This window comes from Euphorbia lathyris, chromosome 1 (assembly GCF_963576675.1).
Source record: "Euphorbia lathyris chromosome 1, ddEupLath1.1, whole genome shotgun sequence".
Taxonomy (NCBI): domain Eukaryota; kingdom Viridiplantae; phylum Streptophyta; class Magnoliopsida; order Malpighiales; family Euphorbiaceae; genus Euphorbia; species Euphorbia lathyris.
The window spans coordinates 14,159,795-14,231,883 of record NC_088910.1 but is presented as its reverse complement, the minus strand read 5'-3'; the positions used below and the strand labels follow the sequence as shown (position 1 = coordinate 14,231,883).

General features: G+C 38.8%; 2 protein-coding genes across 2 annotated transcripts; both read left to right on the top strand.

The window, feature by feature from the left end:
• Positions 1-25,972: 25,972 nt before the first annotated feature.
• LOC136222415 (histone H3.2-like) lies at positions 25,973-26,590 on the top strand. Its single transcript, XM_066010158.1, has one exon. It carries the CDS (start codon positions 26,046-26,048, stop codon positions 26,454-26,456), a length of 411 nt encoding a protein of 136 aa, XP_065866230.1. The 5' UTR covers positions 25,973-26,045; the 3' UTR covers positions 26,457-26,590.
• A 6,991-nt stretch (positions 26,591-33,581) lies between these two features.
• LOC136222409 (histone H3.2-like) lies at positions 33,582-34,234 on the top strand. The gene has a single exon (XM_066010149.1). It carries the CDS (start codon positions 33,684-33,686, stop codon positions 34,092-34,094), a length of 411 nt encoding a protein of 136 aa, XP_065866221.1. The 5' UTR covers positions 33,582-33,683; the 3' UTR covers positions 34,095-34,234.
• The last annotated feature ends 37,855 nt before the right edge of the window (positions 34,235-72,089 follow it).

Below are 72,089 nucleotides of genomic sequence, written 5' to 3'. Positions count from 1 at the left end.
GAGCGCTCACCTGTCGGACTTCTTTGACGGTACTCGAGCTCAAACATCCGTAGACGAGCCACCCTACCATGTCGGCGAGTCCTCCAGTGCCGCCCGACCGGAGAGGTCTTCCCTAGGCGTGCCCGTACCGGACTACGGGAGAGATTTTGCCACGGTTTGTTACGATGAGTCCAGGGCAGCTTATGCGGGGGTCGAGGCGGCTCCTTCTATCTTTACCTCGAGGGTCCCATTTGATCCTTCAGACGCTTCTCTGACTACGAGAGAGACCTGTACAGATTATGTGGGACTGTCCGGTTACCTCCGAGACCGCCTCAGCTTGCGTTGCGCCGATCACCTGGTATGTATCCTTACTTTATTTTAGTGTAGTGGGATGCATGCATGTATGTATGATTTCTGTTCTTGCCTATGCTGCTTCGTTTTTTTCTCTTTTTTTTTCACATCTGTTTTTCTTCTTTTTTTTTCTTTTTTAGAGCGATCTTCACGCCCATGAGCGGAGACGGAGTGAATCGGTGCGGGAGGCCGATGCCAGGGTTGGCCAGGTGTACCAAGAGCGGAACGACCACTGGTCGGAGGTGATGCGGAGGGAGACTGTTGGACGTCTTGTCGTTGAGGAGAGGGCGCGTGATGAGACGATTGGACGCCTCGCTGCCGAGGAGAGGGTGCGTGTTGAGACCACAGGACGCCTCGCTGCCGAGGAGAGAGCACGAGTTGCTGAGGAGAGGCTCCGAGTTACCGAGGAGACCTTATCTGCGGAGCGGGCATCGCATTTGAGGGGGTTTGAGGCCTACTGGGACTTCCCTCCATATTAGGCTTATTATGTATTGCTTTGTAGTTTTCATTAGAGTTACCCCGATGTATAGCTGATGTATAGGGAGTGGGGTGGATAGTAGGTAGGTTTTTTTTGTGAACAATAAGATAGGAAATGTATAACTCATGATTCATATTACCATACATTCAGTAGATTGTGATGATTCCAATCATTCTCATCAAATATATTCATGCCTTTATTTATTTACAAACAACAGAAATACTTAGCCTCTTATACATTGTTTTTGTAACTGCTCAAGTTATAACTATTGTTACCAGGACCCGCCTTTCGGTTTTCGGATCCCGGCGATTTTTCTCCTCTCCTTTCGGGTTTTCACCCATTAGGATTTCCCTTATTGTTGCATAGGTCGCCCTTTGCGGGTTTTCAACCTATCGGGAATTTTTCTTTCTTTTTCTCTTTTTTTTTTTACGAAAAGTATTTCTTAAGCCTATCCAAGTTGGTAGGTTCGGAGAATTCCATGCCGTCCATGGTAGTTAACTTCACCGCTCCTTTGCTTAGTATCTTCTTCACGATGAATGGCCATTCCCAGTTAGGTTTAAACTTGCCCCTAGGGTCGGTGTGCGTCACACGAATCTGTTTCAGCACCAAATCTCCTTCTTTGATAGGACTGGTCTTGACCTTTTTATTGAAAGCTCGAGCCATCCTTCTTTGATATAACTGTATATGGTAAAGGGCTTCCATCCTTTTCTCGTCAACTAAAGCCAACTGCTCACATCGCCTCTTCACCCATTCCGTCTCGGGGATTTCTGCTTCCACTGCGATTCTCAACGATCGCTTTTCGATCTCAATCGGCAGGACTGCTTCTGTTCCGTATACCAAAGAGAATGGCGTCGCCCCAGTCGAGGTTCTGACTGTCGTGCGATAAGCCCATAACGCGAGTGGGAGCTGCTCATGCCAATTCCGATGTGATTCCACCGTTTTTACGAGAATCCTCTTAAGATTCTTATTAGCTGCTTCTACTGCCCCATTAGCTTGTGGACGGTATGGAGAAGATCTGTGATGTTCAATGCCATATTCTCGGAAGAGACTTCTTACTTCCCCCTGAAACTGGACCCCATTATCCGTGATCATGTGATGAGGCACTCCGAACCTGGTGACCAAGTGTTTCTCAATGAACTTTCTCATCTGCTTGGATCCCAATTTGCTAAACGACTCTGCCTCTACCTACTTGGTGAAATAATCGATGGCGACTGCAATAAACTTGTGCCCGTTTGAAGCATTAGGCCTTACCTCACCAATGATGTCAATGCCCCAAGCCGCGAATGGCCAAATAGGTGCTAACACATGTAATTCCATGGCTGGAAGATGACTACAATCGCCGTGGATTTGACAATCGTGGCATTTCTTCACATACTTGCTACAATCTCTTTCCATGGTGAGCCAGTAGAAGCCTTGCCTTATGATTTTCTTTGCTAACACCGCTCCTCCCATATGGGCCCCACAAATTCCCGAGTGTACCGATTCCATTGCCTCGCGGGCTTCTCCCGCATCCAAGCACCTTAGTTGTAACCCATCGATGTGCCTTTTATAAAGCAAATCATTGTGGATGACGAACTGCCGGGCTAACCTTCTAATCACAGCTTGATCCCTAGGTTCTGATTCTGCCGGATATGTTCCATGCTTTATGAAGTTCACGATATCGAAATACCACGGTTTTTCATCTGCCCCTAACAGCATTACGTCCTCGTAGCATGGTTTGCGAGATCTCCTCAATACCAACGGTTTCAAGGCAAGGTTCCGGGGGTTGTCCCAAACTGACACCAAAGTGGCCAAAGCATCCGCCGCCTGGTTCTGTGCTCGAGGAATATGATAGAAACGACGTTCCTTGAATCTTTGTGCCAACCCTTCTAGCTGATCTAGATATGGACGTAGCCTTTCTTCCTTTACTTCCCAGTTTCCTTGTGCCTGTTCGATGATCAACTTGGAGTCACCCCAAATTTCGACATATGATGCTCCCAGTGCTTCTAATGACTCTAAGCCATAAATGCACACTTCATATTCAGCCATATTATTGGTAAGAGGGAATGACAACTTTTTGGCCATCGGGATTCTTTCTCCCTCTGGTGAAATAAGTAGTACTCCAACTCCGGCTCCATTCGAATTAACTACTCTGTCGAAGAACATTTTCCATGGTATAACTTCAATTGCGTTTAAGTGTTCATCGGGGAAATCATAGCTTATCTCTTCCTCTTCTATATTCAGAGGTTGGTTGGCCAGAAACTCTGCCATGGCCCTCCCTTTGATAACCTTCTTCGTTACATATTCAATGTCAAACTCGGATAAAAGTAGTAACCATGGGCTAGTTTCCCTGTCAAAGACGGAGTTCGGTACAGATACTTTACGGGGTCCATCCGAGAAATAATAATCACTTTATATGATTGAAAATAGTGCCGTAGTTTCTTTGTTAGCCATACTACTGCCACGCACGTCTTTTCGATCATGTTGTACCTGAGCTCGTACTCCAGGAACTTCTTAGTCAAATAATACACCGCGTGCTCAACACCGGTGTCTCCCTCCTGGGCCAGCATTGCCCCAATGGATCGCTCTTCAATCGCTACGTAGAGGAGAAGAGGTTTTCCCAGTTTAGGCGGTTTCAGCACTGGTGGGTTAGACAAGTAGTCCCGGACCTTCTCTAAGGCTTGCTGACACTTATCATTCCAAATCGTGGGTTGATCTTTCCGTAGCAACTTAAAGATGGGCTCGCAGATTGCGGTGAGTCTTGTTATGAATCGACTGATATATTGAACCTGCCCCAGAAACCCTCTCACTTCTTTCTCATTATTTGGTGCCGGCATTTCTCGTATGGCCTTCACTTTGTCGGGATCTACCTCAATTCCCTTGTTTCCGATTACATAGCCTAAGATTTTCCCTGACGAAACGCCGAAAAAGCACTTCTTCGGATTTAACCTTAGCTTGAATTCTGCAATTCGGGCCAAAAACTTCTCGAGCGCCGCAAAATGCCCCTCTCTTGTCTCTGATTTGACCATCATGTCATCCACATAAACTTCTACCTCCTTGTGTATCATATCATGGAACAGTGCTGTGGCCATTCGCTGGTAAGTTGCCCCGGCATTTTTCAAACCAAATGGCATCACCCTGTAACAGTACGTCCCCTACTCAGTTGTGAACGAGGTTTTTACTTTGTGTTTTTCGGCCATCTGAACTTGCATGTAGCCCATGAAACCGTCCATATTCGTGTGTAAGACGCTCGATGTTGCACTGTCGATCAACACGTCAATATGAGGCAACGCGAATTCATCCTTGGGGCATGCCTTGTTAAGGTCTCGATAATCGACGCACATTCTTACTTTGCCGTCCTTCTTTGCGATGGGCACCACATTTGCGACCCAAGGGGGATAGTCGATTACTTCGATGAACCCTGCTTCTAACTGCTTCTTCACTTCTTCTCTGATCTTATCTGCCCATTCCGGTCTCATGCGTCGGAGCTTCTGTTTTACGGGCCTCGCCTCGGGATATGTTGGAATGCGGTGAGTTACGATTGATTGATCAATTCCTGGCATGTCTTCGTATGTCCAAGCAAACACTATTTCGTATTTTTTTATTATTCTCTCAAATTCTTTCCTCTCTTCAATAGTTAATTCTTGAGCAATTTGTATAAGTTTAGGATTTTCATCCGTGCCAAGATTGAAAGTTGACATTTCTATTGCATTAATTTCAAATGTAGGCATGTTATATGAATGAGAATGCATGGAATGATCACGATCAACATCAAGCAAGTAAGCGAAATCAGAATTCATTTCATTGATAGTATTGGCGATTACATCGTCTGATTCAAACAAAGCAGTAATACAATTTTCATCCTCAAGGTCCTTGGGTTTTTCATGAACTTTGGAGGTACTAGGCTCGTCCATCGCTCCCGCAGTTGCTTCAATGGTGATGACTTGCTCCTCGGCATTCAAGTCTAGCACCATAATCTCCTCGATAAAGCAGCTCGCCTTTCCTTTGCCCCAGTCGGCAACATCATTGAAGATTTCGAACCTCGACAGGATCTTCCCTTCTGTGCTAGTCCATGACTCGGGGGTTCCTGAATAAACTTTTCCATACCCCTCATTCACGAAGTACTTCCTCAGGCCCACCTTTCCTTCACTACTTGCATTGGATGGACCTCCCTGTTCATATCCCAAACCCCTCCGGGTTTTCTGACTCTTAAAGTCCGAAAATTCTGGCAACCCCTGATGGTGTGCTCCTAAGCCCATTCCTGGGATGAAACCTCCCTTCATCATCTTCACCACATCGGTGGTCATGCTTGACTCGTAAATCCCGGAACTTGGAACCCGGAGAAAAGCTGAGGCTCAATTCCCAACGCTGCCACCGAGCTCAATTTCTCAGCTCTGATTGTCACTATCTCCTCCCCGAAAGGAAACTTGATCATTTGATGGAGCGTGGAGGGCACACCTCCCAACTTATGGAACCATGGGCGTCCCAACAATACAGCAAAGGTTACCGGGATATCCAGCACTGTGAACTCAGTTTCTTCTTCATGCGGCCCCACTTTCAACTTGGCCTTGAAGACTCCTTCAATATGCCTTCGGCTGTCATCATATGCTCTAATCACAGTTTCACAGGCTGTCAAGTCTCCCCTCTCAACTCCCGACTTCGACAAGAGTTTCAACGGACAAACATTAATAGCCGATCCATCATCGACCATCACACAGCTGGTCTTCTTCCCGTTGATTTCTGCCCGGATGTACAGAGGCTTATTGTGAGCCTTCCCCTCTTCTGGGAGATCCTCGTCGGTAAATGTGATTTCAGTTTTCTTTCGAGCCATAATTGCCCCTACTAGCGTTGCCGGCTCAGTATCGGTGGAAATAACCAAATTCTGCAGCTCTTTCATCAGGTTTTCACGATGGTACTTGGAATGGCATAAAACTTCCCACACCGTGGATTTAGCTTGCGTCTTCTTCAACTGCTCGAGAACTTGGTCGTCGGGCTTAGGAGCCGACCCTTCCCCTATCTCAGTCTCTACCATAGGTGCCTTTCCCTTGTCCACCCGACCTGATCTTGTCATTACGGCAATTTCCGGCTCATCGTCCGATTCGTCCCAAATGTTAATAGGAATTCTCCGATTGGCATCTTCCTCATCCGAAGAACTCTCCCAAATGTCCACAATCATTAAATCCATGACGTGAGGAACGTTTGGATTCAAATAAAAGGGATCTGCTGATCCATACAACGCCCAGCCTATCAAATCGTCGTAATCTCGGAGGGACACTCTGCTCATCCTTCTTGCTGCCAACGGAATAGCACCTCGTTGTATGCATATAAGCTGCACCTTATTGCTCATTGTTTCGTTACACTGCTCATAATGATGCCTCCACCTCCTAGCATAGTCCACAAATGGTTCCTCGGGGAATTGCCTGATCCTATCCAAATCTTCCAGGGATCCCGTCCATGGAACATACATCTCATATCTCGCCACAAAAGCACTCCTAAGCGGTATCCAATGAACCATTTCCTCCTCTGATAAGCCTTGGTGCCACAACAAGGCTTCTCCCATTAAAGTTTCTAGGAAATGTTCATGTAATTCACATTGCGGGAATCCGACGTCGTACATATGGTTGCGGAATAACCTCGCATGCTCAATAGGATCCTGGTATCCACCATACCTAGGCATTGCCAACACTGCCTCGGGCGTTTCATAAGAGGGGGAGTCCGGGGTTTGATCCGCCAACATCCATACCGTATACTCTTTGATAAACCTCTTCGTCATTGCCGCCCAATCGGTCTTAACATACATCGGAAGTGACATATACCACATCAACGGCTCACCCATCAATGAATTACAAAACAAGCTAGTGATATCTTCTTCTTTAAAACCCAAGGGCGCCATGGCCGATAAGTAGAAGTGAAGGTGCTCCATAGGGTCCTTGTTGCCATTATATTTGCTAACCCTCGGCAACGGACGCTTGATAGGTCCAATCTGCATTGCGAAGCGCTCCGCGACCCTGTCCTCAGCTCTTCGATACTTTTCTAGAAATAGATCTGACAATTGATCCCAATCATACTTGCAAGAGTCGGATAATGAGTGAAACCACCCCAAAGGCTCGCCTATCAGTGAATGGTGGAACCACTGCGCAATCTCATCCACCCCGAAGGATTCAACAAACATATCGCGCATATATTCACGCAAGTGCACCTCGGGATTCCCCCCCTCCACTAAACAGACCCAAATTAGGCACAATAGTTCGAGACGACCTTTCTCCGGTCTCTTCGGAACTATCTTCATCATACGGTGCTCCACCATCCAATCCCTCTTCCATCGGTTCATCCTCTTGTTCCTCGCCAAGGAAGGACACATATAGACCATTTCCTACATTGTTCCTTTCGTCGGAATCCAGCAACTCCTCTACTTTCTCCTCGAAGGATTCCATCACTACGCATTCTGTCAAACCAACTCCGATCATGCTCACCCTATGATTAGGCAATGGATTACGCCTAGTGGAAGGGTTTGCTGACGAAGGATCAGCTATCGTTTTCTCCTCGATTAAATCCTGGATTTCGTGTTTCAGCCTCTCACAATTCTCAATTGTATGCCCATGACTGCTGTGGAACTCACAATACCCTCTAGCCTGTATCTGCGGAGTAGGTGGAGCTTTGTTATAAGGGGTAAGGGCTTTCAATAGTCCTTTCTTCTGCAAACGTTCGAAAACCTTTGCGTAAGTCTGATCAAATTTGGCGAACCGCCTCTTTTCGATAGCATTAAGATCAAGCACTTTCACTGCTGCAGATTCTGCACTCGCACTCGGCCCTCCGGCACTATACCCAGACTTCATCCATTTAGTGTATGCTTTCTTCGGCTCTCCATCCCCCTCGACTGTCAAGGCACAACTATACATCTGATTGAAATCGGTAAACGGCATATACCGCAACTCATTCTTGATATACGACAATGTGTTGCCAACCACCATTCGAATCTGATCTTGCTCAAGCGGCTTCTGTTTCATGACCGCGGCCTTAGCCCTGCATCTTTTCACAAAATCGGAAAAAGATTCCCCAGCCTGTTGCTTAGTGCTCTCAAGTTCCTTCAAAGTGACCTCAAGCATGGTGTTGAAGCTATACTGAGCGATGAATGACTTCGCTAATTCCTTCCAATCCCTCTTCGTCACCATTGGTAATGCATGAAACCATGTGAGGGCAGCCCCCTCAAGATAAGTGTTAAACAGCCCTAGGACTTGATCCTCAGTAAGGATCGTGTGCTTCATTACAGCAACATACTGATTCATGTGAGCGGTGGGATCCCCAGTTCCATCGAACTTTTTCATGTCAGGGAGCCGGAATTTCAAAGGCAAAGCCGTTGCCGATAAACAATTCTTCAAGTTATAAAAGTCCTGACTTCCGGAACTTCCTCCGCGCAAGTCCTGCACCTCCTGCGTGATGTGTTGCTTCCATTCCTCTTCCTTAGCTTTCTCTTTTTCCAGATGTTTTCGGATATAATCCTGATAATCCTCCTCATTCCCAAAGCGAGGGCCATCGTTCACCTCATTCTCAGCGTGTTTACTGCCATTTTTATCATCTCTCATGGCCAGCTTAGCTAACTGGGCTGCTATCACCGCTAACTGCTCATTAATGTTGTTCACAGAGTTTTCCAATCCGGCCACTTTTTCGTCGGTCGCAGACATACTGGCTGAAGACTGAGTATACTCGGACGAAGATGATTCCGAAGCCACAACTGCCGATTCAGAACCGTCAATTTGTAACTGGTCAAACTGCCTAACTAGACGACTGCTCTCTCGGTACCACAATCGCTTAATGATGACGTCTGCGCGAACGGTATCCATTAGTATGTATGCATGATTTTATATGCATGATTCGTGGTGTGTGCGTTTATTTATTTACGGATATATAAGATAAGAAGAACAAACGTTAGTCTAATTACACGTATCACAACATCTCTCTTCCACCCTTATTCCTCCACACACTCGATGGTCCAAGTCTCTTTCCTAGGATTTTGGTTTGGGGCTCACATTGCGGTCCAGGGGACGCGTGATGCCGTCGATTATTGCGGAAAAGTAGATCAGTCATCAGACAATACAGTTCGTTTTTGACGCATCAGCATTCAGTGACTAAGAAATCGACCAAGTTGGATTGTCCTTTCGGAATAACTTGTCTTTCGTCCTTTCATGAGACGCGTTAGTTCGGGTTTTGACTCCCTTTGGGCGCATCTCAGTTTTTAGACGTGGTACGAGTTATTCTTCTAGTCCAATCCTTCGTTATTGTCAATGACTCGTTCCCTTTTGTTCGCGCGGGTTTGTGTCTCGATTTTTGGATTACAACGGGATCTTTTGGATCTATCGAGAGACGTAACCACGTGTTTATTTAGTGATGGAATCACTTTTGGATTTTATTTTAGGGAACGGACTCATCGCGTAACGCGTTTGTTCTTAGCGTCGAGGATCCGTTTGCTCATTTTAGCTACGTGAAAAGACAGCGAGTCTTATTTTGAGCGCACGGTAACCTTTCGGCTAGCAACAGTTCGTTGTTCTTCCCAATCCACGGGATATATCATCTTAGTGTGGTTATAGAAAATCAACGTTTCGTTGAATCGCATGCTTATTCAAAGCGAGGATATCACCGTTCTCTTTCCTTTAGGCACGAATTAAGCAAACACGTACATCGGGCCATATTTCTTGCAGTTTTGGTAACGGTCGAAATGATTGAGTCGTTAGTCAAAACCCGCAGTCTCATCCATATGGCGCAATTATATGGTTTGGCTTAATTCGGCTTCGAGATTTTAAACGGGGTATACACTCGTTCGAGGCACGTATTCAACGGCATTGGTTTATTTTCTTTAACTACTCTCGGTATTGACATATATCGTAGATTCGGAATGATTTTGGTCGTTTAGTTCATTTTTTTACTTTTCTTTTCTTAGTCACTTCTGCGGACACGTCCATTTCTCTTAAGAACGACACAGGGCATAACGTAAAAGCTCGTCTTTTATTCGGAAGGGACGGGCTACTTGTGCGAAACTTTTCACGTTACGACAGGGTCGTTCGAAACAGAAATGTTATTTGTTTTCGTTTCGTTATGATCTCGTTTTATCCCAATTTATTTAAAGAATGTGAATAACGGCTACTGTTAATATAGTCTTTTAAATCGAAGTATAACTATCCTCAACACCAAACCGATTCATACTAATACGTGCTTACGTCGTAACGCATTTCCTGAACATGTGCCTTCGTCGGGACACAGAAAGGGACAAGGCGGGCCGCACATGTTCATTCATACGAGATGACTAAGTCGTCTTTAGTTTAAATCGTTTTGATGTTTTAGGGTAATTAGTATGTCGACTCAAGAGTATATATTAACGCATCATTTCATTTTCTTTACATACTTTAGGATTTAGACACGTATCATGGCGATTTGAAAACACGAACTGATTCATTTATCACATCAAAAATAGTAACGGGTAATCCTATGGAAACTTTTAAGGCTACTATATGCTGACACGGCTGATCGCGGGACCTCACAAGACCGCACAAATTCGCCCCTAACGAATGGATGGGGACCCTTTGGCGCCTTACTGTAAGGGGGAACTTACACTAGCCTCTTTCGAGCGACGAATGGACTCTCTCTAGAGGTTTCGCGGAAATTACCCAAAAGGTTTGCAATAATGCACATGAATGCATACGAAAAGAAATAATACGATCCGTCCCCGTTAAGGGCTTAATACACACCTTCCGGAATCAAATTTCTCTCTTCCCCAGCAGAGTCGCCACGTGTTAGACGAGGTGTCGCGGCCTAATCTCTCGGGCGGACCGGGGGGTGGACACCTCATGGTGACGTAAGCGGTGATTGGCACCGAAAGCAACCAATCGTGGAATCAAGCTGCTCGGCAGGACCGGAGCTCGGAGATATGGAAGAGTCGCCACCCACGAATGGGAAAATGAACACCGATCCCTTGCGGGAGACCGGTGTGGGTTCGGGAAACTTAGGTACGAGCCGAGAAGGCTAGCTCCTTTCCGGAGAAAGGCTACTAGGCACCCCGACATCGCCCGGTTATGAACCACCGGCCTCCTACTCAGCATGTTAGGCGATAACGGACTAATCGTATACTTCTTTAAGTTTAAAATTCATTTGAAACCTTTTATTTCTCTTTTTGGAAACCGTTTTGAGCATATATTATTGAAAAGCGACTTTAGTAAAGAATCACCCATTTACATCAATTTGATATACATACAAAGAGAGGGGAGGAAGAAAGAAGTGGTTTATTTACCACGGGATTTACATGTCGTGTTGCGTGTTAATTCTATACTAACTCATTTCCCCAAAACGAGTTTATTTACATGGTTCGTACCTTAATCGCCGTTGGAACGATTTAGGTGCGTTTCAAAACCCCGTTTGATGAAGTTCACCCGAATCGCCGTTGGAACGACTCAAGCGTTTGGAAACGTTAAGGTAAAAAACCTTTAATAAGAAAACATGGTTAAGCATACAAGTCAATTTATTCTGTACAAATCATTTAAGAAAACGATTCAAAACTCTATTATTTACAATGAAAAACGATTATAATTACAATGTTCACTTAATCCGTCGTTGGAACGGACTAAGGTTTTAAAACGTGATGTTTTAAGAAATGATTTAAAATGTCAAGAAGACACTATTTATTTACATTAGGAACCTCTAAAAGACCTTTAGTTTAAATAATTAAATTGAAAACTCTTTTTGTGATTTATTTTCCCCTTTTTACTCAATAGACTCTTTACTTGTCATAATTACAACAATGAACATATTAAATCAAAATTCACTCCAAATAAAACCCATTTAAGGTATGGACCCATAAATGTCCAAAGAATAAAGAAAATAATATAGACATATATATATATATACATTTATTTGAAAATAATGATATACATATAACTTTAGAAAACCAAGTAAAGGATGCTACTCAATAGCTAAATATATTCATAATAATGAAAATGAAAGATACTAAATATACTTTTACCTTACTAAAAAAACATGTAAAATAATAAACAAAATTCATTGTTAATAAGAAAATAAACTCTATATCCCAAAATGTCTATTGTAATATATAGAAAATGACTTTCCCCAAATATACATTAGACATTAAAATAGTACCTATTTATCCTCTAAATATCTACTAATTAATTACCTCAAAATACCCAAGTAAATAACATTTTAAAATAAAACCCAATATAACTTAAATGAAATGAGAAGAAAAATCTATATATATATATGTATATACTTTATTAAGTCTAATTAATTGAAAATAATTTATAAACACATTAAATAACTATATGTATAAAGCATTTAAAAATAACTTGAAAGCAAATATTACATAATAATACATGTATGTACCAAGGATTAAAAGCTTAAAAGTTAAGAAAGAGGGACCAAAACAGCATTTTTTACATTCCAGTAGATTTACCGACGGAAAATCCGTCGGTAAACAGCAATTACTGACAGAAATGGAAAATTACAGAACTACTCCAACTGTTTCCAGATTTATTCAAAAGCTTTAAATTAAGTCTAATTCAATCGTTTTGGATTTCCGAACTACCAAAAATGGATCATAGTCAATAACGGAAATTCCTAAAACGACGTTTTTATTTTAAAACATTATTTGGAAATTTCTTTAAATTAAAACTTATAATTACAACGTTTTTAATACCCGAACTACCTTTTTATCGGATCACGGTTCGTATTGGGATATCAAAACGAGGTTTTTTATTTTAAAACAAAACCAAATTTTATTCAACACGAGACGAAAATTAAATAAATACGCAAAATTAAATAAAATGTGTTAAAATAAATGAATAACTAAATAAATAAAAAACTATAACATAAAAATAAATAAAGGAAAGAAATAAATTAAATAAAATAAAGCGAGTCTAGTCCTCGGATAATACCTCAAGTTCGGTATCTGACAGTTGAAGCCGATTGATTCCACGAGTCGTGATTTTCTGTTTTTTTTTGTGTTTTTTAGTAAAAATTTAACTTTGGGAAAATTTGGATTTTTTTGGGAAAAAAAATATTTTCACCAAAAAATTGACTTTCTCTCTCTAAAAATGTTTAGAGTGAGAAAGCTCCAAAAGAATCCTCCTCCCTTTTTTTTAAATGCATGGGGATCCGTGCCTTTTATAGGCAAACGGGTCCCCGGACAAATGGGCGACGCCCGAGTAGAATCGGGCGTCGCCCAAGGGGGTTGGGCGGCCGCCCAAAGCATGTTGGGCGGCCGCCCAACATGCTTTGGGCGGTCGCCCAACTGCCGTTGGGCGTCCGCCCGACGCGGTTGGGCGCTCGCCCAACGGCCGCCGGGCGTGCACGCCCCCTGCGGCCGTCGAGCTCACGTTCCGCGCCGTCGGGCGTCCACGCGTCGTGACCGCCGAACGTGCGTTCCGCGCTGCCGGGCGCACACGCCCCGTGGCCAACGAGCGCGCGCCTCGCGCTGCCAAGCTCGTGCATTGCTCGGACGTCGAGCGCGTGCTATTCCTGGTTGGATGCGTGCGTCCGACGGGCGTCGAGCGCGCGCCGGCCGCCGCTAAGTACTCGCACCATGCCGCTAAGCATTCGCGAGCCATCCAATCAACAACAGCGACCCACCGTAACTTATTTATTTTATTATTTTTTTCGAAACTTCCGGAATCAATCGCTTCCATCGTCTTGTTTTCAGGTTTTCGTCACAGGTTCTCCGACTCGGTGTCTACAGTAGCTTTCTCTACGACCGAGTCAGAGTACATCGCTACTACGGAAGCAGCAAAGGAAGCAGTTTGGATTAGAAAGTTCATTACAAAACTAGGTGTGGTGCCTGACATTGTCAATCCCATTACTCTGTACTGTGATAACAATGGAGCCATTGCGCAAGCAAAGGAACCACGGTCTCATAATGCATCCAAGCACTACCTAAAGCGATACCACATCATAAGAGAGATTGTGGCTAGAGGAGATGTGAGAATAGAAAGAGTACCTACAGAGGACAACGTTACAGATCCGTTGACAAAGCCTTTAACCCAGAAAGTACATGATCGTCATTTAACTTCTACTGGGATAAGTTTTAGAAACAATTGGCTTTAGTCCAAGTGGGAGTATGTTGGGGTTTAGTGTCCTATAGACAATTGTTGCAGGATACAAACTTAATGTAAATGAATTGTTCTTTATATCATTTGTTTTAATGAGATATATGTTTTATAACTATATATAAAGGCAATCCCTTTTAAGCACTAAATAAAGTCTAATAAAAGGAAATCTGTAAGTTTGTTTAAAGTGATTATAAAGTGTTCATACAAGCATGAAGTGAGACAAAACTTTATAATAAACTAATAAACTTAAAACCACCCCAAGTCAAGTTATATGTTTAGGATTGATATATCACTGTTGAGACTTGTATGTAACAATGTCTTCTGTCCGACAGAAAGCTGATCTCACAAGCTTCATATATATAGATATCTGGACAGTTACATAGATCCGATGAAACGTCGTTCATTAGGATTGGGGATCCGATTTGAGATAACAGGATGGGTAGATTCATCCTTGTCACCTGTTCATCTCATTGGTATTAATAGGTATAACTAATCCTCAGACTCAAAGGAATGTTAATTGGTCATCCTGAATTACTGAATGTGAGACTTTGATCCTGCGGTCCCACGATCCTTAACAGAGATGACTCTGGGGTGTGAACTGCAAAGGTTGGGTGTCACAGGAGGTAATGTCAGGGTAGTTATACATTGGATTGAGCATTTATCACTCCCGATTAATGGGAGATACATCCAAGGATCGTTTGTGGAAGACTCGACTCTAAATCCTTGCAAGGTGATAGCTTAAGAGTAAGAAATACAGATTTCACTTAACCTATCTATTTGAGTTGACTCGGCCTATACAAGTAAAATGAACGTCTCGCTATATGTGACTTGACATCACCCATAGTCATAAGATTCAGTTCAAGGATGTAGTTGATAAAGGATCGAATTATACTGTAACTAATACGGAAGGGTTAACGACAGAATCAACTTGTCTTCTTAATGGACTCTGGGGGAATGATTACAGACTTGCCAATAACATACTCAGTACATCATTCCGTTATGCAAGGATTAAATATAATTCTTGAAGAAATTAATTTAATAGTTGCATACGGCCAGAAGTAGTAAGAACCTAATGGATCACACATAAGACTTGGAACCAAAAGAGAGATGGATGTCATTAATAGATGGAAGCCCAATTGAGCCCAGTAAGGCCCATTTAAATAGAGGGGGCCGAAATTTATATATAATAAATAAGGAATTATTTTAATTCCATTAATCCTAATTTGATTAGGTTTATGAATTAAATTAATTAAGAGATAATTAAATTAGGAGTTTTAATTAGATTAATATACTCCTATTATTATCCAATTAGGTTATTTATTATTATCCTAGATATATTAGATGTATTATAAGATAATAATTGGGAATCCTATTCCGAATTGAATTCCTATTAAGTAACCTATTCCTATCTAACTAGGGTTTAGATACAAGTTATTATATATACCCCCCTACTACATGAATTTCGACTAAGCCTAACCCCTCCCCTCATTGTGATTTTCGAAACATACAATTAGAGAGAGAAAGTGAATTCGCATCCCCTAGTTCGTGGACAAGAATTCATACGGCTTCCATCGATCGATTAATTTCATCTATCTTTCTTTCTCTTTGATCTTGTGTTGGTTAATTAGAGGCAATCTATTTTCGTTGCATCTCATACGGTTGATTCTAACTTAACCTCACCGTGTTATACTTCGTGCTTGGGAACTCGGAGAAGAATTATGGGCGCTTCTTTAACAACGGTAGATTGTTCTTCAAAAGGTATTTCTTCTTATCCCTCTTTATATGAAATAACGATTAACGGATCCTATGGTTAAAAGGAAGTAGGCTAAAATTTTATATTTCCGCTGCTATACCTTAGCCTTAATTTCCTTCATCTCTCCCTCGCTGGCCGTCTGACTTTAATTCAATCTGTGAATTCCGCTGCTCCCAACCACATCATGCAGGCTTGTCATCTTCCGAATCCTGTGCTTAATGATCTTGATAAGATTAACCGAAGGTTCCTGTGGGGGGAAGCTGCGAAGGGAAGAAAGATCCACCTGGTGCCTTGGAGTGAGGTTTGTCAGCCCAAAGATTCAGGGGGTTTGGGCATTAGGAGAGCTAAGGATAATAATAAAGTTTTATTAATGAAACTCCTTTGGCGTATGTGGCAATGCCCCTCCTCTCTCTGGGTTCGCCTTCTTTGTGGTAAGTATCGAAAAGATAAGATCTTTGGGGGCCCGAAAGAGAGAGTTATCAATTGTTCCTTCCTCTGGAAAGGGCTTAGCGCCATTTTTGCTGAGTTTTGCTCGGGGGTTGGTCTGGATGTGGGTAATGGTAAGTCCATAAGCTTCTGGTTTGATACATGGATTGGGGATAAACCTTTAGTGGATGTGTGCACTTCCCCCCCGCCTAGTGATATCCAAAACTGGAGGTTAGCCGATGTGGTGGACTCTGAAGGGGACTGGGTTTGGCCTAAATTTGATTCTTTCTTTAGCCTTGAGACTCTCCTTAGAATTAGAGGAGTGAAGGTGAGTAATCAAGAGGAAGACATGGATAAGCATTGCTGGGCGCTGACTAACAATGGAGTCTATTCTTGCAAATCTGCCTTTGAAGCTTTTTCCCTTAACAGGACTGATAATCCCTCGGATATTTGGAAGACCATTTGGTCCCTTAAAATCCCCTACCGCATGAGGAGCTTCCTGTGGCTGGGCGTTAAAGACAGATTACTTACTAACTCAGATAGATACATAAGGCATTTGGCGACCTCTGGAGCTTGCGGTAGATGTAGAGGCCATGTTGAATCGTTGTGCCACGCTCTTAGGGATTTCCCTAAGAGTGAAGAGGTTTGGAAGAAATTCTCCCTCATCATACTTTCTCTTCCTTCATGTCCCATTCTGTGAACGACTGGTTCTCAGATGGTATTAGGGGAAAGTTATTGTCTTATATGGAGCATGGAGACATTTTCTTTGCCATTATCTGTCATCAAGTGTGGAAATGGAGGAACGAGGAGATTTTTGATAATAAAGTTGTGCTTTTGCCTAACTTAGCTGAGTTCTTCTTGAAAAAACTCTCCTCTATTATTGATAGTTTCAAAGGTGAGTCCCTTGCCAGATCTTCCCCGAGTAGTGATGTCCACCTCGTGAGCTGGAGCAGGCCGAGAGAGGGGGTTGTGAAGCTGAATACTGATGGTTCCTGCCTCAGTAATGGTAAGATTGCTGCCGGAGGTGTTCTTAGGGATGCGGGAGGCGCCTGGCTTTCTGGGTTTACCCAGAATTTGGGTTTGGGTTCTTCCTTCTCTGCGGAGCTCTGGGGCATTCTCTCTGGGATCCAGCTGGCGATTAGGCTGGGTGTTAAGAGGCTTTCTGTGGAGTCAGATAACTTGGAGGCCATCAATATGATTTTGGGTAGTCATGCCATGGGTCTTCATAGCCGCAACCTTATTAAAGCTATTAAGAGGCTTAGCCCCTCATTTGATATCCTTGAGTTCAGCCACATTTTCCGGGAGCAGAACCGTGTTGCAAATCACTTGGCGGCGGCAGGCCATGAGGGGGTGTTAGGTGTTTCTACCCTTACCGTTCCCCCTATCGCTCTTTCTCCTCTTCTTTTAGAGGATAGGATTGGGGTTAGCTTTTCTAGGCTAATCCCGGTGTAGTTGTTTGTTTTGCTTTGCTTTCCTTTCCTTTTCTACCAAAAAAAAATTAACATATTAAATTTTTTATCACTAAAAAAGGAGGAAGTGACACCTCAGTTCCATCGTTACTGTTTTATATTATATATAGAGATGTAGAGAATTAGAGAGATTTTAGGGATTAATTTAAATTCTGTAGAACTCTTAGATATAGTACGGATAAAATAATCTTTTTATAGATAAATATAAGGGAAAAGTACAAAAATAAACCTTGTGGTTACACTTGTTTTCAATAGCAATCCATGTGGTTTAAAAGTTTTCAAAATGGTACCATGTGCTTCATTCTGTTAGCAAACATAGGCATTTTTATCTAACGGTGTTAAAAATGGTGATGTGGCAATTTTGGTCAAATAATTATAAGGGTAATTTTGTCTTTTTCAATAAATTAATTTTATAAACAAATCAACTCATATTCAACTCTTTCATATTAACTAATCATATTTTTCCACCTCACCTGAATTCCTCTCTTATATCTCTATTGTCAACTTCTCTCCCTATGTCTTCTTCTTCGTTAAAAATCCTCAATATTCAGAAGGATTTACAGGAAAACAACTACAAAATATTTCTGCATCATTTTTGTAATACCGAATTATTATATCACAAAGACAATCAACAAGATTTTTCTTTTTTTTAGAGGATATAAATTGCAAATTCATCTGTAATAAAGATGAAAAGCCAAAATCTCACTACCTCCATCTTCAACATATTCAACTCCTTAAAATCATACAAACAGATGAACATGTAGTTTTATTCTCATTCCCACTAAAGTTCCCATCTTTACTAACTGATACGAATTAATCACCGCATAATCGAGCCCAACGATAGTGTTATCTCGATCATTCTCATCTTCGACGATGAATATAATGCGACGAATAATAATCCCGTCATGTGGAGAATTAGGGCCGTCTTCGCTGGAAGCGGAAGTAGAAACGACGGAAGTAGGTTGGAGAGAACGACGAGGAAGACGAGAGCTATGACTATGGAGTAACCTCTGAAGATTTTGGGGATTTTTGATGAAGAATAAGATATTGAGAGAGATAGAGAGTTGAGGAGAGTGATAAGAGACATGAAGAATTTTTTCATGTGGGTCTTTTCTGGAAGTTGCTGCCGGCATTGCCAATTCCGGTGGGTGGCTGGATGTGGTTTTGTACGACTATAGGGTAGTGAGAAAGAGTGAAAAGAGAGAAGATGAGGTAGACGGAGGGTTAGGTGTTATCATGTGATAGGGTGTTGTATAAAAGAGAGTAAATTAGAAAATATAGAATATTTCTACCAAAAAAAAAGAAAATATAGAATATATGAAAGGACAAAATTACCCTTCAAACCTTTTGACTTTGACTGCCACCTCAATATTTTTAATACCGTTAGATAAAAATGTCTATGTTTGCTAACGGAATAAAACACATGGTACCATTTTGAAAACTTTTAAACCACAGGGTTGCGATTGAAAACAGGTGTAACCACAAGGTTTATTTTTGTACTTTTTTCTAAATATAATAATAGAATTAAAATTAATATATTATATATTATATTATATTTTTTATCAGTAAAAAATGAGGAAGTGACACATCAGTTCCATCGTTACTGTTTTATATTATATATAGATTGAAAACAGGTGTAACCACAAGGTTTATTTTTGTACTTTTTCCTAAATATAATAATAGAATTAAAATTAATATATTATATATTATATTATATTTTTTATCAGTAAAAAAGGAGGAAGTGACACATCAGTTCCATCGTTACTGTTTTATATTATATATAGATATATAGATGTGTAGAGAATTAGAGAGATTTTAGGGATTAATTTAAATTTTGTAGAATTCTTAGATATAGTAGGGATAAAATAATCTTTTTATAGATAAATATAATAATATAATTAAAATTAATATATTAAATTTTTTATCACTAAAAAATAAGGAAGTGACACCTCAGTTCTATCGTTACTGTTTTATATTATATATATAGATATGTAGAGAATTAGAGAGATTTTAGAGATTAATTTAAATTCTGTAGAACTCTTACATATAGTAGTACAGATAAAATAATCTTTTTATAGATAAATATAATAATAGAATTAAAACTAATATATTATATATTATATTATATTTTTTATCAGTAAAAAAAGAGGAAGTGACACCTCGGTTCCATCGTTACTGTTTTATATTATATATAGATATGTAGAGAATTAGAGAGATTTTAGGGATTAATTTAAATTTTGTAGAACTCTTAGATATAGCACGGATAAAATAATCTTTTTATAGATAAATAAAATAATAGAATTAAAATTAATATATTATATATTATATTATATTTTTTATCAGTAAAAAAGGAGGAAGTGACACCTCAATTCCATCATTACTGTTTTATATTATATATAGATGTGTAGAGAATTAGAAAGATTTTAGGAATTAATTTAAATTCTCTAAAACTCTTAGATATAGTACAGATAAAATAATCTTTTTATAGATAAATATAATAATATAATTAAAATTAATATATTAAATTTTTTATCACTAAAAAATGAGGAAGTGACACATCGGTTCCATCGTTACTGTTTTATATCTATACTATATATAATTACGGAAGCAGAGAGAAATGAGAAGAAGTGTTTTAGATGTCTTTTTGACGAGTTGTCAACGTAGTAAAAAATCAGATTAAAATATATTTAATTAATTAAAAATAAATATTTAATTAATTAAAAATAACAAATTTATATTTATAATATATTAAATAATTACTAGCCTATTAATTAAAATAATAAAAGAAAGCAAGAGTTACGGGAAGATGAAAAAACACAAAGCAAAGGAAATCCAAAAGTTACAAATAAACTTCTATATAAAGCATGATAGATAGTATTCCACCATTATATTCATTGGTCACGATAGATAGTATTATATTTCTGAAGGTAAATATTCGATTTTTTTCATATGTTGTAGTTATTTTGTTCTCAATATGTTGTTGTTTTATTTTTATTAAACAATAGTTGTTATAGTTTCATCTTTCAGATTCATTTCTGTTGTTACCCAAGTTCTATACCCCTCGCTATCTTATCCATGTTTTCTTTTTTATTTGTCTTTTTTTTCCAAACTGATAGCTTCAATTGAAGAAATCCGACAGAAATAGAAGATGCATGAACAACTAAAACCGAAAAAAACACAAAAGTGTCAAAAATTACAAGAAATTCTTATGTTTCTCAAGGTAATTATTCGATTTTTTTCATATGTTGTAGTTATTTTTGTTCTCAATTGTGTTGTTGTTTTCTTTTTATTAAACAATAGTTGTTAATAGTTTCATTTTTCAGAGATGAAATTCCATTTCTGTCGTTACCAGGTTCCATACCTCTCGCTACCTTATCCATGTTTTCTTTTTTATTTGTCTTTTTTTTTTTAAAAATGACTAAAATAAAGATTTTATAAATTTGTATTCTTTTTTAGTATATGTTGCTAGGTGTTATCGTTTCGATTGCTAACTCTTAACTAAAATTTAGATTTTCGGCTTTATATGAACTCAATTTTTGGCTTTCTTAATTGTGTTGTTGTTTTATTTTTATTAAACAATTGTTGTTATAGTTTCATCTTTCAGAGATGAAATTCCATTTTTGTCGTTATCCAGATTCCATACCTCTCGCTACCTTATCCATGTTTTCTTTTTTATTTATTTATTTTTCAAAATGACTAAAATAAAGATTTTGTATATTTTCATTCTTTTTTAGTATATGTTCCTAGGTGTTATCGTTTTGATTATTAACCCTAACTAAAATTTAGATTTTCGGCTTTTTATGAACTCAATTTTAGTTTTTATTGAAGTTAGATTAATTTTTCTAATTCGGAACATGTTGAAATCCACTCATTTTTTTAGTTTGAGTTTAGCTAATTGATATGGATTGTATTTTTTTATTTTTATGCATTTTGGTACAAATAGATATAAAGTTTCACACGATAGTTGTTCATTGAAGTTTGAGACATATTAAATAAAATATTAGAGATATTGGAATATTATACTTACAATGAAGTTTATTTCAATATAAATTATGTTATATTATTATTATTATTATTATTATTATTATCATCAAGAAGTTATTTTTTCTCAATTTTCTAGACAATGAGATTGTAAGCGTCTAATACGTTTGATAAGATGTTTATTCTTGAAGAATGTGGATTATGCTAGATACGAATTCAAAATCAAGGTAAATAAAAATAAATTTTGATGCTCAAAATTCTAAAAATGTACATTAATTATGGATATTGAGATAATTGCTTTTGCAACATTGGCTTATATAATTTTTAATTATTATATTATGGTTCGTACAAAATTGTTAGTATTTCAAGAGTTTTTAACAGATGAAAATGAAATATGATCATGGGACAAATGGTGTCCGCTATAGTTACTTTGTTTTTTACAAAGTACCGTTACTTTATGCTCATATTCACCATTGGATTAATTTTATGCTCCATCATCCAATGGTGAAAACACACCAAGTAACGGTACTTTGTAAAAAACAAAGTAACCATAGCGGGCACCGAAAATATTATTATTTGAATCTCTTCAAATTCTCAAATGCTGAGCATAATGATTCTAATTAATATAATTAATTTCACATATTAATTATAAAACGTTTTTTTTACTGAGTGGTTACAATTGCGATTTAATTCTATTTAACTAAAATTAATTTATGGACTTAATACTTCATTAAGAAAAAATAAAATGTTTAATTAATGGGCAAAAATATTTTCACTCTCCTTTTTATACGCTTATGTCTCGACATTCTCTCTTATTTTCAAAAAAAAACCCCGAGAGGAAGATGGTTCTCTCCTAATTATCTTTTTCGTCCCTTCATTTTTTTCAATTCTTTTGTTTGTTTTTCTTACAAAATTCAAGAATATATAATTATTAGAAAATATTAATGAAGTCAAATAAGTGATATCTGCGAGTATGACTGATATTCTATATAGTGAAACAATGGAGAACAAATTGATCGAATGTCTTGATGAGATATTAAGAGATGAAAATAGGAGAAATCATCATCTTAAACTGATTCAATTAGATATATTGGGTTATTGTAGCAGAATGAATAATTGAATTCGAATACTTGGTGATCATGAAATTCCATCAACCAAAATAATTATCATCAAGATGAATTTGTGACTAATTCTTACAAATTTTATTTTTTTATATGTAACATATTGAATTGATAAAGTTTCTTCATATGCAACATTAGAAAAGTATTGATTGCAATAGTTTATAGAATAATATATTGATGTTGCTTCCATTTTAACATAGATTGTAATTCTTTTGTATCGTAGATATAATATTTAATTTTAATTATAGTTTAATTCAATTTTTGTTTAACCTATATTGTAATTCTTTTGTATCGTAAATATAATATTTAATTTTAATTATAGTTTAATTCAATTTTTGGTTTTTTTATTATATTCTAATATATTTCTTAATTAATCTGCTATTTTATTATTATTGTTTCAGAGACTATTTGGAATATGAAAATGTATTAAAATTCTTAAAAAGTACAAATCATTGAATTTTGTAAAAATAAATAAATCATTCATCTTTAGTTAAAATTCTATAAAAAAGTAGTCAATTATTTTTAAAATTAATTTAATTTGAATTATCATTAAAAAATATATATTAATTTCAAATATACATAATATAAATTTTTTTCATAGCATGATATAAAATTATTTAAAAGTAAATATGTCAATTTATTTATTTATCTAAATTATATAAAAGTTTCATACCCCGTGCATCGCACGGGTTTTCGACTAGTTATATATAGATTTGGAAGCAGGGGCGGAGCCAGCTCGGGGGGTCGGAGCCCCCCGGCCACCGGCTCCGCCCTTGAGTACTGGTTGATTTGTCATATGTAGCCTCTTCTAAAATTAGTATATATTGACTCTATATAGTATTATTTCAATGTTTAAAGGTAGATGTGATGGTTAATGATATAGGGTAAGTTACATATGTAACATGAATTTGTTACTTTATTATACATGTATAAGATTTGTTAACAAAATTCTAAAATTGTCAAATTTTTAAAATTATAAACTACTTTATACACAAAACGTGATAACCATTTTAAATAGGAGTTTTTGAGTGGTGGAATTTGAATAAATAATTAATTTAATTTTAGATAACTGTAAATTTGACAAAATTAAAAATAATTATATCAAAATATGCTATTGTAGAATTAAATTACATGATTATGAGAATATTAAAAATAATGGATACTTAATTGTAAAATAAATTTTAAAACTGATTTTCTGTGTAATTTTCTCAATGATATATACTCCTATTTAAGAAGTTTATGTTCAACTCTCTCTAACCTCATTTTCTTTTAAAAAGTTTTTATTTATTTTAACTTTATTTTTCAATAATAATAAAAACATGTTACCATTTTTTTTTAAATCACTACCATTGTGCCACGGATCCGCTGATAAAAACATATTATCATTATTAATTAATTTAAATTGACTTTTTTATTTTGATAACACTTTTGAATTTATTTTTATTATGTCTATATCATTAAAAAAAGTAAACATATTTAATTTTCTATTAGTTCAATGTTTTGGAAGCTAAGAAAATTTGCACAGCCCTAACAGGCTGAATTTTGAAAATTTACCTTCAACCACACTGCTAAATTTAGTCTCTCCAAATTTAAATTCCCGGCTCCGCCACTGTTTGGAAGCTATTTCAATTGTAAGTACTAATATTTAAAAAATTGAAAATAATTAGATAATATAAGATATAGATTTTTTTTTGAAGAAATAAAATATGAAATTATAAAAATATTAAAATTAACATAATCAAACTATTAATTTAAAAAAAAACATTGATATGTAGTATTCACATGAACTCTGATGATCAAATAAATTTGGTCATTCACGGTTAGATTTAAAGCATCATAAGATTTATGTTTAATCATTATAGATCTAACGGCGAATGATCAAATTCAATTCGATTATTACGTGAATTTATCTGAAAATTGATATACATGATTTTTTTTAGGATAATGTACCAAAATAATCTAAGATTTTTAGGAAAGTATCAATTTAGGTTCTACGTATAAAATAGCACAAATGTAGGTTTAAAGTTCAAAAAAGAGTATCAATTTAGGCATCGATAACGGAACGTGACACATCGTTCATACTACCCCCATTAAGTTCTATCAATTGAATGTGGAAAGAGAAATCATAAAGTAATATGTATGACATGTCATATTTCATTATCGAATCCTAAATTGATACTCTTTTTTAAACGTTAAGTCTATATTAGTACTATTTTATACGTGAAGTTTAAACTGATACTTTCTCGAAAACGTTTCCCATTTTTTTAATAGAAGTTTTTTAACTTCCTTTTTATGGGTAAATTACATTCATGGCCATTGAACTTTAGCAATTTTAATATTGGGAAAATTACACATAAATTCATATTTTAGAAACTATTTACAACTATATCAAGTCATAATTTTGGATTATGTCAAACTAGTAAAATCATTACTTTTAATATATTTTAAGGATTAAAATTTATAAATTAGAAGTGTAGAATATATTTTATAGGGTTTATGATTTATGAATTGGTAGAATTTTTAAATCATGGTATAAAATCATAATATATAGAGAATAATGACATATTAAGAATTAAGTTTGGTTATATGATTTAGTTGTAATTTTGTACTTAATTATGATATTCATGTATTTGACCCTTTAATATTATGGCACTGAACTTTAATTTTTAACGGTATAACCATTGAATTTTACATTTTTAACATCGGTGGCTATCAACGTCTCAAAACGACTGTGGACGGTCTCAAAATAAAAATTCGAAGAGTTAATGTTATCCTAAAAACTTTAATTCTTGAAAAATTTCGTTTTGAGGTGTGTTGTTTGGTTAGGAGAGAGACTGGATTTTTAGAGAGAGAAAATTCGAGAAAAGGTGATCTTGAAAATAAAAAATGTAATTTCATGGTAAATATTGTTCTGAACAACTTTAATTCTTGAATATTTTTATTTTAAGAAGTTAGTTAAAGTTGAGTGACCACCATATTAAAAAGTGTAAAATTCAGTAGTCATACCGTTAAAATTGAGTTCAAAAGTTAAAATAGGTAAATTTTGGCTATTGGTGTAATTTACCCTCATTTCACATAGTACACGGATTGCGATCCGCGTGATTTATAACATGAAGATTTCTGATCGCCGATAAGTAAAAAATCCAACGCCTCCAATTCACGCCATAACATCGCACACGGATTGCGATCCGTGTGACTTATAAAATGAAGATTTCTGACCGTCGATAGTTATAAATCCAACGCCTCAAATTTACCCAATCAAATCTGAGTAAATTGCTTTTGGCTTTTCTCCCTTCCCTTTCCTCCCCACTATAAATACCCATCCGATTCCTCATTTCTACTCATCAATCTCTTCATAAACCTATCCAATTTACAAAAACTCTCTTCAATTTTCTGTATTCAACAATGGCTCGTACTAAGCAAACAGCAAGGAAATCCACCGGAGGAAAGGCTCCTCGTAAGCAGCTAGCCACCAAGGCTGCCCGCAAATCAGCTCCGGCTACCGGAGGAGTGAAGAAGCCCCATCGTTTCAGGCCAGGAACAGTGGCTCTGCGAGAGATTAGGAAGTACCAGAAGAGCACCGAGCTTCTGATCCGCAAGCTTCCGTTTCAAAGGCTGGTGAGAGAAATTGCCCAGGATTTTAAAACAGATCTGAGGTTCCAAAGCAGCGCTGTTGCGGCTCTTCAAGAAGCTTCGGAGGCATACCTGGTTGGGCTATTTGAGGACACAAATCTCTGCGCTATTCATGCCAAGAGAGTCACTATTATGCCCAAAGATATGCAATTGGCCCGTAGGATTAGGGGTGAGAGGGCTTAATTGTTTCTGATGTGTTTATGCTTTTTTTCTATCGATCACAAGCTCAATGGCGGATATCTGTATTCTGAGATTTGGATTAGTATAATTAGCTATGTAAATCTTTGTGTTAATGCGAATTTTCGAATATTGTTTCACTTCACTGGTTTTTTCTTGGTTTACATTTTTGTTATGAATCATATATCTGCGGTTTTGGAAGAAGGGCCTACTTAAAACGGCAGCGTTTCTTCAGCCCTTTTCGCCCTCTTTTTTCGTTGCTTATGACCTAATTGCACATCACTGTAAAATAAACAACCCGCGCAGGTTAGCATTTCTGTCAATGGCGGGAATCGTTAAAGAAGAAAAAATAAACCACTAAAGATAATAGGGTAAATCCCAAAAAAACCCTTGTGGTTTGATGTTCTTCCAAAAAAATCCGTGTGGTTTGTTATTACAAAAAAAGGATTGTGGTTTGCGCCGTTAACCAAAAAACGGAAAATGGCTTAACGGTGTTAAAATGCTGACGTGGCACAAGGGTAAGGTTGGAAATTCGAATTTTTTGTATTTTTCCCCTCTCTCTCCTCCTTCTCTTCTTCCTTCTCTTTCTTCTTCTTCCTTTTTCTTTTTTTTCCTCTATTCTTTTTTTTTTAATTTCGGACACTCTGAAATTTTCCAGATTTCTGGAAATTTGCAGATTTCCGGACTGGAAAATTTCCAGATTTCTGGGGAAAATCCAGGTTAAGCAACATCCATTCTTTGAAGGTGTAAATTGGGTGTTGATACGGTGTGCAAGTCCACGGGAGATTCCAAGGCCGCCGGAGTTTGAGAAGATTCCAATACCACCACCACCATCAACGAGCAGTGAAGGTGCAGCAGCTCCAGTTGTTGTTCATGAGCATAATAATAATAATAATAATAATAATAATAATAATAATAATAATAATCTGGAATTTGATTTCTTTTAATTTGGTCCTTGTTTCCTTTTTTGTTGCAATACAGCCAGCAAATCCAATGTATAGAGTCCTTAGAACATGAATGTGTTTTTTATATTTATTTATTTTGTTGAGTTGATATGAATAGGGATGTTATTAAACATTTTCATATTTGTATTCAAGGAAGTTTAATATATGAAATTGCAAATGGAACGAATGAATTATTGTACAACTTTGTTCACAACTTACTGAGAATTTCCTACTCTAAATCAATCTCAAGTTATGAAATTTTGGAGGAAAATCCAGAAATCTGGAAATTTTCTATTTGTGGAAATTTTCCAAAAATCTGAAAATTTTCCAGATTTGCGGAAACTTAAAAAAGAAAAAGAAAAAAAAGAAGGAAGAATAAGGAGGAAGAAGAAGAAAAAGGGAAAAGAAGAAGGAGGAGAAGGAAGAAGAAGAAGGAGGAAGGAGGAGAAGGAAGAAGAAGAAGGAGGAGAGAGAGAGGGAAAAAAAATCGAATTTCCAACCTTATCCCTGTGCCACGTCAGCATTTTAACTCCGTTAAGCCATTTTCCGTTTTTTGGTTAACGGCGCAAACCACAATCCTTTTTTTTTTGTAATAACAAACCACAAGGGTTTTTTTAAAAGAACATCAAACCACATGGATTTTTTTTAGAATTTACCCAAGATAATAATATATTCATATTGAAATTGAATAGTTGATTTTCAAATGGTATTTTCCATTTGCTGAGTGTTATGACTGTTATCGAAGGATATTATAGGCCACTGTTATTCTGACTTGTTAACTCTCAATCAATTTTATCGATTAGTTTGTAAATATGTAAAAATAGTAAAAACGAACAAAAAAAAACGAGAAAATGGTAAAAGGTTAAAGGCCAATTTACTAAATCGAAATGATTAGAGTTCTCGTAAGATGTTTTGATTTTAATTAAATATGAAGTTTTTAGTTAACTAATTGATCCACAATTCACTAATAAATCTGTTCAAGGTAGTTCTCTATCATTGATATATAACATCTAAATTTACTATTTCATTTTTTGATATTTATAGTTAGTTGAAGCCAAATAAGGAAATACATTACATAATCAGTCAGCATATATATTTTCCAATAATATTTTCAACTTTTCAAATAAAAATAAACCATACATTCCTTTCAAAAAAAAAAAAAAAAAAACATACATTAACACTATAATCTGTTAGCTATATTGTTCCAATCTCTATATTGGATATATTTTTTTTAAATATTTAACAGCATTACTCAATAATCATGACTTTTTTTCTCACTAAATGTATTATATAAACTAATCACAAAAAGAAACGAATAAAATATTTATTATGTTATTAACACAATTATAAATAATCTACTAAAATGCATAAAGTTATTGAATTTATCGATAATTTGCTTCAAATGTTTGATATAACAATCAAATAACAGTGAAACGAGCTAATATTAATGAGAACGCATGGAATCTAGAGGAGAGGTGCCGTCAAACAGTAGTGGAGGAATGGGGAGCTTCCAGTACATAGAAATTCAAAGACAGGATGTTAGGATGCAGGCATGCAGAAGGTACAAGTGTGGCAAAGAAATTTTCAAAGCCATTTTTGGGGTCAATCTAGATGCCTTCAGAGCTGACTCAAAGGACAATGAGGGTCGACGATAGAAAATGAGATCAGACAAGTCAGTGAGGACCTAAATAAAATTCGACTTGAACATGAACTGTACTGGAAATAGAGATCGAAGATTCAATGGCTAAAGGAAGGGGACTTGATGCACGTTTTACGTATACGTGCATGTGAAGGCAAGTGTACCTTAGTCGTGTATCAAGTAATAAAGTGAAAGTAGAGTATCATTCTCACGAGGACGGTGATTATAAGTACTAATCTTTTTGCTCACTAACTATTATTTAAACAATCGAAAAGTAGAGTTTGATGTCTCACCAAGTTAAGACTTAATAAACAAGTGAAATGAAAATTGTACAAAATTAGATTAGAAAATACTTATAATGAAAGAAACTAAGGCTTCTAGCATCACTTAACCTCTTTGCTTGGTAATAACACTCAACCCCTTTTAAGTTGTTTTATCCTTTTTAAGATGTCGATTTTTCTTATTAACTAATAGTTCTCGAGATTGGTTCTAAACTCTCGACTAATTACTTTCCCTTGGTCCGGCTCAAGTAATTAATTAAGAGAAGCATTAAGTTTTCTTAGTTCCAAACCTTCGATTTATTACTTTCCCTTGGTCCGGCTCAAGTAATAAATCTAAGATTTGTAATAAGATTCATGAAAAACCTTGGAAAACCAATAAGCCACACTAAATGGTCATTAGATCCAACTTATGAATTTCGATTAATCAATTTAATTACGTCAATATAAATGATTAATTATATTCAAGTAGAGAGTTGGCACATCTCATACAAGTATTAAGAATCATAAGTTAGTTCTTAAAAACGATAAAGATAACTTAAATAGGTTAAACGTAATTACCACATAATTAAGGTTAAGATCCGCTTTTAGCCTTAGTTAAGGGGGTTTTAGCCCATGATTAGATTAAAACATATCTTAGAAAGATAGATAATAGAATTCATATTAATAAAAGAGATTAAAGTTTAGAAGAAACCGTGATGACGATTGCCGAACGAACTTCTTCAGTAACTTGAAACTTACTTTTATCGGATGAACTTTTACAGAAACAACACTTTAACAATAATAATAATAATAACAACAACACAAACAATTGATTTTTAAGGAGAAAAATTAGCAAAATAACATTATAGAGGGAGGAATTAAGCCTAAGCTTGGTGTGTCTTCAAATGACTCTCAATGCCTCCTTTTATAGTAAAATGGCAAACATAATTCCAAAGACCAAGTCTCCTTATGGCCTTCCATTCCCTAATCTTATGAATTTAGCATTTAAGAGAGGATTGTGTAAGACTTTGACAATTTAGAAGTTGAAATGTGTAAAGATGGGAAAGGAATCATAGGCTTCAACATGTTCATCAAATTTGGATAATTTTCTGAGCCTGATACACTTCGAATTTGGAGAAGCTATTATTAGTCACTTGTTCATCTTTCTATTAGCTTTCCAACGCATTTTGAATTGCCTCAATCCGAGTCCGTATGAGGGAGATACGTTGAAAATACGAAAATGTGTCAAATCTGTCCTAGTGTGAACAATTGGAGTTTTATCTTACGGCACCCATCCGCGACGAAGTGTATGTTGATGTCACTAAAACTCCTTTTTTTGGTCCATTTTACTTCTGAATTGTCGCTTTAAGCTCCGACTTGGTTATTTGTGCCGAAAACCTTGCGAAAGTGCCTAAAAACACACAAAGTGGCTTATTAAAATTTATTAACTAATAATTAAATAGTAAAAATGCTATAAATTACGACGATAACAATATAACTACTTAGGATTCCCGTCAGCGGCGGGTTGTGACAGAAGAACAATGTTTGATGCAGCGGTACCTGCTGATGGCAGCCGAGTCAGGATAGGGCGGTATTACGTGACACTTGTGGTACGTTTATCGTAGCCCGATTCAGCAATCTGCAAGGGCAGTTTCCACCGATACTGGCATAGGCCATGTCCTGTAGAAGCTCTTAGCTGGATTAAGGAGAGGGAAGATGACACGGTATGTGTGGAGGGCGACGCTTAAGTGATTATCAATGCGTTATGTCAGGATACATGAGAAGATTTCTCAAGCCTTGGTTTAGTTTTATCAGATTGCCGCACGATAATAGATTCAATCCCACATTGCGAGTTTCGTTTTGTTCGTAGGAGTGCTAATCGGATGACAGATGAAACTGCTAGACTAGGCTTATTTTCAACTGTATTGATGGTAACTGATTAAATTCTTTTATAAAGCTATTTTTTCATTAAAAAACCGAGCTAAAATTAGTCTTATTTGGAAACGTTAAGAGTTTTTGTTGATATTTTATCTGTTTGGAATAAATTTATAATATTTTCATTTTTTTTGTTGCTTTTTCACAAATTGTTAAATTCCGAAGAAAATGTAATGTCCCTAAATATATGTCCCTCTATCTGTACCCCATTTAGTTTTTGATACGTGTCAATTCCTAATCAGGTATTTGCACTTTTAACAATGTTAACTCTAATTTCAAACTTAGAAATCGTCTTCTCTTTCAGCTTCTGGTTTTTCTTTTTTTTTTTTATTTTACAATTTTCATATAGTTTTTCTTTTACAAACTACTGATCTTGAATCAGTCTCTTTTCACAGAATTGATATTCTATAGTTTTGCAAACATGAAACAATAATTCTGTAGTTTGCTTGTACAACCCCTCTTCTTCCTTATTTGTGTACTATTTCTAACAAGAATATAAGCAAAAATCTTCCTGTTAAATCAAAATTAAAATTTCTTTCCATAATAAGATCAACCTTCTAAATTTTCATGTCATCCGCATGACAATCCAATAAGCTAAAATGCATAAATCATGAACAAACAATAATAGCAAAATCACTTAATTCCAAAACAAATATAAACAAAACTTGTTCAGTTATATTTTAACAAAGGTTGATGATCGGACAAGCAAGACCATGATTGGAGGAAGAAAATCTAATACGTAGATGATGGGATGATCACAATAGAAAGAGAAAGTCGACTACTGGATGATCGGAAGAGAAAGACTATTAGGAAGAAATCGTGATGCCTACTATGTTACTGCTGAAAGAGGTTTATAAATTTGGGATTCACTAAGTTAACGTTTGTTAAGAGTAGAAATAACGGATTAAGATACAATTGACACATGTCAAAAATTAATTAAGGGACAGATATTTGGGGATAACAGATTCTTTTCCGTTAAATTAGTTAAAAAAATCAACCTGACTAGCCCCGTTATCCAGCATATTTATTATATGGATTAGTTGAGTCGAATAAAAAATAAGGACCAAATTACAACATATTTTTACTTTTAATATTTTATAATTAACTTATTTTCAAATTGAAAAATAAAGCAAAGGATAAAAAAGCACAAATATTTAAATAAAAAACCAATCCAACCTAACCCAATTCAATCCATTCTATTGCAATTGCAATTGATTATTTAATGAGTTGAGTTGATTTTATCACAAATTTTTCACTTATAATTATTTATAAACGTTTCATAAAAAATAGAGATAATATATCAAAATAGACATATGGTTTTTGGGAGGTAATAATTTGAACTCCACATAAAAAATATCATTAATATAAACTTAACATTTAGAAAAAGATATCAATTTAAGTATTGATAGTGGAACATGACACGTCATTTATATTACTCTGCCATATAAATAATGCGTCATTTTGTTTTTGGTAAGATAGAGTAGCCTAAGGGCTACAAGGGGCACAACCTGAGGAAGGAGACGCCCAGGACATCTTGGAGGAGGATTTCATGAATTACATTGGGGGTTGATCAAGGATATGCAATCCCAACGGATCATAGGCAAGGTTAGCCAAGCGGTCCGCACTTCGGTTTCCTTCACGGTATGTGTGGGATATTACCACCATCCAATCTCGGTTCAACAGCTCCTTAATGACGTCAATCAAGTTACAAAACTCATTTGGACTGAGATCCTCTCCCTCCACAAGGTTGGTCGCAGTTTGGCTATCAGATTCCACCTCCACAAATCTTAGACCTTTAGACCAATCAAGTGAGAGACCTTCGTAAATTCCCCAAAGCTCGGCCTTAGTGATTAAACAAGATCCAATATTTTTGGCAAAGCCTGTGATCCACTTGCCATTGTGGTCTCGGATCAAACCATCCGCAGAAGCGCAGAGAGAGTGACCTTTAAAGGCCCCATCAACATTAAGTTTGGCCATTGGTGTCTCAGCCTTTTCTACGAGATTAGTTGTGGTTCTGGGCGCCCCCAGCATACAGTTATTACCGAGATTGATAATTTTTTAAATATTAAATCTATATTGAGGTGGATTCTAAATTATACTCCTTTGCAAAGTATGGACCCATTTTAGTATTGCAAGTAATTGTTTATAAAGGAACACAACAAGTTTCAATATACGCCATAAAAATGAATTTGATTGGGCATTTCATATTGCACACGGATCGATCCGCGTGACTTATAAGCTGAAGATTTCTGACCGTCGATATCGTAACTATCCAACGCCTCAAATTTACTCACTCAAATCTGTGAGAATGTAAAATGATTTTCGCTTCCATCCCTTTCCTCTCCACTCCACTCACATTCACTATACATACCCATCCGAATTCCTCAATTTCATCCATCAATCTCTGCATCAGCTTCCCAATTTACAAAATCTCCTTCAATTTCTGTATTCAACGATGGCTCGTACTAAGCAAACAGCAAGGAAATCCACCGGAGGAAAGGCTCCTCGCAAGCAGCTAGCCACCAAGGCTGCCCGCAAATCAGCTCCGGCTACCGGAGGAGTGAAGAAGCCCCATCGTTTCAGGCCGGGAACAGTGGCTCTGCGAGAGATTAGGAAATACCAGAAGAGCACTGAGCTGCTGATCAGGAAGCTTCCCTTCCAGAGACTGGTGAGAGAAATTGCTCAGGATTTTAAAACGGATCTGAGGTTCCAAAGCAGCGCTGTTGCGGCTCTTCAAGAAGCTTCGGAGGCATACCTGGTTGGACTATTTGAGGACACAAATCTCTGCGCCATTCATGCCAAGAGGGTGACTATTATGCCCAAAGATATGCAATTGGCCCGTAGGATTAGGGGTGAGAGGGCTTAATTGTTTCTGATATGTTTATGCTTTCAAATTAATTTCTGACAATCACAAGCTCAATGGCAGAATCTGTATTCTGAGATTTGGATTAGTATAATTAGCTATGTAAATCTTTGTGTTAATGCGAATTTCCGAATCTTGTTTCACTTCACTGGTTTTTTCTTGTTTACATTTTTGTTATGAATCATATTTCTGCGATTTTGGCAGAAGGGCCTAACGAACGACAGCGTTTTATCAGCCTTTTTCTCCCTCTGTTTTTTTTGCTCTTTATGACCTAATTGCACATCACTGCAATTCAAGTAAGCCGTGGATGTAAAATAAACAACCCGCGCACGTTAGCATTTCTGTCAATGGCGGAACCACTAAAGATAATAGTAATATATATCATATTGAAAAATAAACAACCCGCGCACGTTGGTATTTTCCATTTGCTGAGTGTTATGAGTGTTAGCGAAGGATATTATAGGCCACTGTTAACTCTCAATCAATTTTATTGATTAGCTTGTAAATATGGAAAACGATGGAAATAGTAAAAATGGCAAAAACATGAAAAAGTAAAAAAACGGCTAAATGCTAAATGTTAAATGTTAAAGGTCAATTTACTAAAATCGAAATGATTAGATATTTGATTTTAATTAAATATGGTGTTTTTAGTTAACTAATTGGTCCTCAATTTACTAATAAACCCGTGTAAGGTATTTCTCTATCATTGATATTAGATATGTTTATAGATCTGTTGGTCTGCTCAGCCCGTCTATCATGGGTTGGTATTTATTTTGAAAACCCAAGTAGGTCCGGCCCGCTCCACCTCTATACATTTATATATATTTATATTTATATTTTACTACCAAAAAAAATATATATTTATATTTTAATTTTTTATTTTAGAATAACAATGTTTGTGGATGTTTTTTTTATCAATTGAAATTTAATACTATACACATACATTATATATGTATATCGTCACAGAATATATATTATAACTGTTTTTTATTTTTTTGAAAGTAACTGTTTGTTAACGTTTTATTAAAATTAAAAGAATTACAAATATAACTTCATATTAGACCACAGATTAATCAATTAAATTTTACTTGCAATTTTATTTGTTGGAATTATAATTAATTTTTATTTTTATTTTTTTTAATATATATTAGTTGGACGGGCCAGGCTGGGCTTGGGAGTTCATTTTTTTAATCCAACCCAGCCCGGTCCGAGCCCGATGTGAATATAATGCGGGTTGAATTGGATTTGGACAATGTAAATATATGGCAAACCCGATTAGCCCCGGCCCAGCCCATAACGTCTAAATTTACTATTTCATTTTTTGATATGTATAGTTAGTTGAACCCAAATACAAGGAATTACATTACATAATCAGTCAGCATAAATATTTTCCAATAATATTTTCAACTTCTCAAATAAAAATAAACTATACATTAACACTATAATCTGATAGCTATATTGACTGACCAAATGTGAAAATTACTGTCAATCTCTGTATTGGAAAAACATTTATCTTTAACAGCATTACTCAATAACCATATGACCTTTTTTTTTCAAATGTAGTATTATATATATAAGCTAATCACACAAAAAAAAAAAACTAAAATATTTATTATGTTATTAATACAATTAGGGTTAAGGTGCAAAAATACCCCTAACGTTTTGGGCTAGGAGCAATTTTACCCTTAACGTCTAAAATGGTGCAATTTTACCCCTAACGTTGGAAGCCAAGAGCAACTTTACTCCTAACGTTGATAAATTGAGTCAATTCCAGACATTATTATAAAACACAGATATTTTTGTTCATTATTCTGCGCCAATCGCATAATAATTCGTTCTAAAAAAATGATTTCATGTTTTTATATAATTTAATAATAGAATTTGAAATTAATATTCATAAATTCGGTGGATTTTTTGAATTTTTTTATCTAATCCGTACAAAAAGACAGTATATTTTTTATTTTTTTCACATCCCAACGAATGTTTGTGATTTGTTACTGATAAAATGACACACGTATGAAGTGTAGATAACAAGATTCATGACCGAGAAGACAGTTTGATGAATTATTTCTCAAATTGATCCAATTTATTAACGTTAGGGGTAAAATTGCTCTTGGCTTCCAACGTTAGGGGTAAAATTGCACCATTTTAGACGTTAAGGATAAAATTGCTCCTGACCCAAAATATTATGGGTATTTTTGCACCTTAACCCATACAATTATAAATAATCTACTAAAATACATAAAGTTATTCAATTTATGAATAACTTGTTTTAAATGTTTGATATAACAATCAAATAACAATTAAACCAGCAAAAATCAATTTTATTTGGAAACATGATATAACCCGAACTGAAAATCTGGATTCTCACATGGAGCGAATACGTCTACCAGATGGACATGTTACTCAAGCACGTGTAAAGAAGTTCGAAGAGGAGTTTCAAACATATATGGTGTAAATGTTAGATATGTCGGACCAAAATGACACAAATGAAATTTAGGAAGCTCTAACTTTTTCTTACCTCTCGGGTTACTCGGAAAGAGGGTACATCAAAGAAACCGAACACAAACTAAACGAAACAAGCGGTGAAATTGATTCAAAAATCATGGGATGAGTTTTAGCCATTTGGATTTATAGGAAAATAAAATCAATTCATATTGAATTGATTTCATTTTTCTATAGTCAAAATAGCAATTTCCAAAAAAAACATGTGGATCTAATCAATTCCATGATAATTGAATTTTGTGTTTCTCATTTGTGTTATTGTCAATTGTTTATATTGATTTTTTTTTGTTTTAATGGTTGACTAAATCAAGTACTTAAATGCCCTTGTATTATTATTATTGTTATCCAAGATATGTAAGGACAATTCAAAGTCATTGTTTGTATTTGTTTTATCTATTTAAGGATGAACTTTTTCATATGTAAGACACAAGTTTCATTTTAATAAAAATATTGTTGAAACACATTTTCCACAAGATTTTGATTTGACAAAATCATCCATGATTAAGAGACAATTAAATTTAAATGCTTTGATTTAATTGTACTAATGTGTTTGTTCAATATTGAGTGCAAAAATATACAATATATAAAGTAAGACAGGTCAGAAGTCAGCATAAGCCAAAGTTGAGTTAAACGGAACTCAACATGAAAGTAGGAGAAGCTGAGTGGAGTAGAACTTAGCATCAGAAGCTTCCTTCAAAGCCGCCAGAACGAAGCTGACTAAGAAGGAACTCAGCTTGGAAGTTGAACATCCGAAGATAACGAATAAAGCTGAGTAATAGTCAGGACATCATGAAGGATCCGTTCACTAAAGGACAAACGCTGCCAATCTTCTGCACCAATAATTGGAACCTCGAAGACACACAAAAGACTAATTCCAAGAAACATGGGTCATTGGATTATTGGTAAAACACAACTGGCGCAAAAAGACAAGTCTGGTGCAATAAGACAAAACCTGACTCCTGAATAAAACAGAGGAAGGGAATGGCGGTACAGACTGAAGCTGACCAGAATCTGTCCCCCAAAAGAGCCGTTTTGGTGTTAACGGTAACAACAATTCAAACGATCCAAATCTACAGTTTTCCTTCTATAAAAGGACAATGAAGAACCTTGGATAATCACTGAAGCATTAAGAGAAAAATACAAAGAGAGAAAATCTTGAAAGCACTCAAATACAAAAAGATCTTACACCAATTTTTCTATTCTCTGTGTAAATGCTAGATTAATTGTTGTGTAATCATCTAAAGTGTTCTTTAGCATAAAAAGAACAAGTTTGTGATCAATAGGAATATTGAGAGTGTTAAGCTGAGTGCTTGGTTGTAAGCATTCAGTGGTAGAGAAATCTAGGTGCTGGGTTGTAGCACTTAGTAGGAGTTGAGTAGACGAATAAAGGAAGGTACTCTTGCATATTCAACTGCCTTGTAATTGGTTTGTGCTCTACCGTTAAAGAGCTCAGTATTGGATTCAAAAAGCCCGGAGGACTCTGGGGACTGGACGTAGGCAGAGAGGCCGAACCAGGATAAGTGATACTGAGTAATCTCTGAACTCTCTCTTATATTGCATGTGTTGTTTGCTATATTTACTCAGCATATAAATTGATTAAGCTGACCTTGAGTAAATAAGTGGTGCTGAGTTAGAAGCTGACCTCCAAGAGTGTCAATTCTCAACTCACAAGAAAACAACTTTAGTCAACATCTGACTAAAGCTGTCTTGAAACATATCTCACCAAGCTGACCAAAAGCTGAGTTAATAAACTCTCAAAATAACTTCCAGTCAGCTTAATTAAAACGAGAAAAAGTTATATTAGTTCCTAACCCCCCCCCTTGGAACTAATTACCAGGGACCAACAAATATTACCCTTAAGAGTTTGTGAGTGGTTTCTCTTGTTTTGTTTAGGGCACTACTTTGAACAGTTCGGGATTAAATCTTTAACTGTTAGAGACTGAGATTGGGTCTTTACAACTTAGTTTTGTAAGGATTCTTTTCTGTCCGGTCCTGATTCGTTAGCTTTTCTTATGTTCAAATCTAGTTTTTGGGTTTTCGAGACACTGTTCCTCGTGGGTTCGCATCAGTTTTGTATCAAAACTGAGCTCTAACTTTTCAGGTTTTAACTATCCGTAAATTTATTATTTATTATTATTATTATTGTTTTGTTTCTGTCAAATTTTGAAAATTAGGATTGTTGTTTATTTTAATATGTTTCTAAGTATTTGGACTAATTTTAGTCTTGAGTTCTGAAAAGCAAAATTCAAAATTCAAAAATGAGAGAATTGATAATGATGTGGCCAAAGAGCGAGAGAGCCGATGTAAAAATAATTCTGAAATTACAAAAGGAGAGAGGCCACATGCAAAAGGATAGTCAAGAGAGAATAACAGTGTGGGGCAGGGTAAGGCCGGTTTCTTCACGAGATCCAAAGAGGTTAAGTATGCTCTTTCAGTAAATAAACCTATGTTATTACTTGTTTACAAAGAAGCATGTTGGTCTCTAGTGAGATAGTATTAGTTCCAATGGGGGGGGGGGGGGGTGAATGGAACTATTTGGTAATTTTACCTTTTTAATAAATTCTCACTTGGTCAACACAAAATTCTTGAATGCACAATAATTAGAATCATAGGCTGGTTTAAGATAGACAGAGGAATCTGTTTAGCCTGACAGTTCTGATCTTAATTATTAGCTTCTGAGCTTGGTGTTAAACTTATCAGAGGATAGATCACAATGCGCTATACTTAGATAAATAAATAACGAGACAGAGGTAGTTATATAGTTTATGCAATATGAGTTATATTATATCACATGAATAATCAGAGGTAACAAGTCAGAGATTAGAAAATAGTTACTCAGCAGACTTATCCTGGTTCGGCCTCTAACCTACCTCCAGTCCCCAGAATATCTTCTTATGGGCTTTAATCCAATAGAACACTCTTTCAGAGGTAGAGCACGAACCTTATACAAATAGATAGATGTTGTGAGATTTCCGCAAGTGCACGGTATCACATGTAGTAATAAAAAGATATCGATCCCACAGGGAACGTTTTGATAATAAAAACTTATAATTCTGATCAAATTTGTTTTCTCGAGGTTAATAGAAAAGGCATTAAATGGTTTAAAAAGGTTTCTGGTTCTAATTTTGGTTATAGTTTAGATTACAATTTATAGAAATTATGTTTAGATTAAAGTTCATTTCAAGGCTTATTTACACTAAGCAAAAACACAACTTATAACTTTGATTTGTTTAAAAAGATATAACAAATTATCAATTGATTCAATTTAAAAGCATTGAACTGTAATCAATCTTTCCTTTTCGGTCTAAGACTGAAAACTTTAATCAAATTCAGAATATAAACCCGATTATTCGAATTACCGCAATAACTAAATATAAATCTGAATTTGCTTAAGTGTTCAACCAAGTTTGCATGAGAAAATACCAAATTTCTTTCTAAAATTTCTGCATGACAACACCAATTAGAATTACTTAAAGAATATCATTAAATCCAATTTTAAATAAAACAATAGTAAAAATGGAATGGAATTAAAAAGATATTTATTAGTTTGAATTGAAACATCACAAGTTAATAGAGAAGGAGAAGTTTGAATGGCATTTGACTAGAAAGAGTTCCGGGTTGTCAATCCTTTACTCAACTTTGTAGGTTTGTCAGACCGTGGGTCGCCCCCAATACTGGTTCTTCTCGTTGAATCCTCGAAATAGCACCTTTCGACCAACTACAGAGTATAAACTCGACTTCGAAGAAAACTCTAATGTAAACAATAAAATTTGTATCTTGTATCTAAAACTATTTGTACAACTTGTAACTTTGTTTAACAAGTATGTCTCTAACAAAATTGTGAACTAGAACAACATTGAAACTCTGAATTCTTCCTCTATTTATAATGTCCAAGAGATGTATTGAAGAGACGTGTCCGTTGGTGAAGAGTCGCCTCTATCCGGATGAAAGGATGTGTCGTTTGGAAATTAAAACATGTTAATTGTGCCTAAACACTTTGCTGTTTCTGTAGAGATTTCAGGAATCTCGTACGTGATTTAGGGAAGAGGAAGGAATGGACAGAAGGCGTGAGATTCTGGCCTCCTTTAGCGTGTCACGATAGAGATTATGGGAATCTTGGTCGTGACATCAACTTCTTCTCTCCCTTGTTTGTGTGCTGAATTCTCTGACGCGACTTTTGATTCTTGTACGCGCCTTTCACTAAAAACTTGATTTCTTACTCATTTCTACTCCATTTTAGCTCCTATTTGGATTTTTCCAAATAATTAACACCTTGCACACAAGTAACAAATACCAACGTAAAATCTTTCCAAAATAATATAATTAATGTATTTTTACATGAAATTGACATATTTATGTATGCTATTTTGGGTATATTTTGGGCTTATCAATAGTGTTGGTCCCTTATAACGTAACAAGTTAGTTCCAAGGGGGGGGGATAGGAACTACTTTAAATTTTAATACGTTAAGGCTGACTTCTTTTTCTTTGAAAAAGGATTACACAGCGCACTGAGTAAATTAAGACACTAGCTTAGTCAACTGGTGACTAAGTCAGCTTCTTTCTTTGAGTCAGGAGATAGCACTTAAGTCTATTCCTGAACTCAGATACTCAATTCAACACAACTCAGCGTGACCTCTTTACTTGGTCAGTTTTGTTTAAGCAAGCAATATATATATTAAGGAGTTTAAGGTTAGAAATATGTTACTCAGCATATTTATCCAGGTTCGGCCTCCAAGCCTACGTCCTGTCCCCGGAACACGTTCCGAGCTTTCGAATTCTCTACTGAGCTCTTTAACGGTAGAGCATCAAACCTTTTACAACTTAGAAGCTGAGTATAACAAGAGTACCTTCCTCTATACCTCTACTCACTCCTAATCTCTCGCTAAGTACTATAACCGAGTTCTCAGCCTCTCCTTTCTAATCTCTAGAAATGATAAAGATTTGTCCTAAACAACAATTGCTAAGACACCTTAGATGATTAGATAATCACTCTAGACTTTTACACGAAAGATATATAATTTGGTGTAAGAATTTGCTTTGCTTTTCTTCACAGAACTTGAGTAGAATTTTGGTCAGCGTAATGGCTTGATAATATTCTGTGTAAGAATGAAGCAACTGAAGGGCGCTATTTATAGAGACGTCTGAGACATCAGTCATTTCGAATTTCGAAATAACCGTTGGAGGGAAACGACTTCCTGTCGTTGTCACTCAGTTTTGCTCAGAGCTCTCGGCCAATCAGATTTGAGTATCTTCTGTCCTCGGTCAGTGTTGAGCAGCTTTTAGTCAGCTCGGCATAATGTCTCTCCATTTATGGTAAGGTCAACTATGTTGGTCCCTTATAACGTAACAAGTTAGTTCCAAGGGGGGGGATAGGAACTATTTTAAAATTTAAGTACGTTAAGGCTGACTTCTTTTTCCTTTAAAAGGATTACACAGCGCGCTGAGTCGATAAGACACTAGCTTAGTCAACTGGTGACTAAGTCAGCTTCTTTCGTTGAGTCAGGAGATAGCACTTTGAGTCTATTCCTGAACTCAGATACTCAATACACACAACTCAGTTTGACCTCTTTACTTGGTCAGTTTTGTTTAAGCAAGCAATATATATATTAAGGAGTTTAAGGTTAGAAAGATATTACTTAGCAGATTTATCCAGGTTCGGCCTCCAAGCCTACGTCCCGTCCCCGGAACACGTTCCGAGATTTCGAATTCTCTACTGAGCTCTTTAACGGTAGAGCATCAAACCTTTTACAATCTTAAAAGCTGAGTATAACAAGAGTACCTTCCTCTATACCTCTACTCACTCCTAATCTCACGCTGAGTACTATAACCGAGTACTCAGCCTCTCCTTTCTAATCTCTAGAAATGATAAGGATTTGTCCTAAACAACAATTGCTAAGACACCTTAGATGATTGAATAATCACTCTAGACTTTTACACAAAAGATATGAAATTTGGTGTAAGAATTTGCTTTGCTTTTTCTTACAGAACTTTGAGTAGAATTTTGGTCAGCGTAATGGCTTGATCAAGTTCTGTGTTTTTTTGAAGCAACTGAAGGGCTCTATTTATAGAGACGTCTGAGACATCGGTCATTTCGAATTTCGAAATAACCGTTGGAGGAAAACGGCTTCCTGTCGTTGTCACTCAGTCTTGCTCAGAGCTCTCGGCCAATCAGATTTGAGTATCTTCTGTCCTCGGTCAGTGTTGAGCAGCTTTTAGTCAGCTCGGCAGAATGTCTCTCCATTTATGGTAAGGTCAACTAGACAGCGTTCTGTGTCTTCTGAACTTTACCCAAAGTGGAAACACTTTGTCTGGAAGTTGTTCTTGCTCAGCTGCTGTCTTGTACTCTTTGTCGATTCAACTCAGCAGCTTCGTCCCGAAGTTGTTCAACGAAGGTCTTCTAGATCCTTCTTCCGCTGAGCTGCGTTTTGTACATAACGACAGCGTTTTGACATACGCGGGCCGAGTTGTCTTGATCTGTTTCACTTGGGCTTTGACTTCCGTATTGGGCTTTGGGCCTTTTAATCTTTATGTCTTATAAACAATTTAACTCAACATTGAACAAACACATTAGTAGAATAAATCAAAGCATTTAAACTTAGTGTGTTTAGAATATTTTTAATTACACTTAAACAATTTTGTCAAATCAAAATTATGTGGAAAGGTGTTTCAACAAACTCCCCCATTTTGATGTTGGCAAAACTATTCAGCGAGGAACTCAGTGTTGAGCTCCCCCATGATAGTTGACCTATTATTGCTTAGCAAACTCCCCCGTCAGGGTTAAGCTACTGACTTAGTTTTAACTCTAAACATTCTAAGGTTTAATCGAGTAGGTCTAAGGTCAGTTTTCAGATATAGGTCAGCTCATGGAACATATTCTATTTTACTCAGTATTAAGCGGAAGGTTTATCATTTAGAGAGCGCTGAGTAAGTATTTTGTTCAATGGTTTTTAAGAGACAATGTTTTGTACATATACAGGACAATGTCAAACATTTGATCAGCATGGGATACAATCAACAAGTATTTAGACAGTAAACACAGTTGATGTAATTGAAGATACATAATAACATAATACTCAGCATCATATGAAATAACTCAAGTTAGGATAAGGATGCAAGTATTGTATTAAAGTGAAGTAGTCAGCATACATACAAAAGGATGAGCATAAAAAGAACATATAGACTACAGACTAATTTAAACAAAAACTGAGCCTAGCCTATTTCTACTTCTTTTTCTTTTGTTTAGACTGACTGCTTCTAGGAGCCTCGTGCTGAGTTCTAGCTTGTTCTTTCTCCCCCGTTTTGTCAGCATCGGGAGGAGCAGGAATTCTAAAAGAGTCGATTAAGAAAGCGACGGTTAGCACGGCGGACAGCTCCTTAAGTTTGTCGGCACTTTCATTAATGCCGTCAAAGACAATAACGCCTTCATCCAAGACATCTTTAGGTATACCTAGTTCAGCGGCACTGAGTAAGCTCAGGATGTAGGCTTGAGACTTACCTACCCAAGTAATTGTATCTGACAGCGCAGCAAACGCTTGATGAAACGTCTTCAGCAGAGCTGAGTCATAGTATTGGCGCTGGATATTACTATGTCGCACATGTGTGAAGGTCCTTTGGGTAGTGACCAGAATCTCATTCTGCTTCATCTGGTCAGTGTCCATCTCTTGTTTATTTAAGTTCAGCAGATGAACTGCTTCGCTTATTTGCTCCACCGAGCATTGAGAGTAAGAGGCCAGCTGATTGTTGGTCTTGATTTGCTCAGTGTGAAGCTGGGAAAAAAGCATCTTAACTTCATCAGAAGTGGCATACTGAGTATTCGCAGTTGACAAGGTCTGGAATTGGCCTTGAAGAGTGTTAAGATGTTGAACAGTTGTCAGCTGGAGCTCAGCCAGCTTGGTTATAGATTCCTGCTTGGGCTGATGTGATTGAATTGAAATCATATCACTTAGCAGATCCTTCAGTCCTTTAACCTCATTTAAGAGTTGAGTGACCTGGGACAACTGAGTTGATGCATTGTTACTTGACCTAGCAGTAGGTTGAGCAGATTGATAAATGTCCTGAATTAATGACTGCACCGAGTTGATGAGTTTTCTACCAGACTAGGTGGCATGGAGATAGTTGAGGGATTCATCATCATGTGGCCTAGTTTCTTCAGTATGACCAGTTTGTAGAGGAGTTAGAGTAATGATAGGGTCAGTGACTAGAAGTGTGTTTTCAGGCTGTACTTGTCTTTCTGGAAGAGAGGATTGATCGGCAGTAGTGATGGTCGGTGAAATAGTCATCCTAATGCTGTCAGTGCTGACTGGAGCAGGAATGGTCTGAGTCAGCACAGTGCTTGGTGTTGGTCCCTTGTTTAGTTGCAAGTTTAGTTCCAAGGGGGGGGGGGTTAGGAACTATTTAAACTTTTTGCAATTTAGGCAGACTTCTTTTTCTAAAGAAAAAGATTTGAACAGCGGCGCTGAGTAAACAATAAGATACTGGCTTAGTCAACAGGTGACTAGGTCAGTTTCTTAGCTTGAGTCAGGAAATAGCACTTAGAGTCTATTCCTGAGCTCAGACGTTCAATGCGCACAACTCAACTTGACCTCTTTACTTGGTCAGTTTTGATTATTTAAAGCAAGCAATATAAATAAGGAGTTAAGGTAAGAAATACTTCACTCAACAGATTTATCCAGGTTCGGCTTCTTCTAAGCCTACGTCTTGTCCCCGGAACACGTTCCGAGATTTCAAATACTCTACTGAGCTCTTTAAAGGTAGAGCCTCAAACCTTTTACAATATCAGCAATTGAGTATGACAAGAGTACCTTCCTCTATACTTCTACTCAATCCTAATCTCTCCGCTGAGTACTTAAAACCGAGTACTCAGTCTCTCCTTTCTATCTCTAGAAATGATAAGTGTTTTGTCCTAATACAAAGATGTGCTAAGACACTTTAGACGATTTACAATCACTCTAGACTTTTACACAGATATAAGAAATGTAGTGTAAGAATTTGCTTTGCTTCTTTGCTTGCAGAACTTGTAGAAATTTGGTCAGCGTAACTGCTTGATCAAGTTCTGTGTTGAATGAAGCTTGTGATGGCACTATTTATAGAGATGTCTGGGCATCGATCATTTCGAATTTCGAAATAACCGTTGGAGGGAAACGACTATATATCGTTGTCATCCTGACTTGCTCAAAGCTCTCGGCCAATCACAATCGTGTATCTTTTGTCCTCGGTCAGCTCAGTAGATGGTCTCTCCTTTTATGGTAAGGTCAACTGGACAGCATACTGTGTCATCTGAACTTTGCCAAAAGAGGAAACACTTTGTCTGGAAGTTTTCCTTTGCCAGCTGCTGTCTTGTACGTTTGTCGAGACTACTCAGCAGCTTCATCTTGAAGTTGTTCCCGAAGGTCTTCTAGATCCTTCCGTTTGCTGAGTTGCATTTTGTTTCAAAACGGCAACGTCTTGACATACGCGGGCCGAGTGTACTGAGTTGTTTGACTTGGGCCTTGGCTTCCGTAATGGGCTTGGGCCATTTAATCCTTATGTCTTATAATAGTTTTAACTCAACATTGAACAAACACATTAGTAGAATAAATTAAAGCATTTAAACTTGGTGTGTTTAGAATATGTATTTTAATTATACTTAAACAATTTTGTCAAATCAAAATTATGTGGAAAGGTGTTTCAACACTTGGAGCAACAACATTAACGAGAACTTGCTCGATCTGACTCGTTGAGTTTGCGAAAGCATTCAAGTCGGCTTGTTCCTTTGGTGAAGAAACAGAGGCTTGCTTTTCAAGAGAAGCTTGTTGAGAAGAAGGTGTTTGCTTACAGAAAAACTTAAGCTTAAGAGAAGAAGGATCTATAGTTGGCTTTTGAACAGGAAGGTCAATGACAGATTTCTGACTTGCCTTAACTAATCTTCTTCTGCGAGGAGGAGTGTCAGCTTGGATAGACTCTCCTGAGTGAGAAGGAGAAGTCTCTTCTTGATCATCATTGGGCTGATTGGCTTGTACTTGTACTTTATCTACAGCCAACTTAGTGTTAGTTGGGTCAGCAGTTTCCTCTTCACTAACTGTCTCCTCAGCGTCATCCTGACTGCTTTCTTCTTCTTCTTCTTCCTCATCATCCTGACCTGAGTTATTTAATTCTTCTTCCACCCGAGTGATGAAGTGATCATCCAGTTCCACACCATCTTCTTGATGCTCAGCTTTAGTTCCTTGACACTGAGTGTAGTGAGAATCACCAGGAACGATGATGTCAGTGGGGATAGCATCAATTGGGGTCAGCTCAGAAGACTTCTGCTTCTTTTGAGGTTGCTCATCAGCATCTGTTCTTTCCTCTATTTCAGGCTCATCTTGCCTGCCTCTCTTCTCGGCTGACTTAGGTCTCTCCTGACCTTTCTCAGCAGCTGACTTAGGCTTCTTGGCCTGAGGCTCAGCCTTCTTTGAAGGAGTCCCAACAGCTTTCCTCTTTCGGGCAGCTGGAGCCTTTTTCCTTTTCCCCTTCTTTGGGACAGTTGTCTCCTTATCAGCCTCATCAGTATTTTTGCCTTTCTTAATTGGCTGATTGAACTTTAAAGCCCTCAGCGAAGCAGCGGTTATCTCAGATCCTCTAACCTTAGTTTCCTCAGATAAATCAATTTGATAATCTAAGAGGATTCTGGTGATGAGCGAGCCCAGCCTGAGAGTTCCAGTGCTCCTTTGGAAACCAGCAATCAAGAATACTGGCATGTTGATCAGCTTGTATGTCAGCATATGCCATATGAAGCATTGCTCAAAATTCGTTGCTGAGGTGGTGCAGTTGATCTTGGGATAAATGTAGTTGGTCAGCAGATAGTGTGCCATCTTTGGTGCTGGCCTATTGATGAACTTGAAATTTCTCCAGAATGGCCAGCAGGCTTGCAGAAGGTGGTATTGTACCCAGTTCCTTCATGATCCCCGGACCGCCTCAGTTTTGTCCCTTCATTTTTTAACTTCAGCAAGTTAGCAAGATAGGTAGGGTTTATAAAAATGGTCTTTTCCTTTACCACAGTTACCAGATAGTCCTGGTTATCATCAGCAACTCGGAGATTGTGGTAGAACTCCTTTACTAGGTCAGGGTAGGTGTGATCTCTAATGGAGAACAACTCGGTCCAGCCATTGTTCGATATCCATTCGCAGAAGGGTTGCTCAGTTTCTACGAAGGCTTCTGAGACCCATCTAGAGAAGTCAATCTTCCATTCTCTAACGTTGTCGAATACCTTGGTATAGGTTCTGATTTTGGTCGGTTTTCCCTTAGAGGAGGTGGCCTGCCCAGCTTTGCCTTTGCCCGGTGTAGTGACCTTAGTGGTTCCAGGTGGAGTAGGGTGCCTAGAAGGTTCATCGGAACTGGCCTTAGAGTGACCGGCACCGGAGATGTTAACGGAAACCTTAGTCATAGTTTCAGAGAAAGATTGGGAAGTTTTGAGAGTTTTAGAGAGAGAATGCTTTGCCAGAGAATTCGGTAAGTGTAAAGAGATAACAATGGGGATTTGCCCATTATTTATAGCGGTGAAAAGTGGATCTTATCAAATCCATGTGTCAGTTTTGCCTTGGGATTGTCAACCGACAATGATCCTGGCTTTTATGACACATTCGGCGCATACGTCATCCTAGGTGGCTATTCGCGTGCTCTAGCATTAAATGCAATGGATCTTATACTCAGCGTTTAGAATACTAAGCGTTTTATATTCTGAGTGGTCAGTTTTATACCTACGGATGATTTCTCAGTTTGAGATAACTACTCGGTGCCAATGTTTGCTCAGTATGTGATATTTATTCATTTAGCATTAAACACTCAGTATACATTTAGCAAACAATGGATCATTCAGCATGTTAATTCACTCAGCATGATTTTATATTAAGAGCTGGAATTTACTGAAGAGGATTAAACATACCAATGGCTTCTCTCAGTATGCTGAACTGTTCACGAGCCAGTGGCTTTGTGAAGATATCCGCAAGCTGCTCATCCATTGGGACGTAGGTCAGCTTTATCTCACCCTTGAGTACATGGTCTCTAATGAAGTGATGTCTTATGCTGACATGCTTCATCCTGCTGTGTTGAATTGGGTTCTTGGACAGATCAATTGCACTTTTGTTGTCACATTTGACCTCAATTGTCTTTGTTTGAACACCATAGTCTTCAAGCTGTTGGTTAATCCATAAGACTTGAGCAACACAGTGTCCAGCAGCAATGTACTCAGCTTCAGTGGTGGACAAGGCTACTGACGCCTGCTTCTTACTGAACCAAGATATAAGACAACTTCTTAAGAAATGACATCCTCCAGAGGTGCTTTTCCGTTCTAGCTTGTCTCGTCCATAGTCAGCGTCAGTGTATCCAACGAGTGTAAAACCATGAGTGTTGGGATACCATAAACCTGCGTTCACTGAGCTTTGCAAATATCTAAGGATTCTTTTTACAGCTATGTAATGAGATTCCTTAGGGTTAGATTGATATCTAGCACAGTAGCATACTGAGAACTGAATGTCCGCTCTACTTGCTGTTAAGTAAAGTAGAGAGCCTATCATACCTCGATACAATTTGCTGTCTACCGACTTACCATTCTCGTCAGCGCAGAGGACAGTGTCAGTGCCCATAGGAGTGGATATTGGCTTGCAATTTTCAAGATCATATTTCTTCAATATCTCCTTGGCATATTTAGCTTGACTGATGAAGATGCCATTTTTCCCTTGTTTTATTTGAAGTCCAAGGAAGAAGTTGAGTTCTCCCATCATTGACATTTCAAACTCAGTTTGCATTTGCTTGCTAAATTCCTTGCACATTGACTCATTAGTAGCACCGAAAATAATATCATCAACATATATTTGAGCCAGCAGGGTATCTTTACCCTTTCTCTTAATGAATAAGGTTGTATCAGCTTTGCCTCTGACATAATTTCTAGTCAGCAGGAAACTGGTCAGCCTCTCATACCAAGCACGTGGTGCTTGCTTGAGGTCATACAGAGCCTTTTTGAGTTTATAAACGTGGTTTGGGAATTTAGAATCCCTAAACCTTGGAGGCTGATTAACATAAACTTCATCGTTTATAACTCCATTAAGAAATGCACTCTTAACATCCATTTGGAATAATTTAAAGTTAATGTAAGATGCATATGCACATAAAATTCTAATTGCCTCTAGCCTTGCCACTGGGGCAAAGGTCTCACCGTAGTCAATACCTTCTTGCTGACTGTAGCCCTGAGCTACAAGTCTTGCTTTGTTTCTGACCACGTTCCCTTGTTCATCCAGCTTGTTTCAGAAGACCCATCTTGTTCCAATAGTCTTCTGACTCTTTGGATGAGGCACCAACTCCCATACATCTTTCCTTCTGAATTGATCAAGCTCCTCTTGCATTGCGATCATCCAGAACTCGTCGTACTAAGCTTCAGCGAAATTCTTTGGTTCCTGAACTCAGACGAAGGCCACGTTGCTGAGGTATCTCCTGAGTTGATTTCTTGTCATCAGGGTATTCTCAGCGGCATCAAGGATTGCACTCTCTGAGTGCGTTCTTGGAATTCTTATCTCCTTTGGTAGATTTATGTCTTGTGCTGTCTGTGTTTCAACAATCTCTGCAGGTGAAGACTGGTCAGTGAAAACTATATTTGGTTCACTTTTACCTTTGGTCAGCCCTTGAGGGAATGACTCAGCGGCTGTATCTTGATCAGAGGGTACTGAGTGTGGATCATCCTCGATCAGCGGCAGATATCTTCCTGCAGGGTTAGTTTCGTCGAACTCAACATGTACTGACTCTTCTAAAACTTGAGTTCGTTTATTAAAAACTCTGTATGCTTTGCTGTTTGTTGAGTAGCCTAAAAAGATAGCTTCATCAGCTTTTGAGTCAAACTTAGCTAGGCTATCTTTGGTGTTTAAAATAAAACATTTACAGCCAAAGGCACGAAAGTATCCAATGTTGGGCTTTCGTCCTTTCCAAAGTTCGTAAGGGGTTTTCTTTAGTATAGGTCTAACAAGAGCCCTATTAAGAATATAGCACGCTGTGTTAACAGCTTCTCCCCAAAAGTACTTTGGAAGCCTATGCTCACTCAGCATTGTCCTGGCTATTTCAACCAAGGTTCTGTTCTTCCTTTCAACAACCCCATTTTGTTGAGGCATCCTAGGAGCAGAGAAATTATGGTCAATGCCGCTGGCTTCACAGAATTCAACAAACTGTTGGTTTTTGAATTCTCCACCATTATCACTTCGGATGTGAGCCAATTTTAGGTCTTTATCATTTTCAAGTTTTCTAACCAAATTTGAAAATGTCTCAAAGGTCTCATCCTTGCTACTCAGCAAGATGACCCAAGTGTACCGAGAGAAGTCATCTACAATGACCAAGGAAAATCTTCTTCCACCCAGACTCAGCGGCTGGACTGGACCGAAGAGATCCAAGTGTAGTAACTCTAACGGACGCTTATTTGAGATAATATTTTTACTATGAAAAGATTGTTTGGTTTGTTTTCCATGCTTACATGACCAAGTCTCCTGTGCCATAGCTAGGAATTTTCTTCCTTTGAAACTAAGCATACAGTTTTTGAAAACTTTTTCTCCAAGTTCAGCATGAAGACATTATCAATGCGAGGGGCAGTTAAAATTAACTCATTAGTTTTACCCTCATATATTTTACATCCAGTGTCATCAAATATAACTTTTCTCCCATTATCACATAGCTGAGCTACGCTGAGTAAGTTATATTTGAGTCCGCTGACTAGGGAGACTGACTCAATAGTAGGATTACCTCCAACGGTTCCTGACCCTACTATCTTACCCTTTTTGTTGTCTCCAAAACTTACGCTTCCTCCTTGTTTACGCTCAAATGTGATGAACTGAGTTTCATCACCAGTCATATGCCTCGAGCATGCGCTGTCAATATACCACATCTTTCACTTCTCAGCACATCTCAGGCTTACCTGCAATGTAACTAGTTACTCTTAGGTACCCAATTCTTTTTGGGTCCTTGCTTGTTAGGTTCAACAGGTAAAGCATCATATTTAATTTTATGGCGGCATACTTGGACAGTATGGCCATTCTTTCCACAGAAGTCACAGCTGACCTTCCGTTTAGGATTTCTCACTGACTGGTCAGCACACCTTTGTGGTGTGTCCTTTCTTCCTACAGAAGTCACACTGGACATTCCGCTAAGGATTCCATCTCTGCTGACCAGTACCTCGGTACTGAGTATTCAGAGGAATATTTCTTTTGTTTGGAACCTTTAGTTGGTTCTGGATAGTTGTGACGTCCTTTCTCAGTTTCTTAGAATCTGATTGGACTTCAGAGACAGAATTATGTATGATCTCCATGTTATCATGCAAAGTTGAGTTGTCCTGAAGAAGGAATCTGAGGTCACTCAGCTTGACCTCTTCAACCTCGTCACAATGCCTGCTGAGTGCTCTAACTTTCTTATTACACTTTTTGACAAGTGTGTAGAGGTCACTCAGGGCATTTACCATTTCATTTCTGAGCTGGGGAAGTGATATTACCTCATTTGATTGCTCCTCATCGTCAGATGCAATGGAGGGGTCAGCATGCTCAGAGACGCACGGCTCAGCAAGTTCGTCAGCCATAAAACAGATCTTTGCTGACTCAGTGGCATCAGCTTTTGATGATGAAGACTCATCACTATTGCTCCATGTTGCCACCATTGCCTTTTTTCCGTTCTTCTTTTCTTTCCTCAGCGTGGGGCAGCTTGACTTGATATAGCCAGTTTGATGACATTCAAAGCATGTAATGGGCTTTGAGTTGTCCTTCTTGTATTTGCTGTCGCTGGACTCAGCTTTATACTTATCAAACTTTCTGTAAGGCTTCTTAGAATATTTGTCACTCTTTCTGAACAGCCTTTTCATCTTCCTTGTGAACATAGCCATCTCTTCATCATCTGTTGAGCTCCCATCAGTGGAGTCAGCTTTCATGACAAGAGATTTTTGCTTCTTGTCTTCAGACTTTTCCTTCACCTCAAAATTCTTCATTGAAATCTCATGGGTCAGTAGTGAGCCGATGAGTTCATCATATTTATAAGTGGTTAAGTCTTGAGCTTCCTCAACAGCAGTCTTCTTTGCTTGCCAGTTTTTAGGAAGACTCCTAAGAATCTTCTTGACTTGTTCTTCCTCAGTGAAGATCTTCCCAAGTCTCTTGAGCTCATTAATGATGTTTGTAAACCTTGCATTCATGTCAGATATTCCTTCATCATCGTTCATTTCAAACAGCTCGTACAGTCTCATCTGCTGGTTCACCTTGGACTCCTTCACTTTGTTGGTTCCTTCGTAGGTGACCTCCAGCTTCTTCCAGATCTCTTGCGCTGACTCACAACCTGATATCTTATTATATTCTGCAGCATCAAGCGCAGAGTGAGGCATATTTATAGCCAAAGCGTGATTTTGTAGCTTATTGAGATCATCCTCTGTCCATTTGGCCTCAGCTTTGACAACTATTTGGCCAGCCACAACTTCAACAGGAACAAACGGGCCTTAGACTATTGAAAGCCATGCACTCATGTTTGTTGCCTGGATAAAGTTTTTCATCCTATTCTTCCAGAAGGTGTAGTTAGACCCGAAGAATAGGGGAGGCCGAGTAATGGACAGCCCCTCAGGTAAGATCTGAGTTGTCTGGTTTCCTGGGAGAAACCGAGTGCTGTTTTCAGCCATAGTGGGGATCAGCTCAAGGTAGTTAAACCTTTAACAGTGAGCTTTTAGGCTCTAATACCACTTGTTGGTCCCTTATAACGCAACAAGTTAGTTCCAAGGGGGGGCATAGGAACTATTTTAAAATTTAAGTACGTTAAGGCTGACTTCTTTTTCCTTTAAAAGGATTACACAGCGCGATGAGTCGATAAGACACTAGCTTAGTCAACTGGTGACTAAGTCAGCTTCTTTCGTTGAGTCAGGAGATAGCACTTTGAGTCTATTCCTGAACTCAGATACTCAATACACACAACTCAGCTTGACCTCTTTACTTGGTCAGTTTTGTTTAAGCAAGCAATATATATATTAAGGAGTTTAAGGTTAGAAAGATATTACTCAGCAGATTTATCCAGGTTCGGCCTCCAAGCCTACGTCCTGTCCCCGGAACACGTTCCGAGATTTCGAATTCTCTAATGAGCTCTTTAACGGTAGATGATAGGGGTATTTTACCCATATCTTTTAGCGTGATTTACGGGTTGATTTTGGATAAAATAAATGAGTTTAATTACAAAAATAAAGTGTTTTGATAAAATAAAGAAATAAAAATAAATCTCGTACTTTCTATTAATTTTCCATGCTTTTGTCTAGTTTAGGAAATAAAAACGTCAAGCTAACTCGGCTCGCAAGATTTGTATTTTAGGTACGAGCAAGGAGCAAAACTCTACTCAAATACGCGGGGCGTATAATCCTTTACGCATGTGTTAGACGAGGTGCCGCGGCCTAATCTCCCGGACGGACCGGGGGGTGGACAACCTCATGGCGACGTAAGCGGTGATTGGCACCGAAAGCAACCAATCGTGGAATCAAGCTGCTCGGCAGGACCGGAGCTCGGAGATATAGAAGAGTCGCCACCCACGAATGGGAAAATGAACACCGATCCCTTGCGGGAGACCGGTGTGGGTTCGGGAAACTTAGGTACGAGCTGAGAAGGCTAGCTCCTTTCCGGAGAAAGGCTACTAGGCACCCCGACATCGCCCGGTTATGAACCACCGGCCTCCTACTCAGCATGTTAGGCGATAACGGACTAATCGTATACTTCTTTAAGTTTAAAATTCATTTGAAACCTTTTCTTTCTTTTTTCAGAAACCGTTTTGAGCATATATTATTGGAAAGCCATATTAGTAAAGAATCACCCATTTATATTATACATACACAGAGAAGGGGGAAGAAAGAAGTGATTTATTTACAACTTTATTTAAATGTCATGCCGTGTGTTTATTCTACACTAACTTATTTCCCCAAAACGAGTTTATTTACATGGTTCGCACCTTAATCACCGTTGGAACGATTTAGGTGCATTTTAAAACCCCGATTAGTGAAGTTTACTCGAGTCACCGTTGGAGCGACTCAAGTGCTTTGGAAACGTTTGAGACAAAAACCTTTAGTTAAGAAAACGTGGTTAAACATACAAGTCAATTTTATTTTGTACAAATCCTTTAAGAAAATGATTCAAAAACTCTATTATTCACAAAGAAAGCGATTTTAATTACAATGTTCACTTAATCCGCCTTTGGAACGGATTAAGGTTTTAAAACGTGGTGTTTTGGAAACGATTTGAAATATTAACAAAAAACAACTCCATTTATTTACATTAGGAACCTCTAAAAATTCATTAGTTTAAATAATCAAATTGAAAACTCTCTTTCTTTTGATTTATTTTCCCCTCTTATTTAATGGACTCTACCTATTATAATTACAATAATAAACCCATTTAAAGCAAGATTCATAATCAAATAAAGCCCATTTGAAACATGGACCCATGAATGATCCAAAAGAATAAAGAAAGTAATTCTAGCATATATATATACATTTAAATCAAAAAGAGAATATGAAAATAAAAGTTAATAAAAGGAAACTATATAATACATATATGAAAATATTAGATAAAATACATTTATACTTTAAAGATGTGAAAATAGTAAATAAATCTCATAAATAAGAACCTAACATTTACCCAAAACAATTTCATTCAATAACCAATAAAATAATCCAAATATCCCAAAACTACATATATACATAACTATTATAGTTTTAAATATCAAAAAATAGCATATACTAATATCCATTGATTATTTTCCAAAATGCCCAAGTAAATAATCTTCAAAATAGGATCTAATATAACTCAAATGAATAAAAGAACAAATATATACATATACTTATGTTTTAAAAATTAAATAAAGAAGGATATACCAACATCCTAAATAATTATATACACTAAACATCTAAAATAGTTTGAAACACATATATTACATAACTATACATATATATATTAAGGATTAAAAGCTTAGAAGTTGAGAAAAAGGGACTGAAATGGCATTTTTTGCGTTTTGGCAGATTTACCGACGGAAAATCCGTAGGTAAACAGCAATTACAGACAGAAATGGCAAATTACACCAGCACTCTAATTGTTTCCAGATTTATTCAAAAGCTTTAAATTAAATCTAATTCAATCGTTTTGGATTTCCGAACTACCAAAAATGGATCATAATCAATAACAGAAGTTCCTAAAACGATGTTTTTATTTTAAAACATTATTTGGAAATTTCTTTTAAATTAGAAACTTATAATTTCAACGTTTTTCGACACCCGGACTACCTTTTTATCGGATCACGGTTCGTATTGGGATATCAAAACGAGGTTTTCTATTTTAAAACAAAACCGAATTTTATTCAACACGAAACGAAAATTAAATAAATACGCTAATTAAATAAAACGTGATAAAATAAATAACTAATCAAATAAAGAAACTATAACATAAAAAATAAATAGAAGAAGAGAATAAATAAAAGAGTCTAGTCCTCAGATAATACCTTAAATTCGGTATCTGACAGTCGAAGCCGATCGATTCCACGAGTCGCGATCTTCCTCTTTTATATTTTTTAGTAAAAGTTTAACTTTAGGAAACTCGGAATTTTTGAGAAAAAAAAATATTTTTCTCAAAAAAATTCACTTTCTCTCTCTAAAAATGTTTAGAGTGAGAAAGGCTCCAAGAAATCCGCTCTCTCCTTTTTTCTCTTTTCTTTCTCTTTTGCATTGGGATCCGTGCCCCTTATATAGGGAAACAAGTCCCGGAAACTTTGGGCGACGCCCGAGCAAAATTGGGCGTCGCCCAAAGCCGTTGGGCGGCCGCCCAACGATTGTTGGGCGATCGCCCACCAATTGTTGGGCGGTCGCCCAACAGCGTTGGGCGAGTTCCCAACGCGCGGTTGGGCGCGCGCGCACAACTGCCGTTGGGCGTCCGCCCAACGCGGTTGGGCGCTCGCCCCCCTACCTTTGGGCTTCCGCCCAACGCGATTGGGCACTCGCTCAACGGCCGCCGGGGCGCGTCTCGCGCCGTCGAGCGTGCACGCCCCGCGGCCGTCGAACTCGCGTTCCGCGTCGTCGGGCGTTCACGCATCGTGACCGCCGAACGCGTGTTCCACGCTGCCGGTTGCACACGTCCCGTGGCCGACGAGCGCGCGTCCCGTGCCGCTAAGCTCGTGCCTTGCTCGGACACCGAGCGCGTACTATTCATGGTTGGGTGCGTGCGTCCGACAGACGTCGAGCGCGTGCTTCGCGTCGTCGAGCGTGCGTCCGACTGTCGTCGAATGCACGTCGGCCGTCGCTAAGCACTCGCACCGTGCCGTTAAGCATTCGCGAGCTATCCAATCGACAACAGCGACCGACTATAACTTATTTATTTTATTATTTTTGAAACTTTCGGAATCAATCGCTTCAACCGTCTTGTTTTCAGGTTTTCGTCACAGGTCCTCCGACTCGGTGTCTACAGTTGCCCCTACTTTTCTATTTTGACAGTGATGTGTGTGTTTTGAAAACGTTTTTTGCTAACATAACACATGCAATGTAAAACATATAAAAGTAAAAGACACGTAAAGAGTAGGAGGGAGCATACCTGACCTTCGCGCTGCGCGCTCCGGTGTCGTTCTCTGATTCCTTCCATCGTCACCTTTGGAGTGGCCGTCGATGAATGTTCTTTTCTCGGAATCTAGCGTACGTTGGTTATGGGTAAGAATGGCTCAAAAGCAATTTCGGTCTGCGACCGTTAATGGGATGGCTCAAAAGCAACTCAGGTCTGCGACCGTGAGTAAGATGGCTCAAAAGCGACCCTGGTCCACGACCGCGGGTAAAATGGCTCAAAAGCAACTCCGGTCTGCGACCGTGAGTCAGATGGCTCAAAAGCAACTCTGGTCTGCGACCGTGAGTAAGATGGCTCAAAAGCAACCCTAGTCCACGACCACGGGTAATATGGCTCAAAAGCGACCCTGGTCCACGACCGCGGGTGATATGGCTCAAAAGCAACTCCGGTCTGCGACCGCGAGTCAGATGGCTCAAAAGCAACTCCGGTCTGCGACCGTGAGTCAGATGGCTCAAAAGCGACCCTGGTCCACGACCACGGGTAATATGGCTCAAAAGCGACCCTGGTCCACGACCGTGGGTAATATGGCTCAAAAGCAATTCAGGTCTGCGACCATGAGTCATATGGCTCAAAAGCGGGGATTGTTTCCGGATTTTCGTACAACACTGTTGTCTGTATTTTCTCACTGGAGCTATCATCTTGGAGGTTCAATGGGAAGGTGTTTTAGTCTGAAATGATATAGACTAATGATTGTTTTTCTGTTGACTGTTGTCTGTACCTTGACTGGTGTCACTGTTCTGTAAAAATTGACTGTTGTCTAGAGTTCATGTCTTGACAATATTGGTCGCTGTCTGGGAGAAATGCAGGCTGAAACGGACTGCAAATCGGAGGTATGTGCACCTAGTAATTAATTATTTACTTTTTACCTTTATGTCAAATCGTACCTTTTTCACTATCTACGGGAATGCCATTCCCTCTCCCTATATAAAGTGGTGGGGTTTCATTTCAACCCCACCCCTTCTCTCTCTTCTTTCTCTCTCTAGACTTCGATTTGGATTATTCTCGGGATGGATTTAGATGAATGGGATGGCACTAGAGGCATGGACGAGGTTTACGTAAACCTAGATAGAGTGGAGCCCTTCCACGACCCTACGACGCATCTGAGCCGGACACACTGCAACGAGGTAAGTAATTTCTCACTTTTATTTGATTCAAACTCTAGGCTTTAGTATTCCTATCCGAACATGATTTGCATGCTAACCTTTAGACTGCCTTAGAGGACTTTAGCTAGAAAACATGAATTCCTTGACTTACAAGTAACACCTATTTATTTCTGCGTAAGGATGCGCGCTATATGCATATGAATAGTGACACTACGAATTTATGCATGCTAACAGTAAAAAAACAATGTGAATAGTAAAAACGTGAATAGTGCACGTGAATAGTAAAAACGTGAATAGTAAAAACTTAACTAATGCACGTGAATAGTAAAACTTAACTAATGCGCGTGGATAGTAAAACTTAACTAATGCACGTGAATAGTGCGCGTGAATAGTAAAAACGTGAATACTGCGAGTGAATAGTAAAAACATGAATAGTGCACGTGAATAGTAAAAACGTGGATAGTAAAACTTAACTAATGCACGTGAATAGTGTGCGTGAATAGTAAAAACGTGAATACTGCGCGTGAATAGTAAAAACGTGAATAGTGCACGTGAATAGTAAAAACGTGGATAGTAAAAACTTAACTAGTGCACGTGAATAGTAAAAAAACGTGAATAGTAAAAACTTAACTAATGCACGTGAATAGTAAAAACTAATCTATGCTTCTTGTCAATGCAGACGAAAGTGGATTAGAGAATTGACTAAACCTTACATAAATGACCCTAAAGGAGAGATTTTTACAGCAAGTTGGTCCTAACTGACCGGATGTCTCTAGGTTAGATAATGAAAGAATACCTAGTCTTAACGCGTTCTCATTAATTGCATGCTTTAGGAACTGTATTTAAATTTTCTGGTCTCGTTCTTTTTAGTTTATTGAGATTTCCGGGACCACCGCCGAGATTCACTCGTGGTATGCTAGGTTGGGTGCCGCGGTGAGAGCCCGCGTGCGCGAGTTGGGCTTCGAGCCTTTTCTTGCAGTGTTGCCCCGCACCAACGGGGTATGTGATCGTTTTGGCCTACGGGCCTTATGTGAGCGGTGGGTTGACTCGACCCACACCTTCCACCTTTCTTTTGGGGAGATGACCATCTCGCCCAGAGATTTTTCACTGCTGACAGGGTTACGAGGGAGCAGCACTCCCGTTCCCTTTCATTTCGATATGATGCGACCACGGGTCGACCTTGCTAGGCTTGCTGCCTTGATTGGATCGGGAGTTCGCCCATGCGCCAAATCTACTCCGGCGAAGTTTGTTTCCACCGCGAGCCTCTTGAGTCGGCGAGATTTCTGCGAGACCGACGATACCGACTTGGTGGTTCGTAGTTTCTTGGTATATATCCTGAGTGAGACGATTTTCCGCACGAAGGGCGGAAAGGTACACGCGGGTCTCATTCAGGCACTCAGCGATTTGGATGCGGCGGCTTCCTATGATTGGGCGGGGGCAGGCTTAGCCTTTCTCTACAAATTTTTGGATCTGACTTGCCGGAAGCGCAAGGATTTCGGTGGTTACACCTTTGCTCTGCTGGTACGTGACGCCTTCTTGACTTGCCCGTCTTGTCTTCTTCGCGTTTTTCACACTCCTAGTCCTTGTTATTACCGCAGGTGTGGGCGTATGAGAGGCACATCCTTCCCAGCCGGTCTCGACCTCGACCGAGAGTACCGAGACCGCCTTTCATGACTCGATGGAGAGATTTTGACTTGGGCGCCGAGAGGAGTCGGATGGTGCCGCGGCTCCTAGATTGGATCGACTCGCTGACCCTCAGACAGGTAGATTTTGCCTAGTCGTGCTAGATTTTTGTTTGAGTCTTTCTGACTTTCTCTTTGTGCATTTTTTTAGATTAAGTTCAGGTGGGACGACCTCGACTTCGGTCCCGATTATACGTATGTATCTATGATCCAGGAGCAGCAGTGTGTGCTCACCGGCCCCTGCGTGCGGGCATGGTATTTGGCGGACCGAGGCATCACCGGAGTTAGTGACGCCCACTGGACACCGGCTGAGATTCCCGTTTCTATGTTTACGGTGCGGACCATGCCCCTATCGACCATTCGTCAGGACCTGACCCGTCGGTTTGTTGGTAGAGCGGTGTGGATTCACGCCGGGGGCCGCGAGCTTTACTTATCTACTCTGCTGAGCGCGAGGGATGCCCCGGTGGCAGCAATGGAGGTGGATCCGGTGGCAGATGTATTTTCGAGGGAGGCTGTCGCGGCAGTCTTTGGTCAGGAGGAGGTCCCGGTAAGTGGTTCCGCCCCCTTCTCATTTTACCATTTCATTCATGAGATGTTTAGAGGTTTTTATTGTGTGTTTTTTTTTGCAGGAGGGATCCTGGAGGAGTGCCCATTTATCCGATTTCTTTGACGGCACTCGAGCTCAGACGCCTGTGTGCGAGCAGCCCTACTATGTCGGCAAGTCCTCCAGCGCTGCCCGACCGGAGAGGTCTTCCCTAGGTGTGCCCCTACCAGACTACGGGAGAGACTTTGCCAGGATTTGTTATGACGAGTTCGGGGCAGCTTATGCGGGATTCGAGGCGGCTCCTCCCATCTTCTCCTCGAGGGTCCCATTTGATCCCTCAGACGCTTCTCTGACTACGAGAGAGACCTGTACAGATTATGTGGGACTGTCCGGTTACCTCCGAGACCGCCTCAGCTTGCGTTGCGCAGATCACCTGGTATGTATCCTTACTTTATTTTAGTGTATTGGGATGCATGCATGTATGTATGATTTCTGTTCTTGCCTATGCTGCTTCGTTTTTTTCTCTCTTTTTTTCACATCTGTTTTTCTTCTTTTTTTTCTTTTTTAGAGCGATCTTCACGCCCATGAGCGGAGACGGAGTGAGTCGGTGCGGGAGGCCGATGCCAGGGTTGGCCAGGTGTACCAAGAGCGGAACGACCACTGGTCGGAGGTGATGCGGAGGGAGACTGAGGGTCGCCTTGCCGTCGAGGAGAGGGCGCGTGATGAGTCGATCGGACGCCTTGCTGCCGAGGAGAGAGCACGAGTTGCAGACGAGAGAACACGAGTTGCTGATGAGAGAGCACGAGCTGCCGAGGAGACACTATCTGCGGAGCGGGCGTCATATTTGAGGGAGTTTGAGGACTATTGGGACTTCCCTACGTATTAGGCTCTTTATGTATTGCTTTGTAGTTTTTTTATTAGAGTTTCCTCGATGTATAGCTGATGTATAGGGAGTGGGGTGGATATCAGGTAGGCTTTTTATGAAAAGTAAGATAGGAAATGTATAACTCATGATTCATATTACCATGCATTTAGTAGATTATGATGATTCCAATCATTCTCGTCAAATATATTCATGCCCTTTATTTATTTACAAACAACAGAAATACTTAGTCTCTTATACATTGTTTTTGTAACTGCTCAAGTCATAACTATTGTTACCAGGACCCGCCTTTCGGTTTTCGGATCCCGGCGATTTTTCTCCTCTCCTTTTACTATCCCGGAATTTTTAAATGAGTGCCCTTTCGGGTTTTCACCCATTGGGATTTCCCTCGTTGTTGCATAGGTCGCCCTTTGCGGGTTTTCAACCTATCGGGAATTTTTCTTTTTTTTTCTTTCTTTTTTTTTTTTTTTTTTTACGAAAAGTATTTCTTAAGCCTATCTAGGTTGGTAGGTTCGGAGAATTCCATGCCGTCCATTGTGGTTAACTTCACTGCTCCTTTGCTTAGTATCTTCTTCACGACGAATGGCCCTTCCCAGTTAGGCCTAAACTTCCCCCTTGGGTCGGTGTGCGTCACACGGATCTGTTTCAGCACCAAATCTCATTCTTTGATAGGGCTGGTCTTGACTTTTTTATTGAAAGCCCGAGCCATTCTTCTCTGGTATAACTGTACATGGTAAAGCGCTTCCATCCTTTTTTCGTCAACTAGAGCCAACTGCTCACATCGCCTCTTCACCCATTCCGCCTCGGGAATTTCTGCCTCCACTGCGATTCTCAACGATCGCTTTTCGATCTCAATCGGCAAGACTGCTTCTGTTCCATACACCAAAGAGAATGGCGTTGCCCCAGTTGAGGTTCTAATTGTCGTGCGATAAGCCCACAACGCGAGTGGGAGGTGCTCATGCCAATTCCGATGTGATTCCACCGTTTTTACGAGAATCCTCTTAAGGTTCTTATTAGCTGCTTCTACTGCTCCATTAGCCTGTGGACGGTACGGAGAAGACCTGTGATGTTCAATGCCATATTCTCGGAAAAGATTTCTTACTTCCCCCTGAAACTGGACCCCGTTATCCGTAATCATGTAATGAGGCGCTCCAAACCTGGTGATCAAGTGTTTTTCAATGAACTTTCTCATCTGCTTGGATCCCAGTTTGCTAAACGACTCTGCTTCTACACACTTGGTGAAATAATCGATGGCGACAGCAATAAACTTATGTCCATTTGAAGCGTTAGGCCTTACTTCGCCGATGATGTCAATGCCCCATGCAGCGAATGGCCAAATAGGTGCTAGCACATGTAGTTCCATGGCCGGAAGATGACTGCAATCGCCGTGGATTTGACAATCATGGCATTTCTTTGCATACTCGTTACAATCTCTTTCCATGGTGAGCCAATAGAAGCCTTGCCTAATAATTTTCTTAGCTAGTACTGCTCCCCCCATATGGGCTCCACAAATTCCTGAATGTACTGATTCCATTGCCTCGCGGGCTTCTCCCGCATCCAAGCATCTTAATTGTAATCCGTCAATGTGCCTTTTGTAAAGCAAGTCGTTATGGATGACGAACTGACGAGCTAGCCTTCTAACCACAGCTTGATCCCTAGGTTCTGACTCTGCCGGATATGTTCCATCTTTCATGAAGTTCACGATATCGAAATACCACGGTTTTTCATCTATCCCTAACAGCATTACGTCTTCGTAGCACGGTTTGTGAGATCTTCTCAATACCAACGGCTTCGAAGCAAGGTTCCGGGGATTGTCCCAAACTGACACCAAAGTGGCCAAGGCATCCGCCGCCTGGTTCTGTGCTCGAGGAATATGATAGAAACGGCATTCTTTGAATCTTTGTGCCAACCCTTCTAGCTGATCGAGGTACGGACGTAGTCTTTCTTCTCTTACCTCCCAGTTTCCTTGTGCCTGTTCGATGATCAACTTTGAGTCACCCCAAATTTCGACATATGACGCTCCCAGTGCCGCTAATGACTCTAAACCATAAATGCACGCTTCATACTCGGCCATATTATTGGTGAGAGGGAAGGATAACTTCTTGGCCATCGGGATCCTTTCTCCTTCCGGTGAGGTAAGTAGTACTCCTACTCCGGCTCCATTCGAATTAACTGCTCCGTCGAAGAACATTTTCCACGGTATAACTTCGATTGCGTTCAAGTGCTCATCGGGGAAATCATAGCTTATCTCTTCTTCCTCTGCATTCAGGGGTTGGTTGGCCAGAAATTCTGCCACGGCCCTCCCTTTGATAACCTTCTTCGTCACATATTCAATGTCAAACTCGGACAAAAGCAACAACCATCTGGCTAACTTCCCCGTCAAGGATGGAGTTCGGTATAGATACTTCACGGGGTCCATCCGAGAAATAATGATCACTTTATACGATTGGAAATAGTGCCGCAGTTTCTTTGTCAACCATACCACTGCCACACATGTCTTTTCGATCATGTTGTACTTGAGCTCGTACTCCAGGAATTTCTTACTCAAATAATACACCGCGTGCTCCACACCGGTGTCTCCCTCTTGAGCCAACATTGCCCCAATAGATCGCTCCTCAATTGCTACATAGAGGAGAAGCGGCTTTCCCAGTTTAGGCGGTCTCAGCACTGGCGGATTAGACAAATAGTTCCGGACGCTCTCCAGAGCTTGCTGACACTTATCATTCCAAGTAGCGGGTTGGTCTTTCCTTAGCAACTTAAAGATTGGCTCACAGATTGCGGTGAGTCTCGCTATGAACCGACTGATATACTGAACCTGCCCCAGAAACCCTCTCACTTCCTTCTCATTTCTCGGCGCCGGCATCTCCTGTATAGCCTTCACTTTATTAGGATCCACCTCGATTCCCTTATTTCCGATTACATAGCCTAAGATTTTCCCCGACGAGACGCCGAAAAAGCACTTCTTCGGGTTTAACCTTAGCTTGAATTCTGCAATTCGGGCCAAAAACTTCTCGAGCGCGGCAAAATGCCCTTCTCTTGTCTCTGATTTGACCATCATATCGTCCACGTAGACTTCTACCTCTTTGTGTATCATATCATGGAACAGTGCTGTGGACATTCGCTGGTAAGTTGCCCCGGCATTTTTCAAACCAAACGGCATTACTCTGTAACAGTATGTCCCCCACTCGGTTGTGAACGAGGTTTTTGCTTTGTGCTTTTCGGCCATCTGAACTTGCATGTAGCCCATGAAACCATCCACATTCGTGTGTAAGACGCTTGACGCTGCACTGTCGATCAATACGTCGATATGAGGCAATGCGAACTCATCCTTGGGGCATGCCTTGTTAAGATCTCTGTAATCAACGCACATCCTTACTTTGCCGTCCTTTTTTTGCGATTGGCACCACATTTGCGACCCAAGGGGGATAGTCGATCACTTCGATGAATCCTGCTTCTAACTGCTTCTTCACCTCCTCTCTGATCTTATCTGCCCATTCTGGTCTCATACGTCGGAGCTTCTGCTTTACGGGCTTTGCTTCGGGGTAAGTTGGAATGCGGTGAGTTACGATAGATTGATCAATTCCAGGCATGTCTTCGTATGTCCATGCGAATACAATTTCGTATTTTTTAATTATTCTCTCGAATTCTTTCCTCTCTTCAATAGTTAATTCTTGAGCAATTTGTATAAGTTTAGGATTTTCATCCGTACCAAGATTGAAAGTTGACATTTCTATTGCATTGATTTCAAATGTAGGCATGTTATATGAATGAGAATGCATGGAATGATCACGTCAACATCAAGCAAGTAAGCAAAATCAGAATTCATTTCATTGATAGCATGGGTCATTACATCATCTGATTCAAACAAAGCAGTAATACAATTTTCATCATCAGGGTCTTCGGACTTCTCATGAATTTTGGAGGTACTAGGCTCATCTCCCGCTCCTGCAGTTGCTTCAACGGTGATGACTTGCTCCTCGACATTCAAATCCAGCATCATAATCTCCTCGACAAAGCAGCTCGCCTTTCCTTTGCCCCAGTCGGCAACATCATTGAAGATTTCGAACCCCGGCAGAATCTTTCCTTCGGCGCTAACAGCCACTTCCGACTCATCATCAGACTCATCCCAGATGTTGATCGGAACCCTCTAATTGATACCTTCCTCGTCGGAGGAACTTCCCCAAACGTCCACGACCATCAGATCCATTATGTGAGGGACATTCGGATTTATGTAGGAAGGGTCCGACGATCCATACCGAGCCCAGCCTATCAGTTCTTCATAGTCCTTGAGGAACACTCCATTCATTCTTCTAGCCACGAGTGGAATAGCACCCTTCCGGATGCACATGAGTTGCTCCTGATCACTCAAGGTGACCCGACACGAGGCATACTTGAACCTCCATCTTCTAGCATAATCCACAAATGGTTCCTCGGGGAATTGCCTGATCCTTTCTAAATCTTCCAATGACCCTGTCCACGGAATGTACCTCTCATACCTCTGCACAAAGGCCTCCATGAGGGATCCCCAGTCCCCTTTTGTCTTTGCCGCGAGCATTCGGTGCCACATCAAAGCTTCTCCTATGAGTGTCTTTGGAAAATGCTGGACTAACTCACTTCGGTAGAGTCCCGCGTCAAACATGTAGGCACGGAAACGGTTTATGTGATCAATGGGGTTCTCATCTCCCTTATACTTAGACATGGCTGTTACTGCTTCAGGTGTCTCCTCTTCGGATAATGCAGGCATTTCCTCTGGACATTCCCGTGCGGCGTATTTCTTGATGAATCTCTTAGTCATTTTTGCCCAATCTGCTTTAACGTGCATTGGAAGAGACATGTACCACACTAGTGACTCTCCTGCCAGTGAGTTGCAAAACAAGCTCGTGATCTCCCCCTCTTTGAAACCTAGAGGACCCATAGCCGACAGATAAAAATGCAAGTGCTCCATGGGGTCCTTCCCTTCATTATACTTGCTGACAGTCGGAAACGGACGTTTGATAGGCCCAATTTGCATTGCGCTATATTCCCCTGCCCGTATTTTGTCTCTTTGATACTTCATCAAAAACAAGCTTGACACCAGTGACCAATCATGCTTAGTCGCGTCAGGTAGCGATTGAAACCACTTCAAAGGTTCGCCCACCAGCGAAAGATGGAACCATGGAGCGACTTCTTCCACTTTGTATGGCTCTCCAAACATAGCACACACGTATCCATACAAATGAGCTTCGGGGTCTTCTACCCCACTAAACAATTTCAACACAGGCATGATCCTCCGAGATGAGACTTCCTCGGTCTCCTCAGTTTCAGTTCTATCATCCATCACTTCTTCCGTTGGCTCCTCTTCCAAAGCCGACACATACAAACCATTTCCCACATTATTCTTCTCATCGGAGTCCAACAACTCCTCTACGTTCTCCTCGAAGGATTCCATCACTACACATTCTGTCAAACCAACTCCGATCATGCTCACCCTATGATTAGGCAATGGATTACGCCTAGTGGAAGGGTTTGCTGACGAAGGATCAGCTGTCTTTTTCTCCTCGATTAAATCCTGGATTTCGTGTTTTAGCCTCTCACAATTCTCAATTGTATGCCCATAACTGCTGTGGAACTCACAATACCCTCTAGCCTGTATCTGCGGAGTAGGTTGAGCTTTGTTATACGGGGTAAGGGCTTTCAACAATCCCTTTTTCTGCAGACGCTCGAAAACTTTCGCGTAGGTCTGATCGAACTTGGCGAACCACCTCTTTTCAATAGCATTAAGATCAACCACTTTCACTGCTACGGATTCCGTACTCGCGCTAGGCCCTTCGGCACTATATCCAGACTTCGTCCACTTGGTATAAGCTTTCTTCGGCTCTCCATCCCCTTCAACAGTCAAGGCACAACTATACATCTGATTGAAATCCGTAAATGGCATATACCGCAACTCATTTTTGATATACGGCAACGTGTTGCCAACCACCATTCGGATCTGATCCTGCTCGAGCGGCTTTTGTTTCATCACTGCGGCCTTAGCCCTCCATCTTTTCACAAAATCGGAAAAGGATTCCCCAGCATGTTGCTTAGTGCTCTCTAACTCTTTCAAAGTGACCTCCAGCATGGTGTTAAAGCTATACTGAGCGATGAATGACTTCGCTAATTCCTTCCAATCCTTCTTTGTCACCATTGGTAACGCATGAAACCATGTGAGGGCAGCCCCCTCTAAGTAGGTGTTAAACAGCCCTAGGATCTTATCCTCCGTCAGGATCGTGTGCTTCATCACCGCAACATACTAATTCATGTGAGCGGTGGGATCTCCCGTTCCATCGAACTTTTTCATGTCAGGGAGCCGAAATTTCAAAGGCAAAGCTATTGCCGACAAACAATTCTTCAAGTTATAGAAATCCTGACTTCCGGAGCTTCCTCCGCGCAAGTCCTGCACTTCCTGTGTGATGTGTTGCTTCCACTCCTCTTCCTTAGCTTTCTCTTTCTCTAACTGTTTTCGGATATAATCCTGATAATCCTCCTCATTCCCAAAGCGAGGGCCACCGTTCACCTCATTCTCAGCACGCTTACTACCACTCTTGTTGTCCTTCAGTGCTAACTCAGCTAGATGGGCTAAGATTGCGGCCAGCTGATCATTGATATTGTTCACAGAATTTTCCAATTCAGCCACTTTCTCGTCGGTCGCAGACATATTGACGGAAGACTGAGTATACCCGGATGAAGATGATTCAGAAGCCACAACTACTGATTCGGAACTGTCTACTCGTAGCTGATCAAACTGTCTGACAAGCCGATTACTCTCGCGAAACCACAACCGCTTAATGATGACGTCTGCGCGAACGGTATCCATTAGTATGTATGCATGATTTTATATGCATGATTCGTGGTGTGTGCGTTTATTTATTTACGATTATAAGATAAGAAGAACAAACGTTAGTTCTATTTACACGTATCACAACATCTCTCTTCCACCCTTATTCCTCCACACACTCGTCGGTCCAGGTCTCTTTCCTAGGATTTTGGTTTTTTGGCTCACATTGCGGTCCAGGGGACGCGTGACGCCGTCGATTATTGCGGAAAAGTAAATCACCCATCAGACAATACAGTTCGTTTTTGACGTATCCACGTTCAGTGACTAAGAAATCGACCAAGTCGGATTGTCCTTTCAGAATAACTCGTCTTTTGTCCTTTCGCGAGACGCATTAATTCGGGTTTTGACTCCCTTTGAGCGCATCTCAGTTTTTAAACGTGCTACGAGTTATTCTTCTATTCCAATCGTTTGTTATTGCAAATGACTCGTTCCCTTTTTATTCACGTGGATTCGTGTCTCGATTTTTGGATTACAACGGGATCTTTTTGGATCTATCGAGAGACGTAACCATGAGTTTATTTAGTGATGGAATCACTTTTGGATTTTATTTTAGAGAACAGACTCATCGCGTAACGTGTTTGTTCTTAGCGTCGAGGATTCGTTTGCTCATTTTGCTACACGAAAAGACGGCGAGTCTTATTTGAGCGCACGGTACTCTTTCGGCTAACAACAATCTCTTATTCTTTCCGATCTACGGGATATATCACCTTAGTGTGGTTATAGAAAATCAACGTTTCGTTGAATCGCATGTTTATTCGAGGCGAGGATATCACCGTTCTCTTTCCTTTAGGCGTGAATTAAGCAAACACGTATATCGGGCCATATTTCTTGCAGTTTTGGTAACGGTTGAAATGATCGAGTCGTTAGTCAAAACCCGCAGTCTCGTCTCGTCCATATGGCGCAATTATATGGTTTGGCTTAATTCGGCTTCAAAGTTTTAAACGGGGTATATACTTGTTCGAGACACGTATTCAACGGCATTGGTTTATTTTCTTTAACTACTCTCGGGATTGAAATATATCGTAGACTCGGAATGATTTTGGCCGTTTAGTTTTTTCTTTTCTTTTATTCTCTTAGTCACCTTTGCGGACACATCCATTTCTCTTAAGAACGACACGAGGCATAACGTAAAAAAGCTCGTCTTTTATTCGGAAGGGACGGGCTACTTATGCGAAACTTTTCACGTTACGACAGGGTCATTCAAGACAGAAATGTTCTTCATTTTCGTTTCGTCATGATCTCATTTTATCCCAACTTATTTAAAGAATGTGAATAACGGCTACTGTTAATATAGACTTTTGTATCGAGATGTAACTATCCTTAACACCGAATCGATTCATACTAATACGTGCTTACGTCATAACACATTCCCTGAACATGTGCCTTTGTCGGGACACCGAAAGGGACAAGGCGGGTCGCACATGTTCATTCATATGAGATGACTAAGTCGTCTTTAGTTCAAATTGTTTCGATGTTTTAGGGTAATTAGTATGTCGATTCACGAGTATATATTAACACATCGTCTCATTTTCTTTACCTACTTTAGGATTAGACACGTATCGTGGCGGTTTGAAAACACGAATTGATTCATTTATCACATCAAAAATAGTAACGGGTGATCCTATGGAAACTTCTAAGGCTACTATATGCTGACACGGCTGACCGCGGGACCTCACAGGACCGCACAAATTCGCCCCTAACGAATGGATGGGGACCCTTTGGCGCCTTACTGTAAGGGGGAACTTACACTAGCCTCTTTCGAGCGACGAATGGACTCTCGCTAGAGGTTTCACGGAAATTACCCAAAGGGTTTGCAATAATGCACATGAATGCATACGAAAAGAAGTAAAACGATCCGTCCCCGTTAAGGGCTTAATACACACCTTCCGGAATCAAATTTCTCACTTCCCCAGCAGAGTCGCCACTTGTTAGATGAGGTGCCGCGACCTAATCTCCCAGGCGGACTGGGGGGTGGACAACCTCATGGCGACGTAAGCGGTGATTGGTGCCGAAAGCAACCAATCGTGGAATCAAGCTGCTCGGCAGGACCGGAGCTCGGAGATATGGAAGAGTCGCCACCCACGAATGGGAAAATGAACACCGATCCCTTGCGGGAGACCGGTGTGGGTTCGGAAAACTTAGGTACGAGCCGAGAAGGCTAGCTCCTTTCCGGAGAAAGGCTACTAGGCATCCCGACATCGCCCGGTTATGAACCACCGGCCTCCTACTCAGCATGTTAGACGATAACGGACTAATCGTATACTTCTTTAAGTTTAAAATTCATTTGAAACCTTTTCTTTCTTTTTTCAGAAACCGTTTTGAGCATATATTATTGGAAAGCCATATTAGTAAAGAATCACCCATTTATATTATACATACACAGAGAAGGGGGAAGAAAGAAGTGATTTATTTATAACTTTATTTAAATGTCATGCCGTGTGTTTATTCTACACTAACTTATTTCCCCAAAACGAGTTTATTTACATGGTTCGTACCTTAATCACCGTTGGAACGATTTAGGTGCGTTTTAAAACCCCGATTAGTGAAGTTTACTCGAGTCACCGTTGGAGCGACTCAAGTGCTTTGGAAACGTTTGAGACAAAAACCTTTAGTTAAGAAAACGTGGTTAAACATACAAGTCAATTTTATTTTGTACAAATCCTTTAAGAAAATGATTCAAAAACTCTATTATTCACAAAGAAAGCGATTTTAATTACAATGTTCACTTAATCCGCCTTTGGAACGGATTAAGGTTTTAAAACGTGGTGTTTTGGAAACGATTTGAAATATTAACAAAAAACAACTCCATTTATTTACATTAGGAACCTCTAAAAATTCATTAGTTTAAATAATCAAATTGAAAACTCTCTTTCTTTTGATTTATTTTCCCCTCTTATTTAATGGACTCTCTCTACCTATTATAATTACAATAATAAACTTATTTAAAGCAAGATTCATAATCAAATAAAGCCCATTTGAAACATGGACCCATGAATGATCCAAAAGAATAAAGAAAGTAATTCTAGCATATATATATATACATTTAAATCAAAAAGAGAATATGAAAATAAAAGTTAATAAAAGGAAACTATATAATACATATATGAAAATATTAGATAAAATACATTTATACTTTAAAGATGTGAAAATAGTAAATAAATCTCATAAATAAGAACCTAACATTTACCCAAAACAATTTCATTCAATAACCAATAAAATAACCCAAATATCCCAAAACTACATATATACATAACTATTATAGTTTTAAATATCAAAAAATAGCATATACTAATATCCATTGATTATTTTCCAAAATGCCCAAGTAAATAATCTTCAAAATAGGATCTAATATAACTCAAATGAATAAAAGAACAAATATATACATATACTTATGTTTTAAAAATTAAATAAAGAAGGATATACCAACATCCTAAATAATTATATACACTAAACATCTAAAATAGTTTGAAACACGTATATTACATAACTATACATATATATATATTAAGGATTAAAAGCTTAGAAGTTGAGAAAAAGGGACTGAAATGGCATTTTTTGCGTTTTGGCAGATTTACCGACGGAAAATCCGTAGGTAAACAGCAATTAGTGACAGAAATGGCAAATTACAGCAGCACTCTAATTGTTTCCAGATTTATTCAAAAGCTTTAAATTAAATCTAATTCAATCGTTTTGGATTTCCGAACTACCAAAAATGGATCATAATCAATAACGGAAGTTCCTAAAACGATGTTTTTATTTTAAAACATTATTTGGAAATTTCTTTTAAATTAGAAACTTATAATTTCAACGTTTTTCGATACCCGAACTACCTTTTT

Bases quoted from the DNA above. Each gene is read 5' to 3' on its own strand.
- LOC136222415 (XM_066010158.1), top strand. From the start codon at position 26,046: ATGGCTCGTACTAAGCAAACAGCAAGGAAATCCACCGGAGGAAAGGCT.
- LOC136222409 (XM_066010149.1), top strand. From the start codon at position 33,684: ATGGCTCGTACTAAGCAAACAGCAAGGAAATCCACCGGAGGAAAGGCT.